At 62.2% G+C, this 60,948-nt stretch overlaps 3 protein-coding genes across 4 annotated transcripts in view; 2 read left to right on the top strand and 1 right to left on the bottom strand.

The window, feature by feature from the left end:
* The first annotated feature begins 868 nt into the window (after nt 1–868).
* DBNL (drebrin like) lies at nt 869–38,203 on the top strand. Its single transcript, XM_075911090.2, has 14 exons — nt 869–1,020; nt 2,135–2,190; nt 11,348–11,460; nt 16,424–16,498; nt 18,750–18,896; nt 20,115–20,192; nt 28,077–28,228; nt 30,150–30,204; nt 30,640–30,714; nt 31,939–32,044; nt 34,386–34,538; nt 34,792–34,919; nt 36,390–36,495; nt 36,883–38,203. Exons 1-14 carry the CDS (start codon nt 938–940, stop codon nt 37,020–37,022), a joined length of 1,467 nt encoding a protein of 488 aa, XP_075767205.1. The 5' UTR covers nt 869–937; the 3' UTR covers nt 37,023–38,203.
* An 8,388-nt stretch (nt 38,204–46,591) lies between these two features.
* Nucleotides 46,592–58,864, top strand: LOC102451756 (matrix metalloproteinase-17-like). Its single transcript, XM_075910640.2, has 11 exons — nt 46,592–46,934; nt 48,181–48,534; nt 48,989–49,121; nt 49,748–49,922; nt 52,471–52,754; nt 52,847–53,023; nt 53,388–53,478; nt 54,113–54,195; nt 55,201–55,353; nt 55,568–55,825; nt 56,530–58,864. Exons 2-11 carry the CDS (start codon nt 48,379–48,381, stop codon nt 56,817–56,819), a joined length of 1,800 nt encoding a protein of 599 aa, XP_075766755.2. The 5' UTR covers nt 46,592–46,934; nt 48,181–48,378; the 3' UTR covers nt 56,820–58,864.
* A 425-nt stretch (nt 58,865–59,289) lies between these two features.
* CAPG (capping actin protein, gelsolin like) overlaps nt 59,290–60,948 on the bottom strand; it is a 25,238-nt gene continuing 23,579 nt past the window's right edge. For both annotated transcript variants that reach the window (XM_075910642.2, XM_075910643.2), the window contains exons 9-10: nt 59,729–59,817; nt 59,290–59,434 (exon numbers count right to left, since the gene is read on the bottom strand). In XM_075910642.2, coding sequence (XP_075766757.2) covers nt 59,369–59,434; nt 59,729–59,817 — 155 coding nt within the window. In that variant the 3' untranslated portion in view covers nt 59,290–59,368. The remainder of the gene's footprint in view (nt 59,435–59,728; nt 59,818–60,948) is intronic.

The following is a 60,948-nucleotide window of genomic DNA, read 5'->3' as shown; positions in this document are numbered from 1 at the left end:
GGGGGGTGTCTGTGGGAGGGCAAGGGGGTGTTGGTGGTATAGGGGTGTTTTGGGGGGTGTCTGTGGGAGGGCAGGGGGTGTGGAGGGGGGTGTTTTGGGGGTGTCTGTGGGAGGGCAAGGGGTGTTGGAGGTATAGGGGTGTTTTGGGGGGTGTCTGTGGGAGGGCAGGGGGTGTTGGAGGTATAGGGGTGTTTTGGGGGGTGTCTGTGGGAGGGCAGGGGGTGTTGGAGGTATAGGGGTGTTTTGGGGGGTGTCTGTGGGAGGGCAAGGGGTGTTGGTGGTATAGGGGTGTTTTGGGGGTGTCTGTGGGAGGGCAAGGGGTGTTGGTATAGGGGTGTTTTGGGGGGTGTCTGTGGGAGGGCAAGGGGTGTTGGTGGTATAGGGGTGTTTTGGGGGGTGTCTGTGGGAGGGCAGTGGTGTGGGGGCAAGCGAGTTGGGGCTGTCTGTGGTGTTGTAGCAAACGCTGTGGGGGGCTACAGACGGTGTATGGAGGGTGTCTATGGGGGTGGTTATGGGGTGCCGTGGGGGATACTGTGGGGTGTTGGGAGTCATGGGGGGAGTCTGCGGATACTATTGGGAGACACAGGGGTGTCTATGGGGGCGTTGCAGGGGCTGTACGGGCTGGGGCTGGGGTGTCTGTGGGGGATGCTGTGGAGGACATAGAAAGATGTGGGCTGTGAGGTGGGGTTTGGGGGTGTGTGAGGTGCCTGGGTGGGGGGGGCTGAGGGGCGGAGATGGGGGTCCTGTGGGGGGGCTTTGGGGTGGGATTCGGGGGGGGCTGTGGGGTGCCTGGGCCGGGGGGGCCGTGGGGCGGGGATAGGGCCCTGCGGGGGGCTGTGGGGCGGGGGGGCGGCGGGGGGCGGGGAAGGGGGAGTTCCCGCCCCTCGCCCCTCCCCGCGCGGCCGGGCGGGCGGAGCCGGAAGGCGGCGGCGGCTCCATGGCGCTGAACCTGAGCAGGAACGGGCCGGCGCTGCAGGAGGCCTACGGCCGGGTGGTGGCCGCGGGGAGCCCGACCGACTGGTGAGGGGCCGGCCCCGCCCCCCGGGACCCCCCCGCCGGGCCCCGCCCCCCCTTATTCCCCTGCCCCCCCCGCCGGGCCCCGCCCCCCGGGGCCCCTGAGCCCCCCCCCCTCTTATTCCCCCCGCCGGGCCCCGCCCCCACCCGCCCTCTCTGAGCCCCCGCCGGGCCCCGCCCCCCTTATTCCCCTGGCCTCCCCCCCCGCCGGGCCCCGCCCCCAACCCCCTTCCCCCCCCCCCCCCTGAGTCCCCCGCCGGGCCCCGCCCCCCTTATTCCCCTGGCCTCCCCCCCCCCGCCGGGCCCCGCCCCCAACCTCCCTTCCCCCACCCGGGCCCCCCTGAGTCCCCCGCCGGGCCCCGCCCCCCTTATTCCCCTGGCCTCCCCCCCCGCCGGGCCCCGCCCCCAACCTCCCTTCCCCCACCCGGGCCCCCCTGAGTCCCCCGCCGGGCCCCGCCCCCCCTTATTCCACCGGGCTCCCTCCCTGCCCCCATCTCCCCTTTACCTACCACCCCTCCGCTTCATTCCCCCCCAGCAACCGGCCCCGCCCTCAGCAGCTCCCCACGGGGTCCCCCTTAGCGCCCCCACCCACCACCTGCTGGGGACTGGCCCTGCCCCAGGAGGTCTGGCTCTACCCCACTGCTCTCTGCCCCAGGGCCCCCCTGCACCCTCCCCCCAGCCCAGAAGGGTTTGCTTCCTCTTGCTTCTGCAGCAGGGTGCTGGGTGGGGGGCCAAGGCAGGACTGAAGGAGATGGAGATGCAGGGGGGTTACCGGGTGGGGCGGGGCTTGGCACTGGCTGTGGGGCCTTGGGGTGGGGGAGACGCGTGTGTTTTGCATTAGCTTAGAGGGCGCTGGGCATGGAGCGGGCCTGAGGGGTCAGTAGGAGGAGAGGGCTGTGTGGGCGTGGGCCAGCAGCTGGGTTGGGGCAGGAGACAAGTGGGGAAGGGGGGGTGACAGGAGATGGGGCTGCATAGCGGCGGGCTAGCTTACGAAGCAGAATGGCAAGGAGGGGGCTTAGCATCCGCTTCCGGGAGGTGGCAGGGGGTGCAGCGGGAGGCTGGCCTGGGGAGGAATAATGGTGCATCGGTTGCTAAAATGTCCCCCCATGCTGTATTTCAGGGCTTTGTTTACCTACGAAGGCAACAGTAATGACCTGCGCGTCGCTGGCACTGGCGGTGAGTGTCTTCAGAGAAGGCCATCCCGGCACGCGGGGCAGCTGTGTCTGTCGGGGGTCCGGATGGGTGCTTGTTGCTGAGTGTGTGCATACAAGGTGGCATTGTTTAGCGTGGCAGGGTCGTGATGCCTGTTCACGTGCATTACCCAGTGCTGGTTGTTGATTTGGAATAGCTCCGGGAGGGAGGTTCTGCCCCAACTTTACCCCAGCTGCTTACCAAAGGGCATCTCTTTCTGGGCCTGCAGTCTCAGCCCATTGCTGCTTGCTTGGTCTCGTGGAAGATGTGAAGAGCCCTGAATTAGACCCCAGGACACGCACTATGGGACGTAAAGTGGAAATGCACCTTCAGTTTTTCAGTGGTCCAATAACAGTGCCAGGGGGATGCTTTTCTAGTGCAGGATAAAAGCAGAAAGTGTGGCAATTGGGCGGGGACTGTGCTGTCACTGATAACATGAAGCCAAGTTTTGATGGCTCTTAAAACAGCCTTGTCTCGTTTTCTTTTCCTTCCCCTTTTGTGGGTTTTTCTGTTTTGTTTTGTTTTTTAAAGAAACTTGAGAGAGACCATTCCTCTTTTTAACTCATCACAGTTCAGTTCACTGCTGTTGTATTTTAAATATAACAGGACTAGGGTTAGTACAACAGACAGGTAGCACAGGATGACTTGTGACGATCGGTCTGATTTACCGATCATATAGAGTATTTTCTGTTGCTGGTTTTCCCCATTACATGTGACCCTTTATATCTGGCTTGTTTTCACACAAAAATATACTAATTTACAGCTGCACCAAGGTGCTTAACAGCCGTCCCACCAACGCATCTTAAAAGCAAGGAAATAAGTGTTTGCATCATCTTGTCAATGCTTGATTCATCAGTTTCCTTTCCCAGCCTCATACTTTCCTTTCACGTCCCCCATATCACCACGTGCAGCAGCTAACCCACACTCATAAGCAGCCAACATGGCTGGCATTCAGACTACCAGAGTCAATGTGACCTTAAGAAATTGATCATAGATCTGTGTGTGGGTTCGAATTGGATGCAAAATGGTGTTGCGCTGTGCAAGGTGACTGAATGATAGTTTTTTGGTCTTGTTCAAGAAACCTAGGAAGAGGTGATGCCAGAAACAGCTGCAGGGTTCCAGGCGTGATAGTTTTATGTAGAAATTTGCAGAACTAAAATCTGCCTTGATGTAGTGTGTCTGGTTAGAGGGAAGGCTATATGCGGCTGCTGAGGAGGCGAGTAGAGATACAAGGGCCGTGGGTGGTCGAAGAGTAGCATTTGAAGTTGACAGTGAGTGGAGCACAGATAGCATGTTGAATGACAGAGTTGCTTATTTTCCTTGCTTTTTAAAGTTCATGTAGCTAGGAACCTTGGCTCTAGATTAAAGAGTGTTTTTGTTTCAGCAATTTGACAGGTATGTAATAAACGTGTAGATGGCTGTGGGTAGTTACTCACACGGATCACTATCAACATATCCTCTGCGCACTGGGGCCTGAATGTCTCCTATGCCCTCCACACATCTGTGATCCTCTTCTGTTTTCTCACACGCACATACCCCCTGCAGCTCTGCTCCCTCCCATAAAATGGCCAGATTTTAAACATTGACACGGTCCATGCATTCCCGCCCTGAGGCCATAGGACACTGTAGTGGGAGTCCAGTCGAACAAGCCTCTTCCTGTCGACCAAACTAAGCCTCCCCTCTGGAGAACAGCAGGTTTGTCTGAGGCAGAAACTGCTTAACTGTCGACTCCGTGAACTCTCGCTCCCTTTGTCCCGGCCTTGACAGGGACAGCAAGAGGGGCAGGCAGAGGGGGTTCCATGGCGCTGGTGGGGCCTCAGTAGAGGAGCTACAAGGTCTTCACTCAGCTTCTCCCTCCCACGGCTGAGCGGTCTGCCCGGGAGCCTCCTCCAGAGATTTAACTGCTTGGGGCGGGGAAGGAGCCAAGGAAGTTGGGAGCAGACTGAGTTTCCAGCGTGCTCTTGGACCCCACTTTTCCCAGTGTGATTTTCATGTGTCCTAATTTTAGGCGTCTCCCCCGTCCCATTACATTCCTGTCCAGATAGAAGGATAATTGTCTTCATTTCCATGCGGGAAAACGTGTGTAAGGAGAAGGACATCCCAACGTTCTGTTTGGAATGGGGCCCAGGGAGCAGGGCCTCCGGACCGAAGACTCCGGCGGGTCACTTCTCAGGCCAGCTCTCCATCCCTGCCCCACGGCCAGCCTTCGTGCTTGGCTCCTCGCATGTCTCGGCCGCTAGCTGCCTTTTGAGCCCAGGCAACCCCCTCATTGTCATTGTCATTGTCATTGGTCCCAGGGTGCTTCCTGTAGCACGGTGTTACCAACAGGGCTGAGGTTGTGGGAAAAGAGGAAGGCTGAGGTCAGGCGCAAGACTGGAGCTCTCCTCCAGAGGCAGCTTGGCCTCCGTTGCTTTGAAAACGAACCAGACAAAGCTGAGTGGCTCTTTGGCCTTTCCTGGCCACCAGAACTTGAGGTGGGTGCAACCCGGGCTGGATTATCCAATAAGAAGACTAAGCACGTGCTTAGGGCACCAGCCAAGCAGGGGCACCAAAAAAAAAGAGATTTTTTTGGAAAAAATTTGATATTTCAAAAAAAGCATCAAAGTTGTCATCGTGGGAAAAGTCAGAACTCCGCAGAACGCCCTTTTTCTCAGCTGAAAAGAATATAAAACCCTCAGGGTGTGTCTAAACTACATGGCTCCGTCGACGGAGCCACGAAGATTTGTTTGTTTGGCAAAGGGAAATGAAACCGCGATTTAAATAATCGCAGCTTCATTTAAATTTAAATGGTTGCCGCGCTGAGCTGACAAACAGCTGATTAGCTGTTTGTCGGCTCAGTGCGCTAGTCTGAACACTCCCGCGCCGACATGAAAGCCCTTTATTGACCTCCCCAGTAAACCTCATTCTATGAGGCATAATGGGGAGGTTGATAAAGGGCTTTCAGGTCGGCGCGGGAACGTCCAGACTAGCATGCTGAGCCGACAAACAGCTGATCAGCTGTTTGTCGGCTCAGCGCGGCAGCCATTTAAATTTAAATGAAGCGGCGATTATTTAAATCGCGGCTTCATTTCCCTTTGCCGATCAGCCTAATCTACATGGCTCCATCGATGGAACCATGTAGTTTAGACACACCCTCAGAGAACAACAATGTGTCAGGACAGACTTGATTCACTTTCCCTATTGTGTATGGAAGCGGACATGCTTCGTCAAGTCAGCTTCGATGAACGTATCCAGAATTTTGCAATCAGAAAATCTAGAAAGAAGCTATTTTAATTTCAGAAGACATGTCAGTTTTGTGTCATTTCGAAAAATACAATTTGATTTTTCAGCATAGCATTGGTTTTATTTTGAATTACATATGGGGGGGCACCATAATCTTTTCAGTGCTTAGGGCCTCTAAAAGTCTTAATCCGGCCTTGGTGCAACTCGTTGCATTTGATTTCAGACATTGAGCCCTGTTCTGTGTCTGAGACATGGTCAGGGTGAGTGCAAAGTTTGGTGGTTGTGTGTCGAGAAACCTCCTCGTCCAATTGAGAATGCCAAGACAGCTGCAAAAGGAGAATGTGCTGGGTTGGATCACAGGGGTTCCCTTGGGACTGTCACCCAGCATGCTCATCATACCACTGAGCCTGCCTACCCGCCCTTTGGGGCGCCCCACCACCCTGTCCTGCTGGGCCAGAAGCTCTGGTCTCCCCCGGCAAAGGCACAGAGTTGGGGTAACAGCCCCACAGTAGAGCAACCCAGACACTGATAACAGCTCTGGCAGGGCTCAGCTACAGGGACCTGACAGCATCCAGGAGCACAGCCCTCAAAAGGGACCAAACCCCCATGGAAATCTGTCTTAGTCTACATACAGTTTTGATCATGTTTTTGAGCTTTCTCTGCCAATGAGAAGTAGGCCCAGCGGCTGCCCTCTCCCCTCCCGTAACAGTTCTTTACACAGAGTTTGATAACAAACCAAAGTGTTTTTATTAAGTATGAAAAGTAGAATGTAAGTTAGGGTGGGCAGTCTTAGGGGGCCACTCCAAGATTTGGTAAGTGGACAAGGGCCATGTTTTTCTATGGGGGGTGTGGGGTCTAGGATGGAGGTTGGGTGCAGAAGGGAGCTTGGGATAGGGCCCAGGGGCGTGGGGGTCTGAGAGGGAGTTGAGTGAAGGAGGGGGTTGTGACCTCAGGCAGGAGATTGGGATGCTGGGTCCTGGAGGGGATATGGATGTAGGAGAGGTTTCTGGCTTGGGGAGAGTTATACAAGGGGGGTGCAGTGTCTGGGAGGGAGTTGGGGTGCACAAGGGGGTGGGGTGTCAGAGGCAGGCTCTGGCCAGGAGGAGCTTACCTAAGCAGCTCCCAGCCAGCAGCTCAGCAGGACCCTAAAGCAGGCTCCCTGGCTGCCAGCAACCCCAGGCTGATCCGTGTGGTTCTCTGTCCTGTTCCCCCGCCCCCAGCACAATCTGTCAGCTCTCATTGGCCATTTACATAAAGCATATTCAAGGTATGCATATTCAAAACATATTTCCGTTAAAAAGACGGGGTGTCGCGTCACAGGGAATTTCTAAACTTTACTTCTACGAAAGCCGGTGAATATTTTTCTGAGAACATCACCTGGAAGATTCATTTGTCATCTGAAATGACTAGGCCGAATTTAGAGACTGAGTAGAACTACTTAATTGTGAGGAAAATCGGGATCAGTCCTGCTTTGAGTGGAAATCTAAATGCAGCCTTCACTCCGGAATTGCTACCAATGCCTGGTGAATGCTGTGTGGTATGAAAGTGCTTGGGCAATGCTTCAGGAAGGCTCTCTGATGGTGAAATTTTTCTGACATGTGAACACTTGATTAACACCCCGGTGTAAAGGTTGTACTCGTGGTAGCTTTTAGCAGTGCATTACAGCAGGAGTGGCATGATGGTTAATGGTGCAATGTCGCACATTTTATTGCAGTCTCTTTTCACACTCCTGTTGCTTTCAGCTTCCAGGCTGAGAGAGTCAAGGCTTGGCCACTAAGCTAGAGGTGAATTTTCTTTTTCCTTTTAAAGTTTGAGTATCAGCTCTGGGCGAGAGGGGGCTACGCTCTCCCTCAATGGGAAGGCTGGATGAGATTTTTCAGGTGCCTCCCGGGGCGGGGAAACCGAAGCTGAAATTTGGCAGGGAAGGCCTTTGCGTAGCCTGTGAAAACGAGGTTTGAAAAGTGTGTGCTGCGCAAACGTGGCTGTTTCTCACTCGTATCTCTGCTGATGTCATGAAAAGGGAAGTTAAAGAGCAGCCTGGCCGCACGCGTGCAGCTAAGTCTGCCCGACAGGTGGTCCACGTAAGCCGGTGAGCAGGGAACAAGGGAGAGTCCCTGTGCATAGGAGGGTGCCCTGCTCTGTTGCAGCTCAGGCATTTTGCTGGCCTCCAGCGTGTGCTGGGTGTTTTGCTGAGGTGTAGGCCAGTAGCTGTCTTGAGGCCGGTGCCAGGCACCTTCAGCCTGCACTGTTAATGAAGCATGCAAAGCCCGAGAAAGCCCACGTTAATGTCCCCCTCCTTGGGTGTAAACTGCCTTCTGAGAGTCTTCGGCTAATCCAGCCCGTCTCTCAAACTAGACCATAGCACAGACTCAGCCCAAGCAAATTATTCGTGTGCAACCTACAACCGAAGAGCCACAGTCATGGTGAAAGTCTGCAGGAGGATGTGAACCACCTACACTTGCAGCTGATTTAGCTGCATACTGGCGTGTGCCCTGTTACACCCATTCATCGCTCTGCTGGGGGTGTTGCTGGTGCCTGAGAAACTGGCTGTGCTGACCAGGCGCCCGGCCAGGGAGCTCGGGGGAAGCTGGCTTTCCTGTTTGTGTGCGCCTGGTCTCTTATTTTGAGCTTGCTGCTGAAATGGGACAAGAGGAAGGAACTTGCAGCTGGAGACTTTGCCAAGCTGGTCTCGCTTCAGAGTAACAGGGAGCCCCTTCATAAGCCACGTCCGAAGAGGGGACCAATGTTTGTTTCTTAGCCTCTCTCCCTCCCTCGGATATGGGGTTCTCTGCTGTCTGTTATGTCTGTTTACGGTGAGAGTGGCTTCATTTGACTTACTTTTTATTTTAGACCAGGGTGGAGAATCATTTTTGTGGGGGGGGGGGGCACGCCACGAAGTTTGGTAAGTTGTGTCAGGCCACACATTTCTACTATATTAATGGAGGGGGCGGGGTCTGGGAGGGAGTTTGGGCTGGTGCAGAAATGGGTGAGGGGTGTGGGAAGGAGTTTAGTGCAGGAGAGGGCTCCAAGCTGAGGAAGGGAATTGGAGGGCAGGCAGGGGTGAGGGGCCTGGGGCCACTTTGGGTGCAGGATGGGGTTCATCTGACCTGGGGCAGGCGGTTGGGATGCAGGAGGAGGTGCTCTGGGCGGGCGTCGCTTACCACATGTAGCTCCCTGCTGTTCCTTGAGCCGGACAGAAACGTTAGGCTGCCTGCATTTGGCCCGTGGGCCGTATTTTGCCCACCCTTGGTTTAGACCCTGTAGGAACCCGGCCTCCTTCCAGATGAAATATGAAGGTACCTTTGTAAGGCGGCCCTGGCTCTGAAGTAGGGATGTCAGTGCCCTACGGGAGCAGCCCCTGTCCATGGCGAGGCGGCCACTCCAGCCAAGCCAGGCTGAAGCAGCCCCGTCCCCACCTGGCCCACTGTCTGATTCGTTAACTGGTGAAGCGTTAAGTTTAACCGGTTAACTAACTAAACAGGATCTTGCATCCCACCTCTGAAGAGGCCCTGCCTCTCCTGTATGATCCATACACCTGCCTGGGCTTGTGGGTTTAGATCAGCCATCTCCAACCTTTTTAACCACAGGATCACATTAAGTGCAATGTAAGATCTACCTCAAACCCAAATCCCCTTGTCCCACTTTCTTCCCGCCCCTTCTCTGAGGCCTCCCTCCCCCTTCCTCTCCCATCCTCACTCACTTTCACCAGGCTGGGGTAGGGGGCTGGGGTGCAGGCTCTGGTCTTGGGCCAAGGGGTTAGGTGTGTGGGAGGGGTCTGGCCTTAGCCCAGGGTGGAGGATTGGGGTCCAGGAGGGATTTCAGGGTGCCAGCTCTGGGAAGTTTAGGTGCAGGGGGACTCCCGTGTGGGGCAGGAGGAGGTTCAGGAAGCAGGCTCTGGCTGGACACCGTTTAACGGCGACGGCGTCCAGGTGGTGGAGCAGCGGGGTGAAGGCAGGACTGGCCCTGCACCGTTCCTCAAAGCAGCTGGCATGTCCAGCAATGGCACCACGGGCCATGTGCTGCCCTCCACATATAGGCACAGAGCCCACAGCTTCTGCAGGCCACGGTTCCCCATTACTGATCAATGGGAGCCGCAGGAGCGGGGTCTGCAGGCCAGGACAGCATGTGGAGACCCCCTGCTCTGCCTCTCTCGGGCTGCAGGGACATGCCAGCCACTCCCAGGAGCAGCGTTTCCCAGAGAGATGCAGACTCCAGCCACGCCAGGTTCGGCAGTGGAGAACTCACTGCTCAAAGAAATACATTTAAGCATAAGAGAGAAATGAAAATGATGAAATACACGGACCAGTCAAAACCCAAACTAACCCACTTTGCAAGCAGTAAAGAAGTAACAGCCACAACCCCCCCCCGTGTTGGGTCGGGAGAGGCGAGTGAAGGGGTGTGTGTGTGGGGGGGGGGGGAGATGGGATACAGGAGTGGGGAGAGGAGGAACACTCTGACTTCAGTGACCCCCTCCCGCTTCCCTGCACAGCAAGCAGGAGGCTCCCAGGGGGGCAGCTGCAAGGCAGAGGGCAAGGGCAGTGGGGGCAGGGGCAACCATAGTGTCAGCGCTTGATAACCTCCTGGCCAAACCAGTTGGGATCCCCTGTCAGAGGCTCCAAGATCCACCAGTAGATCCCGATCGACTGCTTGGTGCCCACTGGTTTAGACGGAGGGATCCCACCAGGAGCTGCGTTTGTTCCGCCTGCTCGTGGCCAAGCGGCAGGAGAGAGCCACCGAGGGCTGAGTCTAGGTGCAGGGACTATACACTTGCACAGAGAGGGCTTTCGTCGGGGGCTGTGCTTGTTCCGTGTGTGCCGAGGGCAGATTCCCACCAGCCGGTGCTCTGTCCTGGAGAGACCGGAAGCCTTGCCCTGCTTTCTAGTGGAGCCTGGGCGCTAGTTGAACCCAGACAAGCCTGGGGTGAGGACGGCGGGCTGGGGAAGCAGCTGGAGGGGATGGCGGAAGTAATATCCGCCCGTGTGACTGGAGGAGTACTTCTGTCATTCACTGGTGCTGGTGGCGCAGGGGGACTTGCTGCTGTTCGATTTGAGCAGTAAGCCGCTCCGCTCCTCCCCGTCTGTGCCTGGCTAGGAGGCTGGACCGTTCCTTTCGTCATCTCAGACCAAGTCTGTGCTCGGCACGGGGCTGCGCCTTAGAGCATGCAGAGTCCGAAGAGGGTGCCATGGTTATCCAGGGGGCGTTTCGCTGGGAACAGGTGACAGCAGTGCCCTGGGTCAGCGCTGGCTGCCCACTGCTTTTGGCTCAAGGTGCTGGTGATGACCGCGAGAGTCCTAAACGGCCTGGGCACAGCCTCCCTGGGGGATCTCCCCTCTCCCAGGCCGCACTGCGGCTGTGGTCAGCAGGGATGCGCAAAAACCTGGATCCCTTTCAGTATTCTAAGAGGGGTGGCTGGCAAGTTATTCTCCGCGGGCTCCGTGCTCCAGACCGGCTCTCCCCACTTGGTCTGGGAGAGCTCCGCGGACTCTGACGACGGTCAGGGCGCGCTGCAAGAGGCGCCTGCTTGGCAAGGCCTCTGGAGGGGCTTGTGGATGCTGGAAGCTGGCTGCTCTCCGGCGTTCCTGTGGCCCTGGTGTCAGCATTGCTGAGGTTGGGCTGTATTTATTGTGTGGTTCTGTTCGGGGGCCTGGCTGGCGCCGGGGAGAGACGGCTTTGTTGTTTGTGCTGTCGCTGTGCCGGGGGGTTGGAAGAAGCCGCAGAGGCAGACGAACCCCACAGGCCCTGTGCTCGTGGACGCAGCACCGGGAAGGAAGGCGGCTGACCGTGCAGTTTTATTTTCTCCTCCGTTGGGTTCTTTCCTGACTTGTGCTGCCGGGTTATTTTGCCTCTTCTCGGGACTGCGAAGGTGGGGTCGATCCGCTCACCTCTCTCCCTTCCTCCCCCTGTGGAATTCACTGTGCAGATGGCGGCCTGGAGGAGCTGGTGGAGGAGCTCAGCAGCGGGAAGGTGATGTATGCTTTCTGCCGGGTGAAGGATCCCAACTCCGGCCTGCCCAAGTTTGTCCTCATTAACTGGGTAAGTAGAGACGGGCTGCTTCCGCTGTTCTGTGGCGCATTAGGGCCCGTTTGAGTCTCTGCCAGATGGGAAAGGAGACACCCGGGAGCCAGAGATGCCAGCATCTAGGGAGCTAATGCCCAGAATGCCTCGGGCCACTATGAGACACATGCTCCTGCTGAGGAGTCAAATGAAGAAGATGGGGAGACTTTCCTAGGCCTTCTGGGGAGCTGTCTTAAGACCCTTAAAACTGAGTCAGACCGGTGCTCCATGTAGCCCACTGTTGGCTCCACCAGTGGCCGGCAGCAGAGTTCAGGGGGAGTTTAGAGACTAGAGCTGTTGGCGTGATCCACCCCCGTCTTCCCCTCCCAATTTCTGGCAGTCAGAGGTTTAGGGCTGTCCAGAGCATACCTGACCATAACGGCTAGCAGCCATCGATGGACCTATCCTCCAGGTGCTTTCTCTGGGTCTTGTTTGGCTTTGGCTGTCGCATTATTCCACAGCAGTGAGTTCCACAGGTTAATCATGTGTCATGTGGAAAACCGCTTTCTTGTGTTCGTATGAATCTTGCTGCCTGTTAATTTCATGGGGTGATCAGCCGAGCTGACAGCCTCCGTGGACCCCTGAGCAAGGTGGGGGGACTAGCTCATACTCCCAGAAGGGGCGGGGCCGAGGGAAGAAAAGGCGGGGCCCAAGGGAGGCTGCCCTCAGCGCTGCCCGGAACATGTTACACCCCCTCCCCAGCCCTTAGCGCTCCAGCAACAATTTAAAGGACCCAGGGCTCCAGCTGCACTGCTGCCACTGTGGCAGCTGAAGCCCTGACCCCACTGGATCGTTGGGGCAGTTGCCCCCTTTGTCCCCCCCCCCATTGATGGGCCTGCGGGTGACCCCTGGTTTTGAACTGTGGCAAAGGGGAAATAACACTTCACTGTTCCTTTTTTCCCATGCCAGCCATGATCTTATAGACTTCTTATCATCCCCCCCCTCCCCCCCCAGTTATCTCTTGTTGAGCTGAACAGCCCTAATAGGACAAGTCGTGTCTGACCGACCTCACTGCCTTGTGTGATGAGAGAGCGGCTCTGTGAGCTAGGGAAAGTGGTGGATGTGAGCCTCGACCTTCGCAAAGCTTTTGATGCCCTCTCCCCAGTCGCCTGGCCAGCGTGTCAGCCAAGTTTGGCTTGGGTGAAAGGTGGCTAGAAGGCTGGCTGGATTGTCCGGCTCAACGGGCAGCAGTCAACAATTTGATGTCCAGTTGGCAGCCAGCGTCAAGCGGGGAGCCCTGGGTTTGGTCCTGGGGCTGGGTTTGTTCAACATCTTTGCTAATGATCTGGCCGAGGGGGAGGATTGCACCCTCAGCAAGTTCGCAGATGACTGTGCGGTGCCGGGAGAGGTAGAGACGCTGGAGGGTAGGCAGAGGGTCCAGAGTGGCCTAGACACATTGGAGGGTTGGGCCAAAAGAAATCTGATGAGGTTCGACATGGACAAGCGCAGAGTCCTGCCCTTGGGACAGAAGAATCCCAGGCATCGCTACAGGCTGGGACTGGCTAAGCAGCAGTTCTGCAAAAAATGACCTGGGGATTGCAATAGATGGGAAGCTGGAGATGAGTCCGTGCTCAGTGGAAGTCAACAGGGTGCCCTGGTAGCCAAGCGGGCTGACAGCATATCCGGCTGCACTGGAAGGAGCATGGCCAGCGGATCCAGGGAAGTGATTATTCCCCTTTCTTCGGCTCTGGGGAGGCCACATCTGGAGTGTTGTGTCCAGTTCTGGGCCCCCGCTACTGAAAGGACGTGCACACGTAGGAGAGTCCAGTGGAGCGCGATACAAATAATTAGGTGGCTGGGACACATGAGTTCTGAGGAGAACCTGAGGGAACTGGACTTATTTAGTGGGGATTCGATAGCAGCTTTCAGCTCCCTGACGAGGGTTCCAAAGAGGCTGGGGAGAGGCTGTTCTCATGGCAGAACAAGGAGCAATGGTTTCAAGTTGCAGTGGGGGAGGTCTAGGTGGTATATTAGGAAAAACTCTTTCCCTAGGAGGGTGGGGAAGCCCTGGGACGGGTTCCCTAGGGAGGGGGTGGAATCTCCATCCCTAGAGGTGTTTAAGTCCTGGCTTGACACAGCCCTGGCTGGGCTGATTTCATTGGGGTTGGTCCTGCTTTGGCCAGGGTGCTGGACTCAGTGACTCCTGAGGTCTCTGCCCGCCCTAGTCTCCTCTGATTGTCATAGTTTTACTTTCTCTGGGTATGTCTACACTACAGCGCTAATTCGAACTAACTAAGCTAATTTGAATTAGCACATCCAGACTTAAAAACTAGTTTGAATTAGCGTTTTGCTAATTCGAACTAGCATGTCCACACTGAGTGGACCCTGAACCGAGGTTAAGGCTGGCCGGAAGCAGTGCCGGCAGGGCATCAGATGAGGACTTAGAGCATGGAGCTGCTGTCTCAGGCTAGCCGAGGGCTGTGCTTAAAGGGACCCGACTCCCACCCCGGACAGACAGTTCTCAGGGGTTCCCCGCTTGCAAAGCAGTCCTGGCTTGGAGTGCCCTGAGTGCCTACACTGGGCACATCACAGCACTCGGCCATCAGCCTGGCTGCACTTGCCGCAGGCTGCCATCCAGGGGGGGTCAGTCGGGGGGCTGCAGGAGAGCTTCCACCCCGAGGAGCCCGCAGAGCCAGCCCAGTCCTCCCCATCGGGAGCTCGTACCCCATTCCTCCCTCACCTCCTTCCACTTACCCCTCCCTAGCCCCCCTTTCCTGATGTACAAAATAAAGGACACGTGTTTTCAAAAATAGAAACTCTCTTTATTGAACAGAACACGGGGAGACTGGGAAAAGGAGGTGGGAGAGGGGAAGAGAGAGGGTGGGAGAGGGGAGGGCAACTAAAATGATCAGGGGTTCGGAACAGGTCCCATATGAAGAGAGGCTAAAGAGACTGGGACTTTTCAGCTTAGAAAAGAGGAGACTGAGGGGGTATAGGTTAGAGGTCTATAAAAGCATGAGTGGTGTGGAGAGGGTGCATAAAGAAAAGTTCTTCATTAGTTCCCATAATAGAAGGACTAGAGGACACCAAATGAAATGAATGGGTAGCAGGCTTCAAACTAATAACAGAAAGTTTTTCTTCACAAAGCAAGTAGTCAACCTGTGGAACTCCTTGCTGCAGGAGGCTGTGAAGGCTAGAACTATAAAAGAATTTAAAGAGAAGTTAGATCAATTCATGGAGGTTGGGTCCATGGAGTGCTATTAGCCAGGGGGTAGAAATGGTGTCCCTGGCCTCTGTTTGTGGAAGGCTGGGATGGATGGCATGAGACAAATGGCTTGGTCATTGTCCTCGGTCCATCCCCTCCAGGGTACCTAGTGTGTCGGCAGACATGCTACTGGGCTAGATGGACCTTTGGTCTGACCCAGTACAGCCATTCTAAGCTCAGGGTTCAGGGTCGGGGGTCTCAGTGGACCACCTTGATTTTCATGCCAACCTGCTCCTGGGTGGCCAGGCTGGCAGCTCTCCTGCCCTAGCCGGCCACTTTCCTGTGCCTAGTGCGGAGGTCGTGGATGAGGTCCACGATGTCTGCACTAGACCAGGTGGGTGCCCGCCTCTTGAGGACCTGGGCAGGCTCCCAGGAGCCGCCAGCCTGGTCCCGGGAAGAGGCGGAGGGCTGGGTGGAAGCGGGTGGCTGGCTCGAGCCGTGCCAGGTGCAGGGTCTGCTGGCTGGGTGCTGGCAGGCTTGCACCTGGCACGGGCACCGTAGCCAGCCCGTGCCCCTTTAAGGGCTCCGGGGCCAGGAGGGGGGCAGAAGAGTTTCCCTGGTGGTGCCTAGAGTGGCCACAAGGGAAAGCTGGGAAGGGCTAGCCTCCCACTAGTTCGAATTAAGTGGCTACACAGCCCTTAATTCGAACTAGTTAATTCGAACTAGGCGTTAGTCCTCGTAGAATGAGGTTTACCTAGTTCGAATTAAGCGCTCCGCTAGTTCGAATTAAGTTCGAACTAGCGGTTTGCATGTGTAGCGCCTAGCAAAGTTAATTCGAACTAACGTCCGTTAGTTCGAATTAACTTTGTAGTGTAGACATACCCTCTTTATGGAAGCCGTTCCAACCCCTGGATCAGCTTTGTTGCTCTTTACTGATCTGTGTCCAGTTCCTGTGTCCTTCTGAGATGGGGCGCCCAGACCTGGACACAGCATTCGAGGTGCGCGCTCCATGGATGATGGGAGTCGTTACAGTGGCAGTAAATAGTGTTGGGTTATTTAGATTAAGGTTATTTAGGCTGCAAATATTTTGAAAGTATTTCAGAGTCAGATGTTTGCAAGTGGGGGCACTCGGAGTTGAGACTCCAGACTGAGCCTGTGCTGCGCGGTGCTGGGTTCTGAGTTGGTTATTGTGATGTGCTCCTCGTTGTGCTGTCTGAGCGTCCTCCAGCTACACACCTGCCACGTGTCGTTCTCTCAGCCCACCAGAGGAGAACTGTGCGCCAGGGAGTGTCTTGGTTTTGAAATGTCCGGGTTGCTACGGACTGACGTGGGCAGGCCGCTCAGAGACACGTGCCTGCGCTTGGAGCAGAAGGCAGAGTGCCCGTGTGCTGGCTCTTAGGGCAGGTACACCCACTGGGTGCTGTGCATTACAGGTCCGCCTCTGTGGGGAAGAGGTGAGCCTCTTGCAGCCCCACCTTGGGCACCTTGGCTCTGCTCAAGCTGTAGCTGCTCCTGCTGCCAGCTGGCGAGGTTCTCGGGTCAGTCCCTGGTGCGTCAGCTAAGCTGGCAGCCAGGTGTACAGGCCCAGCACCGAGGAGCAGGAGCCAGGCACCGGGAGCTCAGAGTTACGAAAGCAGGTGTCTGCCAGGTGGATGCTTATCTTACGTTCCTGCCCTTCGCTGTGCCTTGTGCACACAGCCTCTCCTCCCCCGCCATGGCTTCCCTGCCCAGAGGGTGTCCTGTGCCAGGGAGCCATGTGGGGGCCGCAGAGGGTTTCAGGGCCGTTTCTCTCTGCAGACGGGCGAAGGTGTGAACGACGTGCGAAAGGGAGCCTGCGCCAACCACGTCAGCACCATCGCGAACTTCCTAAAGGTACAGGCGTGTTTCAGTCGGCTGTCCCTGAGCCCTCCCCGTTGTTCCAGCTCTGCAGCTCTGTTCTTCCTGCTGGGAAAGGGCAGGCCCGAGAGAGGAACAACCGGTATTGCAGGCCCTGGGTGAGCCCAGGCATCTCCTAAAGCAGCAGCCGGGCGTGCATGGAAATGCAGTTGGCACACCGCTGAGTCCCCTGAACCCCTGTGAAGTGCACCTGTTGGCCATCCCTTGGGGGCTTGGTAGACCCCTTCTTCTGAGCCTCTTTGAGAACAAACAGGTTTTAGGGGGGGCTCCCCTATGAAAGGTAGTGCCTGATGGAAGGGGAAGAGGCAGCCCAGGGAGGCAGAGCTACAAGCATCCTTTCCCTGTTGCTTTGTGGGGAGTCACCTGTTAGTCACAGTTCTCCTTCGTATTTGGCTGCAGTTTGGAGGCCCGTAGCTCACCAAGCCAGGCTTTCAGCAGCAGTCGTGCAGTAGGAGCTATTCCAGCATCAGTGTGAAAGAGGCATGGAGTAGCCAGAGGCCCCAGGCCGCTGCGGAGCGGGGGGCATGGCGGGTCTTGCCTTCAGCCCCTTGCGCCCTCTCGCTCTGAGGCTTGACCTCGGAGCTCCCTTTGTCCTTGCCGAATCCAGAGAGTTCAAGGGGCCCGGGACTCAGGTCAGCCCAGAGGGAGGAGGATGGGTGACGGCGCGATTCCAAAAGGCGCGGCTGGGACCAGATCCCAATGGTTCTTTGCCAGTCCCTTCCTCCCCTGCCTCGGGGGTCGTGCCAAACGCCACCTGGGAGGGGGGCTCCCGTGCCGTAGGAAGTGTCTGCCCTGCACGGACAGCGGCGGAGTCATTCCGGCCTGCCCCCGCGTCACCTGCCGTGTCACAGCGGCGGGGTCGTGCCGGCCTGCCCCCGCGTCACCTGCCGTGTCACAGCGGCGGGGTCATGCCGGCCTGCCCCCGCGTCACCTGCCATGTCACAGCGGCGGGGTCATGCCGGCCTGTCCTCGCGTCACCTGCCGCGTCACAGCGGCGGGGTCATGCCGGCCTGCCCCCGCGTCACCTGCCGTGTCACAGCGGCGGGGTCATGCCGGCCTGCCCCCGCGTCACCTGCCGTGTCACAGCGGCGGAGTCATGCCGGCCTGCCCCCGCGTCACCTGCCGCGTCACAGCGGCGGGGTCATGCCGGCCTGCCCCCGCGTCACCTGCCGCGTCACAGCGGCGGGGTCATGCCGGCCTGCCCCCGCGTCACCTGCCGCGTCACAGCGGCGGGGTCATGCCGGCCTGCCCCCGCGTCACCTGCCGCGTCACAGCGGCGGGGTCGTGCCGGCCTGCCCCCGCGTCACCTGCCGTGTCACAGCGGCGGGGTCGTGCCGGCCTGCCCCCGCGTCACCTGCCGTGTCACAGCGGCGGGGTCGTGCCGGCCTGCCCCCGCGTCACCTGCCGTGTCACAGCGGCGGGGTCGTGCCGGCCTGCCCCCGCGTCACCTGCCGTGTCACAGCGGAGGGGTCGTGCCGGCCTGCCCCCGCGTCACCTGCCGTGTCACAGCGGCGGGGTCATGCCGGCCTGCCCCCGCGTCACCTGCCGTGTCATAGCGGCGGGGTCGTGCCGGCCTGCCCTCGCGTCACCTGTCGTGTCACAGCGGCGGGGTCGTGCCGGCCTGCCCCCGCGTCACCTGCCGTGTCATAGCGGCGGGGTCGTGCCGGCCTGCCCTCGCGTCACCTGCCGTGTCACAGCGGCGGGGTCGTGCCGGCCTGCCCCCGCGTCACCTGCCGTGTCACAGCGGCGGGGTCGTGCCGGCCTGCCCCCGCGTCACCTGCCGTGTCACAGCGGAGGGGTCGTGCCGGCCTGCCCCCGCGTCACCTGCCGTGTCACAGCGGAGGGGTCGTGCCGGCCTGCCCCCGCGTCACCTGCCGTGTCACAGCGGCGGGGTCGTGCCGGCCTGCCCCCGCGTCACCTGCCGTGTCATAGCGGCGGGGTCGTGCCGGCCTGCCCTCGCGTCACCTGCCGTGTCACAGCGGCGGGGTCGTGCCGGCCTGCCCCCGCGTCACCTGCCGTGTCATAGCGGCGGGGTCGTGCCGGCCTGCCCTCGCGTCACCTGCCGTGTCATAGCGGCGGGGTCATGCCGGCCTGCCCTCGCGTCACCTGCCGTGTCACAGCGGCGGGGTCATGCCGGCCTGCCCTCGCGTCACCTGCCGTGTCATGCCGCGGCAGCGTCCTTCACCCTCAGTCACCTGTCTCCTGCGTGCGCTGTGTGTCTGCCCAGGGTGCTCACGTGACGATAAACGCCCGGGCGGAGGAGGACGTGGAGCCTGACTCGATCATGGAGAAGGTCGCCAAGGCTTCCGGCGCAAACTACAACTTTCACAAAGGCGGCAGCCGATTCCAGGATTCAGGCCCTCAGGCTCCTGTGGTGAGTTCCTGGGACGTGCCGGGTGACACTTGAGGCTCGGGGCTGTGGGGGGCTCTGTTGCCTGGCAGATGGGGCTGCTGGAGTGGGCTTGGCTCTGACCGTGCCGGGAGGGCCACGTGAGGGTGTTCTGACATCACCCGTACTCTTCATGGCCTCGCCCTCCGCATCTCAGAGTCTGTCTCCGGAGCAGATGCTGGGATGAGAGGAGAGACCAGCCTCTGAGACGCACCAAGTCTGCAGAGTGTCTGAGGGTTTGGGGGAGGGGCGTGAGGTCTTGTCTGTGTTCACTGAGCAGCAGTGTACGGGTGCGGGGTCCTCGAGCCCTTCCTTAAGCCTGCGCTTCACTGCCGGGGGGGAGCGGGTTAGATTTGTAATGCTGGGAGAGACGGCAGGTTGGCAGGAAGGAGATGAGAGACCCTCCCGGAGCCGAAGCCACTCTGGCCCCTCAGTGCGTTCCAAAGGGCCGTCTTCCCTACTGACTCGGAAGCAGCAGCATTCGAATGTCTAAAGCCCCTCTCCCAGATGCTAGAGTTCATGCATGTCCGTGTGCACACGAATTCATGTAAGAGCCAGTTCTTTTCGGTTCCACACGTCAAACTGTTCAGACACGGCACAATGTAGCCGTGGTTCATCGAAACGCTAGACAAGGGGCAGAGTCCGGTTGCTGGCTGTCCCAGCCTGGCCACTGAGTGGCACTCTTGATCTTCCGCATCCCCTGGTTCTTGGTGCTACTTTCTCAGCTGCACGTGCCTCTCTGCCTTCCTCTTCTTCATGGAGACCTCTGCCGACGCTGTGAGGAGCTCTCAGTTCCTTAGCTTCTGCCACACGGTGGTGGGCGGGGGACTGATTCTTCCACTATCCAGATATTTACCTTCTGTCTGTTTTCCTTTCGGGTAATTTCCCTCCTTCGCCCTGCCAGTTTTATCTGGCTCTAAAATGCAGCGCTCAGATTGCAACTTCCTGTCTCTCTAGGCCCGGTTTCAGGGTCTGGCTCACGTGGAGTCATCCACATTCCCCTGGATTTCCCTTCCCAGGGCCCCTCCAGTGCTGAGGGAATTTGGAGAGCCCCTGGAGCCCCACGGAACGCTTGTAGGTGCAGCCTCCTGGGAGGGGAACCTGGGAGGCGATGGGCTGCGCTGGCAGTCTGCTGCAATTTTCTGACGGCTAGATCCTGGTTATATATTGTCTCAGCTGCGTGCTTCTCTTGGCCACTTCCAGGGCTCTGTCTACCAGAAGACAAACGCCATGTCTGAAATCAAGAGGGTCGGCAAAGATAGCTTCTGGGCCAAAGCAGAGGTGAGTCCCCGAGTGAGCGTTGGACTGGCGAGGGAGGCGTGACTTGGGTCAGCTCTTTGGATTTAACCTGCGGTTTTCTGTCACCACCTGCCTCTTCCTCCCCTTTGCCGACCGCTGGACATTGGATTTGTGGTGTGGAAGGGTTTGTTCTGCTTTGGGGGGCGGCTGTTTCCAGCTGCTATAGGAGTGACTGGAACAGGCGTCACCAATGTGTGTCCTGCTGGGTTTGTTAGGAGAAGTCCTGACGTGCTGCAGGAACCCAGCATGCGGCTGGGAGGGAAATTGTGCTTCCGATGAAGATTAACGAGATTTGTAAGTTTTCGTATTTCGGCAGCCCACCTCTGAGGCACTGGCCCTCAGTGCCCATCCAGAGCCTTACTTGGGCCTCAGAACAGCTCAGACTTCCAGAATAACAAGCCTTGTGAATCGCTAGCTCAGTGAGTTCTCCGGAGTGCGCGCAAAGAACTTATGTAGGGAAGCTGAAGCGGGGATGTAACTGTGGGCGATTAACCGATTAGCAAAAGCTTATAGGTTAATGCCGCAGACTACACGTGTTTCCCTCCCACCCCCCAGACGGGGCTGATGCCGCCCTGCACTGCTGTCTCCTTATTGGAAGCAGCAGCGCAGGGTGACAGGCAGCTGGTCTGCGAGAGGGGCTGGTTTTTAAACTGGCTCCCCTTGCAGACTAGCTCCCGCCTGGCACCCCACGCTGCAGCCTCTGATCCACCTGCCGGTCGCTCTCGGATACAGAGGCAGCAGTGCGGCGTGGCAGGGGCTCCTCGGGAGTGAGGCTGGAGCGCACTGGCTGCCGGCCCCGCCTCCGGGGACTATAGGACAGTCGTGTAACCGATGAGAATTCACGAGGCTACTCGACTATTCAATTAACCGATATCGAACATCCCGAAGCTGAAGCACTGCATTGAGCTCGGGATACTCGGAGGTTTGCGGTGTCATCTCTCTTGTGGCAGTGAGTTCCGTAGGCTGGTCGAGCTCCAGGGGGAGTCTTGGCTCCTGCCCTCTCGAGTCTCTGCCATAATGGTCGGCAGGTTCCCGGTCGAAGTGGGGTGCAACTGTTGTGGGAGGTGTCTCTTGGGAAAATGGGACAGACCCTAGGGGGCTCTGGCTAGGGAGCCAGTGTGCTGGGTGGGTGCTGCTGCGGCGAGTTTGGGTAAGCAGTCAGGCCACTGTGGTACGTAAAGGGTGTTTGACTCCACCCCTGGATCTACGTCCTGGGCTGTGACTACGAAGCCTGCAGCAGGGCCAGGATGGGAGCGCTCTGTGGCCAGGGCTGCGTCTGAGGGGACAGGGCAGTCTCCCAGACCTCCGCAGCAGGAAGTGGGGATGTTTTGCCCCTGGGCTGATGGGACGCGTGATAGCTGGAGGAGTCTGAAAGGAGCCCTAGGTCACGGCCTGAGCGAACAGCCCAGGGCAGGTGTTCTCCGTAGCAGGCAGTGTTACAGAGGCACTCCCCGCCTGCCTGCCAGTATCTTTGGCTAGCTGCTCCCTGGACACGGGCTAGGCCCTGAGAGAGCAGGGCAGCGGGGCGGTTCCTGTTGACATGGAGACGTCTGGAGCGGGGGGTCATACTTGTCCTGCTGGCGCTCAAGCCCATGTTGCCTCATCCTTCCAGTGGCTTCCTGTAGGTGGGGGAGAGCAGGGAGCCTTGTGGGACCCCACTGACGAGGGGGCTGGAGGAGGTAGGGTTCCCCACAGGGACCCTCTGGGTTCAGTCTCGAGTCCTGTCGACACTGGCACGTTTTGTCGCCCAAAACTGCCTTTTGGCAACAAAACAGCAAGTGCGACTTTTGTCAGAAAAAACACCCAGTTCTGGCCACAAAAAACTTCCAGCTCCGCGAGAGATTTTCGTCTTTTCCCCTCCCCTTGCAGTCAACGAAGAGCCAGTGTGGACTCTGCGGTTTGTTTTGTCCAGAGAACTGGCTTCCGCCAGTATCCCGTAATGCCTGCCCTGCTGGCTCTGCTCAGTGTTCTGCGATCTCTGCTGCCCTGCAGGCCTGCGCCCCTCAGGAAGTGTCAGACAGCCGAGAGAGCTGCTTTTTCTGGGAAACAGAGCAAATCATTGGGATGCGCCTGTTCTGCCTGGCTAGGAGCACAGCACAGCTGCTGCCGGGGGAGGGTGGAGAGGCTGCTGTGCTGCTTTGACGTTCCTCAGCACGGAGAGCCTCCAGAGCTACAAGGGAATCCCAAGAAGCGCGGGAATCAGCTGTCCCTTCCCATCGCACTGCACTGTGGGATGCTTCCCCACGATGCTTTGCTCTGTCGACAGGGGGCGAGCCACAGGGCCATGAAATGTCGACAACAGGAGGCAGAAAAGACGGTTTGGCTGGTTTTCACTTTGGCGACTTTTGCCTGTCGACCGTGCTGATCGCCCAGCCCTCCCCGTGTAGACACAGCCCGAGTGGAAGGGCCGGAAGCGCTTCCCATGCTGCACAGAGGGGTAGCAGGCTGTGTAGCTACATTGTCCTGTGTGTGGCTAGCAGGCGGCCACCCACCAGGGCTGCAGGCAGTCTGGGTCCCGGCCTGGAGATGTGCAGGGCGTGGGGTGGGGTAAGGTTCTTGTGTATTAGTTGCTCCACCTGGGTTTGCACACTGATTAGAAGCAGGCTAGCTACATCTGCCTGCCCGCCGGGCATACGCCAGCTAGGAGCCCTCCAGTAGATCAACCCTTCAGGCAAGCGTGGCTACTTCTGTCGTGGCCAGGCAGAGAAAGGATGGCTCAGTTCCCTGCACTCTCTGCCACAGGCTCTCGGCGAGTCCCTGGGGAAGTCACTTAGCTGCCCATCGCCCTGCGTTACGTGGGGGTGTGACGGCGCGTTGGGGGTTCCCCGTCTCCTGCACCCCGAAATGGCACAAACAGACTGCACCAGCCAGTGGAATTGAGGGTGGTTTATTGCTCCTCCAGCACAGCGCAGCACAGATGTAATCTGGTTACAGGAACTGGGCTAGGATGCCTCAGGCCCCCTTGAGATGGGGGAGACTGGGCCCCTAAACTCCAGCCCCTTCCCCTAGGCTCTCCTCCATGCCCTCCGACAGCCAGCAACCAACTCCCTAACTTCCAGCCCTGCCCCCAAGCCAAGGCAGCATTCCACCTTCCTTTGTTCCTCTCCATGGGGGGTGTCTGGCCACTGGTTTGCATAGTGACTCATCCTGTTTTGCTGGGTCGTGGTACCCACGGCAGCCAGTGGGGGTTCCCCCAGAGCCAGCAGCATAGAAACCAGCCAGGTACCCCCACTACGTCACAGTTCTCCCCCCTCCGAGAGCGAACTGAGCAGGGTCACTCCGCTCGTGACCTGGGGAAGTTCGGGTCCTCTGCGTGGGAACCCGCCCCGGGGACATGGGTGCTCCCCTTGACTCGGGCCGGCCGTGGCGAGGCCCCACATGAATTGGCTTCCCTCTGTCCACTCGCCGCCCCGCTCCAGGGCGACTGGCACAGGCCTGTCCTCGGGGGTCACACCCACCCTTCCGCTGGCCTTGATCTCTGGCCGGGGTTTCTCGGGCCGGGGCCATGAGCCCAGCGAGCCTTCTCTGGACAGCCAGGGCGGCTTCCACCCCCGATGCTCCATCCAGGGAGGACTTCCCCTCCCATAACTCTCTCAGCAAGCCCAGAGGGTCTATCTGGGGTAGAGACCCCCAAGCCGCTTTCCTCCTGTCTTGGGCCTTCCCGCCCCTCTGGCAGGAGTCACAGGACCGGCAGTACCGCTGCACGGCTGTAAAGATTCCCGGCCAATAGAAGTGCTGGAGCAGCTTCAGCCGGGTGCTCCGGATCCCCCGGTGGCCCCCAACGGGGACATCGTGGGCCAAATACAGCAGCTTGAGGCGATACTTTCGGGGGACGACCAGCTGCCGCTGGACCCCCCATGCCCTCGCCTTCCTGGGGGGGAGCCACTCACGGAACAGGAGCCCACGCTCCCGCAGGAATCTCTCCTGGCCACCTCTCCCCCGGGGCTGAGCTTCACGGAGGCCAGCCTGGTCCCTCAGCCTCTGCAAGGAGGGGTCTGCCTGCACCTCAGCCTGGAATTCAGCTGCTGAGGCAGGGATCGGGACCTGTCCCCCACCTCTGCCTAGGTCCGGAGTCCCAGCCTGGCTGGACCCCGTGTCCACTGGGATGGGACCCTGAGGACGCTGCCAGGAGTCCTTCCCTGGACCCACGTTGTCAGCCCCCCGCTGGCTCTGGCTCCGGGTAGTGACTAGAGCCCGCTGGGATTCATGGGGCCACTCCTCTAGGTCGTTCCCCATCAGCACCTCGGTGGGCAAGTGCGGGTGCACCCCCACTTCCTTGAGGCCCTCCTTGGCCCCCCATTTCAGATGCACCCTGGCTACAGGCACCTTAAACGGGGACCCGTCTATGCCCTTCAGGGTCAGCTGCGCGTGGGGTAGTATCCGCTCCGGGGCCACTATGTCGGATCGGGCCAGAGTCACCTCCGCCCCCGTGTCCCAGAAGCCCGTCACCTTCCTACCATCCACCTCCAGGGGTATGAGGCACTCGCTCCGCAGGGGCCGTCCTGCCCCCACCCGGTACACGGAGAAATCCGCCTCCTGAGAATCAGACCTCCCAGGGGAGGTGCACTGAGCATCCTTCCCCTCTCTCTGAGCTGAGGTTTGCCTGCCAGCCCCTGCCTCTGGGGCAGCCTGCCCTTCCTCCCGCCCCAGCCAGTTAACCCTGGAAAGTCCCCGGTCCTGGGACCTGGTGCACTGAGCCCTCTTGTGGCCTTTTTGCCCACAGCGCTGGCAAGTTAGGCTTTGGGCTGTCTCTGTCCAGGCCCTGGCTGGTTCTCTGGGGCGCAGACGACCTGTTCCTTGGTCTCGCCCCGTAGTTGACTCCCTCCGTCGCTCAGCCGAGATCCGGTCTCTGCGCGGTTCCCTTTCTCTCCGGGACTCCCGTTCACACCCGGACCGGCTCTCCGTGAACTCATCCGCCAGTCTCCCGGCCTCCTGGGGGTTCTCTGGTCTCCGGTCCTTGAGCCACAGCCTCAGTTTGGGTGGGCACGCTGCATAGAACTGCTCCATCATGACCAGCTTGAGCAGCTCCTCTGCGGTCTGGGCTCCGACTCCAGACACCCACTTGCGGCAGTATTGCGCCAGGCGGGAGACCAGATCCACATAGGTCTCCCGTGGCCCTTTCTGTACCCCCCGGAACTTCTTCCTGTACATCTCGGGGGTCAGCCCGAACTTGTGCAGCAGGGCCTCCTTGACTCGGTTGTAATCCCCGGGCTGTAGGTCCTCCAGCTGACTGAGCACTCCGGCCGCCTCCTGGCTCAGTGCGGGGATGAGCTCCTGCAGCCAGTCAGCTGGGGGAACCCGTTGCAGTCCACAGGCCCTCTCAAAGGCACTGAGGAACCCGTCTATGTCACCCATGTCCTTCAATTGGGCCACCACGGGCCTCTCCAAGCATCTGGCAGTCCTGGGACCCTGGGGCCCATCCGCACTTGGCGCAGCCGGTGCCCCGCCGGTTCTCCGCTCTGCCATGGCCAGCTCATGCTGCCGCTGCCTCTCTCGATCTTGGCGATCCCTTTCTCGGTCCTGGCGGTCCCTCTCTCGGTCCTCTACTTCCAATTCCTTGATCCGCAGCTGGATCTCCAGCCGCCGCAGCTCTGCTTGGCTGGCCCCTGCCCTAGATGGGCTGCAGCTTGCAGGCCTCCTGGGGGAAGCTGTCTCATCTCTCCTGTGGGTTCCAGCGCTCCTCCCCCTCTCTGAGCCTGACACACTCTCAGGGGGGGTCTGGCTGCTTCCCCTGGGGACAAGATCCTGGCCCTGTGGCTGGTCGTTCTCTTCTAGCTGAGCAATCAGCTGGGCCTTGGTTGCTTTCTGCACAGGCAAGCCCCTCTCTCTGCACAGCCCCACCAGCTCTGCCTTCAAGAGTCGGGCGTAGGCCATCTGCCCGCTGGGCCCCTCGGTGCAGACTCACCAGTCTAGTGCTGCAGCGCCCCACGATTCCCAGGAACCGCTTCGCTCTGTCTCCAGCACGCCTGGCTCCAGGGCTCTTGCTTCTACTGCGCCTTGTCGCTTGCCGCTGGAAGCTCCATCCACGGGGTGCAGTGCATCCCACTTCTGACACCAGTGTGACGGCGCGTTGGGGGTTCCCCGTCTCCTGCACCCCGAAATGGCACAAACAGACTGCACCAGCCAGTGGAATTGAGGGTGGTTTATTGCTCCTCCAGCACAGCGCAGCACAGATGTAATCTGGTTACAGGAACTGGGCTAGGATGCCTCAGGCCCCCTTGAGATGGGGGAGACTGGGCCCCTAAACTCCAGCCCCTTCCCCTAGGCTCTCCTCCATGCCCTCCGACAGCCAGCAACCAACTCCCTAACTTCCAGCCCTGCCCCCCAGCCAAGGCAGCATTCCACCTTCCTTTGTTCCTCTCCATGGGGGGTGTCTGGCCACTGGTTTGCATAGTGACTCATCCTGTTTTGCTGGGTCGTGGTACCCACGGCAGCCAGTGGGGGTTCCCCCAGAGCCAGCAGCATAGAAACCAGCCAGGTACCCCCACTACGTCACACGGGGGATGTGCATGAGGTCGCGCCGTCGGAGGCTCCTGGGTTCAGGCGCTGTGGGGCTGGGGCCCGCTCAGTAGCCGAGTGACTTGGGTAGCTGGGTGGTGAGGTTAAAGGTTCGCCTCCCTCGGCAAAGACCATCCCTGGTGGGGGGGCGTCTGTGGCACGGACTCTGTCTTGCAAGCTTCCCGCCATGGTTAACTTCACCCGCCTCCCGCCCTGGGGCCTCCAGTGTCTGCAGCTGCTGCCCCTGTCCCCCCCCCTGCTCCCCCAACGCCACCGTGCTCATGGCTTCTGTGCCCGCTGCCAGCCCAGCCGTCCCTGCAGCGGAGCGGAGCCCGAGTAGCAAAGGGAGGCGGTTGGGGGAGTGTTTGCTAGCGTGGCCACCCCGCGGAGGGCCAGTTATCGGGGCTTTGTAACACTCGGTCGCCCTTGTGTTGGGGCCAGTCGATCGGAGGGGAACGAGGTTCTTGTCCCAGAACTAACCCCCAGGAGTTCCCGCAGGGGCCCTCCGTGCATAGGGCCTAAAGCCAGGGAGGCTCCGAGCAGCACGGATCGGACTAATGCGGCCCTGGGGCCACGGCCTTGGCATAAGCTCTTAGACGGACGTAGCTGCACCCTCCCTTAGGGACCTGGAGGGAAGAGACGGGACCAACCCAGTTTCTGGCAGGCCGATGGGCCCGGTGTCCGGGTCCCTCAGTGCCCAAGGCAGACGCCAGCTAAGGATGGAGCTGACGGGTCAAAGGGAGAGCTGCAGTGATGGGAACACTCCTCTCCATGGGGCTTTGCCCTGTCATCGGGCCTGAGCACCATCGTGGATATTGCTAGTGACACCTTCCTGCCCCTCGTGCTCCGGCGGGTATCACTGCCGTGGGCCTGCCGCCCCGTTCACCGCTCCGCCCGGCGCCTGGGCAGGCTGTGCCGGTTCCCCAGAGCGTAGGGCACTGTCAGGCCACTTACCCATGGCCAGGGTAACGGGCCTACCCGACTGAGCTGACGCCAGCCTGCTCACACTGGTACCTGGCAGGGTACGGGCGCTAGGTCCCTTGCATCACAGCTGGCTACAGTCAGCCCTGAGCCCCCGGTCCGGGAGTTCTGCTCTCTGGTCCCGTCGGGAAGGGGATGGGCCTGGTTGCTTACATGAGCCAGCAGGGCTTGGAGGGCAGGTGCTGGGTTCGGGTTCTGCGCTCCACAGGGAGCTCTTGGAGGCTGCAGGAACTGGAGGGGGTGCTGGAGCAGCCAGGCTGCACGGTCACTGGCCAAGCGTCCGAGGGGCGGTGGAGGCTGCAGTCTCCCGGGATGTGGGTGATTCCGGTGGGGAAGAGGGTGGGGGTTGCGCGGCTGTGACCGGACGTGGCGCCCTCTCGCCCTCAGAAAGACGAGGAGAACCGCCGGCTGGAGGAGAAGAGGCGAGCAGGGGAGGAGCAGCAGCGGCTGGACAGGGAGCGCCGGGAACGGGAGCTGCAGGAGGCAGCCGGGAGGGAGCGAAGGTTTAAGGAGCGAGCCAGCGAGATCGATGCTCAGAAGTGAGTCTCTCTGCCAGCTCCCTGCCCCTTGCCAGGCTCCTTCCCTCTGACCTGCCGGCCGCTTTATTCCTGTAGCCGGCCCCAGAGCCAGCCCCCGCCAGCAGACTCTGGGGTGACGACCTACCTAGACCCTACCCTGCCCGTCCAGCCAGATCCCTGGGGTCTCCTACCATCCCCTGCCCCGCGCCAGTCTCCCTGTCGGGTCAGTGGGGGGCCCCGTGGCTCTGGCTGCGCACACTGTCACAGTCCCTCGTGGATTTCCTGTCCGTGCAATCGCTGGAAGCTGCCATTCAAGCAGCCGTCCCTTCCAGACACACCCAGGCTGCTCGCCCCCAGGACGGATGGACAGCCGCCCACAGCACGCTCCTCCGAGCCGCCTGCAGACGTAGAGTGCACAACCCCAGCTCCAGCCACCGCCCGGCTTCGTGCTACTGCCCACTCGCTAGCCTGTTAGTCTGCAGGAGCTCAGCACTACGGCCGTACCCTGCAGACCCGGGTCGACCAGCCTCCTGAGCTCTGTCCGATGGGGCTCCTGTCCGGAATCGCTGGAAGGGCCTCAGGTGGAGCTTCCAGCTCTGCTTGTTGAGCAGCTTCGGCTGCAGGTCTCCCTGCCCCATCCCTCTGTGCCCTGTCCCCCCGCCGGGCAAGGAGCTTTGCCTCCTCCCCCTTGGAACGGCCTCTCCCTCGGGCAGCCCTCTCCTACTCGGACTTGCTTGGACCATCGGCCTAGGGACCAATTGATGCGGCCACAGCCCAGCCTTAGAAAGACGAGAGACTCTCTCCTCCGTGTATCCCTGAGGCCAGCCGGGGTATGTGTACGGCGCTGGCCCCGCGGCGGCCGGGGTATGTGTACGGCGCGAGCCCCGTGGCGGCCGGGGTGTGTGTACGGCGCGGGCCCCGCGGCGGCCGGGGTGTGTGTACGGCGCGGGCCCCGCGGCGGCCGGGGTGTGTGTACGGCGCGGGCCCCGCGGCGGCCGTGTCCAGGCTGTTTCCACGTTGGTGGCTGCCTGGCCCGCGTGCAAACCTCACTCTGTAGCTGCTACCTAAAACCAAATGCCAGGAGGCGCGACCCGGCTGCAAAGGCAGCTCCCCCGCCGCAGCCCGCGTCCACCGCTTGCATTCCCATTTGCAGCCTGACCTCCTCCCACGCAGAGGGCCCAGCCCTACAGCTCTGGGGCGTTGCAGCGTCTTGGCACCACACAGCCAGGGCAAGGGGGCGGGAGCTGAAGGTGTGGGACGCTGAGCTGAGAGACGGCTCCTGTCCCTGCTCGCTGGGGTCCGGCTTGGCAGCGCTTTTGGTGTGAGACCGGAATGGGTGTTGGGGATGTCTGCACGGCGCCTGGAGCCCCGCTCCCACAAAGAGCCATTGGCCAGGGGCGCCGAGCCAGCAGGGAGCCAGCCAGTGATAAGTGCAGGGGTAGGACGGGCTCCCAGCATTTCCCACCCCTTGCCCTCCTGAGAGGGGACAGGAAGTCTGAAATCGCAACTCTGCCCCCAGAGCAGCGCAGCCACCAAGGCCACGGGGCATGGAGAGCCGTGGCTCATCTCCCTGCCACGAGGAGCGAGCCACGTGGGCGCTCACCTTCCCTTCTTCCTTCCAGTGGGGCCATATCCTGGCTCCAGCGCTCAGCCAGTCTGTGTGCCCAGCCCTTGAAGGGCACGCGGGGAGGGAAGAGGGCCCCCGGTGGTACACGGGGACCCAGAGAGGCCACATCTCCTTGCTGCTGCCCCACATGGCTCAGAGTGGGGAGTCGGGGGGTCTGTCCGGGTCCCCCTGCCTTAAGCCAGAGTCTCAGGAAATGCTTCCCCCTCCTGGAGCTGGCTCTCGGCCGGGCACAGGGCCCTGTGCAGTGCGAAGCAGCAGAGCCGGGACCCCGCCAGCCTGGTCGCTCTTTAACTCCAGCTTCTTACTTACACGCAGGAAATACCAGCAGCAGCAGGATGTGGAGAACAGGGACAAGGAGAAGGAGCAATGGGTGAGGCTGGACACTCGCGGGCCGTCCCTCCCGCCTCTTACTCGGCCTCGTGCAGAAATCCGGGGCGGGGGCGGGGCTCCTGGAGTCGCATGGAGGTCTGGGAGCTCCGGACATCCGGCAGCTGGATAGCGGGATGCCCATTGGCAGCAGCGGGGCAAACGGGCGTGAGGCTTCCCGTGTGGCGCACGAGCGGGGGGTCAGGAAGGGCTCACATGTGCGGTGCACAGAGTGGCCTTGTCAGAGCGTCAGCCCCTCGCCTCGCCTCCAAGCCTGGCACGTTGGGCTGCCTAGCTCCATGGCGACCCTCCTTCCGCTGCCGCCCCTCGTGCCTGGCCCCCTGGAGCCGGGGGAAGCCATGGTTTGGGGGGCAGGGAGGGGAGCTGGCCTGCGGCTGCTTGCCTGGCAGGGGGAGCAAAGAGTTGTCTTGTGCCACAGAAGGAGCAGGAAAAGGAGCATCAAGCTGCCCAGCGGAGGGGCCTGCGGAGGAGCGAGTCTGTGGAGAAAGCTCAGGTAGGTGAGAGGAGCAGCCCTGAGACCTGCTGCCAGCCGGGCCGGGGGCCCCTTTTCCTGCCGCTCCTCCGTGCACGTGGCACAAGCCGGCCCTCGCTGGAACCCCCCTTTCGCTCCCCTCCCCTCAAAGGCGCTGGGGACCCAGCAGTCCCATGTATTGCCTCCCCTCCTGGGCCTTCAGCGGGGAGCTTGTCTCCTGGGGGCAGCGAGTCAGTTTCTCAGGCCTTGGGTGTCCTCAGGGCTGGCTGGCCTCTTCCCTGACTTGCTGTGGGACATCTGAGGGGCACGGACGCCTGTCTGCCCCCCCACCCCCACCCCGCGGCCCTGCTTCTCTTGGTGACACAGCAGCTTGTCCCTGACGCTCCTAGAGCTGGGGAGATTTTGCTCCCCCTCCCCACACTGCGTATCCTGTGGGGGCAGGGGCAGATGTCCCCTGCTGTCCTGGAAGCTGCAGTCGCTTGCCCCAGCGGCTGGGGCTTGTTCTTCCCACAGTTTCCTGTATTTTTTTGAAGTGGGGGAGAGGGTGAAATTTAGTTCCCGGTCATGAGTGAGACCCCTGCTGCTGCTCTGGCGCTCGCCATGAGAGGCCTCAGCAGAACAAGTGAGACCCGCCCTGTCCGTGCGTCGCCCCTGCCTGTTTCCCGCGGGCAGGCGGCCGTGCTGAGGAGGACTGGCAGGGCACCGCGGGCCTCGGCCCCGTCACAGGGTTGTGACTGTTGCAGGATACCACGGTGACCGTTCTGCCAGGGTCCATGGCCAGACAGGACCGCTGTGGTCACCGAGTCTGACCTGTGTAGCACAGGCCTGGAGCACGTCCCCACAAGAACTCCTAGGGCAGAGCTAGAAAAGCATCGATTGAAAAACACCCAGTGGTGGAGACTCCAGCGCAGCCCTGGGGAAGTTGTTCCAGTGCGTAGTGACTCGGGTACAGACGTACCCCGGAGGGATGGGCATAGCTAGTCACGTAGTTACTCGAAATCTACCATCCCTAGTACCCAGGACAGCCCCGTTCGGGCGCGGAGCTGGTGAGACTCAGCAGAGACTTGTTGGGAATGACAAGAACCGTTCTAAGGCTGCTGGGGCAGGCGGGTCGGTAACACCCAGTGATCCAGGACACAAGGGGGATTCGCTCTCCGAAAAGCAAACCGCCTGCTAGCACTGTGCACTGCAAAGCCAGGGGAAGGATGGCTTCATGGGTGTGCCTGTGCCCTTTCCTCCTCGCAGGAAGCCGCATCGCTGATCGCCCAGAGATCCATGAACCCACGGGACATCTTCAAGCAGAAGGAGCGGTCGATGCCCTCGGACGCAGCAGCCTTCGGTTCCCACCCAGGTACAAAGCTGGAGTGGAACTCAGCAGACAGCGGTGCTGGCTGGTAGGCGCGTGCCCGGGGGCTGCAGCGCTCCCCGGGGAAGACGCTGTCAGTGCCTCGTTACACGCAGCTCTGCAGCCTGGGAGCGGGGGAGAGGAAGCCGTTCTGTTCTCAGCTTGGGGTTGGGATGGGCATACTGCTCTAGCGTGCCAAAGGCAGCCGTGCCTTCCAGTGCCCAGTGTGAAGCTGACAGAACTGTCACGCCTCCGTGTGCTCTGTGCTACAGGTGAGGCAATGCCCCGAGGTAAGTTTCTCAAACACTTCCCAGTGCCAGCCTCTCTGTTCAGCCGCTGGTAACTCGGCCCGGATGTCGAAGCCGAGGCGCGCCAGGTCTCTGCAGCGTCCTCTTAACATTTCAGCACCAGGAGATTTGTTAAAGTTGAGTTGAGAAGGGCCCCTTGTGCTCCGCTGGTCTCACTCCTGTGATCTTTCCCTTCCTTCGCCTCCCCTCTTTGAACCAGGGACCTTCAGCTCCACACGTGACAGCCACTTAGCGGAGGGTCGGTGATACCCTTAGGGGACTAGGACGGGAGAACTGGCCTTTCTTTGCTGCAGGCTCCCTGTAGGGCCCGGGGATAAGCGAGCGAACAGCAGCTTAGTGCAGCAGTGGAAATGTCTCCTTGTGTCCAAGGAGCTGAACGTTCAGAAATATCGCGGCTGGGCTTGAGCGCGCGGCGCAGGAAAACCGGAACCTTTGCTGCTGTTTAGATGGTTTCCATCTGCTTCTTCGAACAGCTCTGGCATCTCCAGGGTTTGCAGCAGGCCCTTGAGAATGGATGGCCGACAGCCCCGGTGTAGAGAGGTGCCTGCTGCACCACATGGGCCAGGGCTTGGGATTAGTCCCGGGAAACTGTCACATGCCCAAGCCTGGGGGTGCTGGCTCCCCACAGTCCGGTGAGTGCTCTTCCAGCACTGGGCATGCCTCAAAGCAGCCCGCGCTTACGGAGCTACCCCCTCGCTCCCTCCCGGCAAATGCCTGGCAGTGCCGCTGCATTAGATGCCAGGCGACCGGTCGTTCGGCTTTCACCCTCTCCCACCGGCGGCTTCTCCGGCTGCTTTGTGTTCCACGAGCCTCATCATGGCTCAGGGGGCAAATCGGACAGAGGACCCGAGTGCCTCCCCAGGTACCACGGCTATTTGGCTAGGCTGTAACCACCAAACCACTGCTGTAACCATTGGGCAAGATTCCCTTCCCAGAGCCAGGATTCGAACCGACACCCTGGGTACCTCGTGCTCTGCAGCGGGCTGGAGTTGTGCAGGCAGAGTCCTACTGGGGAAGTGTGTGTCCCATCCCCCTCTAGTGGTGGATACGGAGGGTAACCGCTGCCTCCTTCAGCTCAAGGGCTACAGGACTCTCCTGCAGATTGCTGGCTAGAAGCAGGCAGCCTGGCAGCTTAGTGGGGCTGGTTGGGGGGCGTCTGGGACAGCCCCATCCCGGAGGCCCCCCCCGGCCATTCAGGGAGCAGGGGAGGGGGGCCTGCAGCTGCACGTACCCAGTCACTGAGTGGTGGGTTTTTCTTTTGGCTGACTAGGGAGCGAGGCGAAGTGCACACCCTGCTCTCGCGCCGGCTGCCCCGGGCAGAGGAAGGCCACAGGCCGTGCACTTGGCCTCGCTCCCTAGTGAGCAAAAAGGAAAAGAAACTACTCAGGGACCGGGTAAGTGCAGCTGCAGCCCCCCCCCATCACCGGAAATGTCGCCCTTGCCCCCCCCCCACACTCCTCCAGCTCTCTGCCCTGACTCCCACCCCCCCCAAACCCTCCGCCCCCCCATACGCCACCCCCCACTTAAATTCCCTACAGGTCCTGCTGCAGGGCCAACCCTCCCCGCCCCTCGTGTGATCGGCCAGGGCCTGTGAGAGTCGGAGTGTCCAGCCCTGCTGACGGCCACCGGGGTCTTCGTGGTGCCACACGAGGGCGCTCCCGTCTTTGCAGTTTCCTCTTGAAACCCCGGGAAGGTCCTGGGGGCGGGCAGGGGAGGAGCCTCGTTCTGGCTGCAGAGCCCCGCACGCCGCACCCATGTGCCGGTCACTCAGCGCATGGGCCGCCTGCCCCACGTAGCGCCCAGGATGGACGGCGCTGCAGCGGGGGGGAAGGAGGCTGGGGTCCGTAGATCCCTGCCTCACATTCTGCCTCTGCTGTCGTGGGGCGGCAGGAGGAGGCAGGGGCAGCCCCTGGGCCAGGCCTCGGGAACGCTCACGAGCACGGGGCGGTGGAGTGCAAAGCGGGCGCTTGCCATTTGTGCTCTTCTCCGACAAGCTCGCCTGGCAGGCCTAGTGCGGGTCTCTCTCCCTTCCTTCCCAGGCAAGCTGCGGAGCCCCTTCCTGCAGAAGGAGAGCAGCCCCGTCCATGCTCCTGCCTCTCCGGTCCACTCCTCTGCCCAGGACTTCCATCCACCCTCCCTTGTCCATCCCCCTGCTCAGGAGACACCGCCAGCCTCTCCGGCTCCTAGCTCAGGTACGTGGCTTCACCTTCCCCACCAGGGAGAGCTTTCCGAGCAGTCTGCCGGCTAGTCTGGCTTCTGCCCCTCTCTCCATGACTCAGAGGGGTGGCCGGAGCTGCAGGCTGGCAACCCAGATGCACTGGTCGGTCCCCACCTCTGAGCGTGGCCTGGTGCCTCCAGCCTCTCTCTGCGGGCTGAGATGGGAGGGAGGGAGAGCCGGGCTCGCGAGGGGATTGACGCCGCATGGTGTTCTGTGTTTCTTTCCAGGTGATGCTGCCGTGCAGGACGCCGGGTACAGAGTAGCCCGCCCGGTCTCCCCCCCGCAAGTGGAAGAGGAATCCCTGTATGAGGAACCGCCTGAGGAGTCGGCTGTCTACGAAGAGCCCCCCACCCCGGTGGGTTTCATTTCGAAAACAGGCTGCTCAGCTGTGCGAAGATTTGCTAGATCAGCAGTTCTCGAACTGGGGCACTTCAGGGGTCCACGCGTCTTGTCCACCACTCCTGGTGCCTCCTGCAGGAGGGGGGAAAGGGGAGGTGTGGGTCTAGCAGAAGATATTCCCAATTTGTGGTAGTTTTCCCCACACGGGGTTTGCAAGTCTCAGCATCGAGTGTAGCTGCGTACGGTAGGTTGGTAAACGTGGCATAGGCTGGTATCGGGGAGCTGAGCAAGTGAGGCTGGGGAGGTCGTCTCCCTTGGGCAGCGGCCGCGTGCGTCAGACTCCCTTGTACCTCGTGCCGCAATCTCTCTTTGCATGGTTAGCACGTCAGCGCTTTCCATCGCCTGCGTAGCACAGCGAAGCGCCTCCCTTGCCGCTGGGCGCCTGTGCCCGTTCAGAAACACAGAGTAGCTTTGCCGTAGCCGGCGGTTGTGTGATTCCCACATTCTTTCGGCACCCAGTCTGGTGCTGGTTTTAGGGGGTTTGTGTAACCCAGATTGATCTATCCTGGGAGTACTCCAGAAACCCACTAGAGATTAGGGGTAATCTGTCCTGACAACACCCTCGTGCGGTAAGGCAGTGCTGTGAGCCGCATGGCTGAGGCCCAGGAGAGACGCTGGCTCCTGTCGGGACCTATGTGTCTCTAATCCCAACAAGTGACTTGTCCAGGATCATGCAGGGAGTCTTTTGGAGCCACATCTCTGACAGCCCAGGCTGGTGCTCTAACCCCTGGGCCTTGCTGCCTCCCCGATTTGTGTCCAGATGGGATACCTTGGCTGGGGTCCAATGCGCATGGCCATCCACGCCTTTCTGCTGTTGCTGTCTGGCTGGTCACTGGGCAGGCGGTTCCAGTGCTGCCCTTTGGAGAAGCCACAGGGCATCTGCCTGCAGCGAACCCCCTTGTTCTGCTGAGGCCAGAGAGCAAAATGTGAAAGGTGAAGTGTGTTCCCTTTTGCATCAAAGGGACCACCCTTTGGGTCCCTTACTTTACTTGTGTGTGCACACACGCACGCGCACACACATCCATGAATTTATTGTGGTTTTTAAAATTTTGAAAGCTGGCTTGAATATTTTAAATAGGGAGGCAGGGTAAAAATATTTTAAATAAATAAATAAAATGCTGCTAAAGGGGCGTTTGGGTCGGTCCGGTGTCGCTGTGGCACGGTCGCTAAAGCATCACTCGCTGCAGGTCCCAAACAGACCGCTGCCTGCTCCTCTCGTGCACGGGGAGCCTGGGGAGGGGATCTGTGTGTGGCGTTGGGTAGCAGGTCTTGTTTGGAGTGCGGTGGGACAGAGCTAGGGTGCACCACACACGCACTGGTCTGGACCGCTGGGCTCCCACGTGGATCCGGCCCGTGGCCCTCCCGTAGCAAATGCAAACTCCTCCCTGTCTGACGCTGTTTCCATTTGCCTGCCTCCTCTGCACAGGAGCAGCTTGAAGATGCCAAATACGAGTATGCTGTGGAGTACCAGCAGCAGCCGGACTTGGAGGGGAAGGGGCTGTGCGCCCGAGCGCTGTACGACTATCAGGCTGGTAGGTGGCTTCTTTTCTGGGGATTGACAGCCCCGGGGTCTGAGTGTCACACACCCCACTCGCCGGACAGAGACCTCTCTACCTGTGCCCCGGCTCCGTGGGTAGCCTGGGAAGGCCTCACCCAGATCCTGCGCGGGGTCCAGATCCAGTCGGGCGGTGGAGCCCCGCGTCCGTCACAACTCAGTGACTTCCCGTGGCCATCAGTGCGAATGCCGCACTGCTCAGAGCGATGGCGTCTTTCATGCCACCTCCACGCCTGGCCCCAGAAATGCCATCGCAGGGAAAGAGGGGGGTTAGGGGACAGGGAGTTTCCCCTTGTGACCAGCGGTCCCCGTGGCTCATATGCAATCAGCCGGCTTCTGCCCTTCCCCCGTTGTCTCGTTCCAGCCGACGACACGGAGATCTCCTTCGACCCTGAGAACATCATCACCAACATCGAGATGATCGACGAGGGCTGGTGGCGTGGCTACGGCCCGGACGGCCACTTCGGCATGTTCCCTGCCAACTACGTGGAACTGATCGAATAAGCAGCCGCTGGGGGAAGGGGCGGGGAGCGCTGACCCCGACCGCGGCTGCGTGAAATCGGGTTCTCCAGGGTTGGAATTGTGTGGTTGTTGGGCAGCAAGTGTCATTGCCGTCTCCCCTGGCACCCCAGCAATGCTCTGCTGCCCTCTTTCCCTCCAGCGTAGCTGACACTTGCGGTGAAGGTCTGAAATGAGCCGGGGCCATCTGCATCCCTTCTCCACATTTCACTCGAGTGCTGATACCTTTCCGGGGGAGGGGAGGGGCGGGGGTGTGTTTAGTTCCCACTGCATTTGAGGGGGGAATGAAAGGGATTAATCCCTGTGGTAACTGAACACTGTGGAGCATGTCATGGTGTGGCAGCATCTTGCACAACTCCTGAACAGCGGTCAGGTACAGAGCTGGGTTAAGGATCTGTACCATGCATGCATAGGACCAATGTTCCATTTACCAGTACGTCCCAGAGGGTTTGCCTCCCCAGGGACTAGCAACCAGTGCACAGTCACACTGGTGGGGAAGGCCTAGATTTCCTGAGGTGCACACGGCCGACTTTTCCTCCTGCTTGCTGGCTCAGAAGAGCTGCAGGGCTTTTCTTCCTCCGTTCCAGAAAGCCCTGCTCGGAGCTGAGCTCCGGCACGGGAAAGCCGCTGCGCAAAGGAGACTCTTGTGCGGAATTTAGCAAGGTGAACGTAGGCTTTATAACCAACCCCCCTGCTCAGTCGTGTTCCCTGCCTTAGACGTAATCCAGTAACTATCACTGTGCCCTGGAAGCACTGGGGATCCAAACGTAGCTATTCCCACCCTCCCTCTCCCCCGCTACATGTTTACCTCCCTTACGATGCTTGAAAAACAATCCTCTGTCTAAAGCTGCTGGAGTCTGTTCCCCAGCCCTGACTAGCCCCCTTGCAGCTGCGAGAGAGAGAGAGAATGTCCTGGCTGCTCCAGCCTGCCCCCTCCCGCCCCAAGCCTCTGCAGCTGCAGGGAGAATGACTCCCAGCCGGTTGTGCCATTCCGGCCGCGTGAGCGCTGACCGCCGGGGGTTACATTCCTTCCCGTCTGCTCATCCTCCCTGGGGCCCCAGCCTCTGGGTCTTGTGCCTGGGAGGACCTCCCCTCTCGCTCACCTTTCCCTTAGGAGTGCCGATGGAAAAAATAAAGGGCTTTTCTGTGGTGATGGCTGCAGCCGATGGCTGGGGGTCTCGTGGATCATTGCAGAGGGGGAGGGCCTTGGGCTGCACCTTTCTTGCTGGAGGGCAGAGGCCTGGCTGGGGGCAGGCAGAGCCAACATCAGGCATTGATGCTTAAACAAGAACCAGTGGGTGTGTGCGATGCCTTACTTCCTGGGCCTGGTCCAGCCGCAGAAACACCGGCTCCCTGAAGCCCCCTTCCAAAACCGTAACGGTGCAGCTGCCTGGGCCTACTGCAGCCCCTCGTCCTGGTCCAGTATTTCTCCTCCCTGCATAGAACAGCTCGGAACGGTCCCCTCCCCCCGCATCCTCTGCAGGGAAGACTGAAGTCATTCAGGGTGGCCTAGGGGGCAGAGCTCTGGGCTGATCAGCAGATCTGTGTTCTAGTCCTGGCTCTGCTGGATGAACTCGGGCAAGTCAGTTCCCTGGGCCTTGCCTCTGTTTCTCCATGAACGAGACATCGATTGGCACCGTTGTCCATGGGGATGGGGGCCTGAGAAGAGGGCACAGCTGTACGCTCAGGTGGCCGTGGATAATGCTTTGCTGGGACAGTGGTGCAAGGAGAGAGGGTGGCAAGGGAAACAAAAGGGGAGGGAAAGCTGCTGTGTTGGAGGTCATGCAAGGCCAGGGGCGGGGATGGAATGGCTACTACAAGAGTGGGGTGTGGGGGTGTGTTGGTGTAACTTCTCTGTGATTTTGTGAATCCAAGTCAGGCTTGATATACATACACATCATGCCAAGTGCGTACATGCTTAGATACCCCCCCCCTCCCCCCCCCACACACACACACACTCTGGGTGCTTTAAAGGGGCCAATTTCCTGAAGCTGAAAACAACTTGTGAGCAAAACGGATGAGAGGAACGTTTTTGAAAACAAAGTTGAACAAGAGTCAGGAGTTGAATATTTTGCTCAGATGCTCACAATTGCATAATCCAGAAAGGCGGCTTGTTTTCTTAAAAAATTCTCCTGGGAGAGTAGGCCAGTGAAAACAGCAATAATAAAACACATCTAGCTAAACAAATGAAAGAAGGAGAAATAGGTTGCAGTTATGAAATGCATAACCCCCTTCCTAAGAGAAGCTGAAACCATTAGTGAATAAGCTAATGGGAGCAGGGCCAGCAGAGCCTTGGGAGTCAAACTGAACGATGGGAAATTTAAAGCCAGTGATTAAGCTGTGGAACTCCTTGCCCATGGATGTTTCTGGGACCAAGAGCTTATCTGTTTGGTAACAGGGCATTCCTATGGACAGGTAGAATTAATGCAAACTCACAAAGTTCTTTTTGAGCGGGTGCCCCTCCCTCCCCCACCCAATCTGCTCCAACGTCAGAAGCATCAACCTCTTGGCTTGGTACTACGGAAGCAAAACTTCCTCTGGTACCAGCAGCCAGGAGATCCCAGGGTGCTCCAGAGAAGCACAGCTCCAGCAAGTCATAGATCCTGTCTGTAAAGGGGCAGGTCGGCCCGGTGCCGGCATTCCTCCAGAACAGCATGGTCCACATCACTGCTGCATTGGCCCTGCCTTGCTCTGCACCTCTGGTACCAGGCAAATGGGAACGTCACCCACCTTTGGCGCCAGCACCGCCTGGTTTTCCCCCGCTGGTTCTGTCCCCCTTCAGCTGCTGCATGTGTAGCGCAGGGTTCCCTGACTCCAGGGGCTTGTCCTTTTCAGCTGAGCCGACTCCTCACTGCTTATGGATACAGAACAAGTCTGCGGAGTGAAGCCTCCAGCTTTCCAGTGCTCCTGGTACTACAGGCTTCTCTGCCTTTTTCTCCAGGGCCTCCCCCTCTGCCACTGAATGCCTCCTTCCTTTTGTCTCCGAGGGGCGGGGAGGCCCAGGGCCCGGCACCCCAGCCAGACGTGACTCAGCCGGCAGCTAGAGCGGAAGGTTCATTCGTCGACAGGGGCAGCATAGAACAGACTTAGCTCAGTACCCAAAAGCCTTGGGGAGGGGGGACCCAGAGATGACCCTGACCTCTCCCTGCACCCCAAGCCAGCTGAGGCTGATTCACACCCAGCTCCTGGCCCCAGCCCTTCGGCCCGGCTCTTCCTTGGCTTTGTCCTGTTTCCCAGGTAAAAGGTGTCACTTGGTCATACCCCCTCCCAGGCACAGGTAACGAAAGGCACCGGCCATTGCATATGGGTGGGAAGCTATCGCACCGAAGTTTCCATCCCCATCTAGGTATTGGTGCAGTGCCCAGGGAAACTGAGGCACACATCTGTAGTTGCTGCAGGGCGGTAGAACTCACATGCAACAGGACAAGGTGAATACACTCCCCACTCCGTCACAGCTCCCCCACAATGGGGCACATGTCACTGCATCTCCCTGCCCCTGGGCAGCAACGCCCGTCACCCCATGGGCGAAGCGGCTAGTGTGAAGTGCAGGGACTGGGGTCCTGGACACAGCCTGTGGCCGATACTCACCGGTGGGCCCCAGGCTGCCTGGGTTCCACTCTTGACTCTGCCCTGACTCACTGCCTGATCCTGGGTGAGTCACAGCCCCACCTTGTGCCTCAGTTTCCCCCTCCAGCTGGGGATAACACTAAGGCTCCTGCATGGGGATGTGTTAGCAGGAATTGGGCTTCATGGGGCAGAACCACTCACTTGGCATCTGTGACTCACCCCCCTCCCCAGGGACCCACCAACGTCCCGGTGTCAGAGAACTGCCATTATCCTGGCGGGATAGAGCCTCCTGCCCAGAGCTTGTCCCCGGTGTGCCAGGAGACAGGGGTTTCAGATCTGCCTGGGGAGGCGAGGGGAGCGTCCTGGGCAGTGGCTCGTTATTCATTTCTATCCCTCTCCCCCAGCACAGTTACTCGGTTGCCCTTCGCCATGGCACTGGTCTGCCCCCTCCCACACGCTCCAGCCAGCTGGCAGCCTTGGGGCAGAGCCGGGCAGCTCACCAGTGTGAGCTCCAAGCCGGGGCAGCCAGGCGGGAGCCGGTCAGGCCCTGCAAGCTGGTCGGTGCAGCGGGGGTGGCAGCAGCTGGCATGGGATCGAGTTAACGGGGTCAGGCAGACGCAGTGGGGAGAGTGCGCACGAGGGAGCTCGATAATCGGATTGCAGCCTGGCCTTCCATTTCATTTCCTCCCACGGCCCCTTCCCCAGGGACCCCCTGGCCATTAGGCTAATAGCAGCGCCGGGACTTGGGGAGCGATTGGGCTGGACTGTCTGCACTGCCCCTCCCCCCTTTGTTACAGGGAGTGCAGGTCTCAGCCTGGAGCCCCACCGCCCCAGTTATCCCCAGGGCGGCAGGACAGGCCTGGCTGGCCTGAGAAGGGGCCATCAGTGTGGGGGGGCCACACAGCACCCCGAGTCTGGGGACTCGGCCCACGGACTGGCCCTGGGCAGCTCAGCAACTCGGCAGAATCAGCCAGAGGGGGGAAGCAGGCGCCCCTCCCAGTGCGGGTAGGACACGCCCGATCTGCCTCAGCGTGGGGCTTTGCGTGGCATCTGCCCTGGCCACGTCCCCTTCCCTCCTCTCCCCCCCGCTCTACCTCCTGTGCCCAGAGCAGCTGGGGCAGCCGTGTGGAGGGAGCAGGCTGGGCTCTGCTGCCCAGCGGGGGTGTTTCCGTCTCCTGCTGCCCCCGGCACAAAGGGCCCCAGGGCAGCTGTGATGGCTCTGGCCCTCGGCCTGCAGAAGCCTCAGGCCTGCACCCTCCCCCCCCCCTTTTTGCACTTCTTAAGCCACCATTGACCCTGCGGCCTGCACCTCTGGCCCTTCCCCACCGCCCTGCCCTGTGTGGGGCACTCGGGCTGCCTGGCTTGGCCTCCCCACAGGCAGGGCCCCCCCCCCACTCAACCAGGCCGTCCCCAAGGCGCTTGCAGCCGAGGTGGCTGTCAGCTCGCCCTCTGCAAGGCTGGCTGGCGCCTGCACGGCCCCAATCCTCTTACGGGGATGAAATGGCATAATCCAGTGGGGGCAGGACCTCCCCCTCCCCCGGCAGGGGCTCAAACATCTGGAAAGCCACAGCCCTCCCACAGCAAAGCCCATCTCTCTGCGTCCCCTGGGGGGCCATGCAGGCGAGAGCTGAGGCCAGACACAGCTCACTGCAGTGGTGGTCACGAGCCCGTCGCCGCCGGTTCTGCTGCTGGAAACTGCGGCCGCCCACGAGCCCCTCCCCCCACGATCAGCCCCAAACCACCCACCAGAGATTTCCGGCCCCAAATCTCCTGCCCTGGGATGAACTCAGCCCTTGGAGCAGCTTTATCCAGCAGCGTTATTACTGTGCGTCCCGCCCCCACGCTCGCCCCCAGCCAGGAGACCTGGGTCTGCCCCCCAGCGCCCGGACTGTCATAACCCTGCCCGATCGCAGCTACGGCTCAGCTCCGTCTGCCGCCCCGGCCGCCCCTCACGTCTCCCCACTGCCGCCCCCTCACGTCGCCCCACTGCCGCCCCCTCACGTCGCCCCACCACGTCTCCCCACTGCCGCCCCCTCACGTCGCCCCACTGCCGCCCCCTCACGTCGCCCCACTGCCGCCCCCTCACGTCGCCCCACCACGTCGCCCCACTGCCGCCCCCTCACGTCGCCCCACTGCCGCCCCCTCACGTTGCCCCACTGCTGCCCCCTCACGTCGCCCCACCACGTCTCCCCACTGCCGCCCCCTCACGTCTCCCCACTGCCGCCCCCTCACGTCGCCCCACTGCTGCCCCCTCACGTCGCCCCACCACGTCGCCCCACTGCCGCCCCCTCACGTCTCCCCACTGCCGCCCCCTCACGTCTCCCCACCACGTCTCCCCACTGCCGCCCCCTCACGTCTCCCCACCACGTCGCCCCACTGCCGCCCCCTCACGTCTCCCCACTGCCGCCCCCTCACGTCTCCCCACTGCCGCCCCCTCACGTTGCCCCACTGCTGCCCCCTCACGTCGCCCCACCACGTCTCCCCACTGCCGCCCCCTCACGTCTCCCCACTGCCGCCCCCTCACGTCTCCCCACTGCCGCCCCCTCACGTCTCCCCACCACGTCTCCCCACTGCCGCCCCCTCACGTCTCCCCACCACGTCGCCCCACTGCCGCCCCCTCACGTCGCCCCACCACGTCGCCCCACTGCCGCCCCCTCACGTCTCCCCACTGCCGCCCCCTCACGTCGCCCCACTGCCGCCCCCTCACGTCGCCCCACTGCTGCCCCCTCACGTCGCCCCACCACGTCTCCCCACTGCCGCCCCCTCACATCTCCCCACTGCCGCCCCCTCACGTCGCCCCACTGCTGCCCCCTCACGTCGCCCCACCACGTCGCCCCACTGCCGCCCCCTCACGTCTCCCCACTGCCGCCCCCTCACGTCTCCCCACTGCCCCCTCACGTCTCCCCACTGCCCCCCTTATGCTGCCCTCTCTCATCTTCCCCCTTTCACCGTCATCGCTCCCCATGGGCTGCATGCCCTGGGGGACCCCCCCACATTCCTCCCCACACTCTGGAGAGCGCCCCCATTGCTGCAGTGGCCTCCTCCCCGGGTCCCCCCATCCTGGGTGGGGCAGGGAAGCGCCTTTCCCGGTTTCCATGGCAATCAGCCGAGGCTCCTTTCTGGGGGGTTGTTTTGGACAGAAAGCCCCGGCCAGACACAAGGCCTCCATAGTCCCCATCACCACAGCAACGCCCTCCAGCCCGGCGGGGCAGAAGGCGTCCGGGAGCCGATTAATGGCTGCATTGTGGGCGCCCTTTGTTCCCGGGAGGGAACGGGCGGGACTGCCCCCCCGCCTCACTGCCCCTCCGCCCCCACCTCACTGCCCCCACCTCACTGCCCCCCCACCCCTGACTCACTGCCCCCCCGCCCCCCCACCTCCTAACTCACTGCCCCTCCGCCCCCACCTCACTGCCCCTCCGCCCCCACCTCACTGCCCCCCCACCTCCTAACTCACTGCCCCCCACCTCACTGCCCCCCCGCCCCTGACTCACTGCCCCCCGCCCCCCCACCTCCTAACTCACTGCCCCCCACCTCAATGCCCCCTTGCCCCAACTCACTGCCCCCCCACCTCACTGCCCCCCGCCCCCTGACTCACTGCCCCCCCGCCCCCCCACCTCCTAACTCACTGCCCCCCACCTCACTGCCCCCCCACCCCCTGACTCACTGCCCCCTGCCTCACTGCCCCCCACCCCCTGACTCACTGCCCCCCGCCTCACTGCCCCCCGCCCCCTGACTCACTGCCCCCCGCCTCACTGCCCCCCACGTCCTAACTCACTGCCCCCACCTCACTGCCCCCCCCGCCCCGACTCACTGCCCCCCCACCTCCTAACTCACTGCCCCCCACCTCACTGCCCCCCCGCTCCCTGACTCACTGCCCCCCTTTGTGGGGACCAGCGAGAGGCGCCCGCAGTGCGACTCCGCCCCGACGGGTGGGGGTTGCCCCAGGGACCCGGCCTCGTTTCGTCTGGGCGCTGACTGGGGAGGGGGCGAGGCGGGGACCAGGCAGCCCGGCGCTGCCAAGAGCCGAGACAGGGATGAATGGATCCTTTCCCAAGGGGGAATCGCTGCGGGTCAGACAGTTGCCATCACTCAGCTGCTGCGGGGCAGAATCGTCCCCCCCGCCCCCGCGACGGGGATCTCCCCGCGAGGACGGGATCACCCCAAAGCTCGCGTCGGGCAGCAAAACAAGGCCGGGAATGGCTCACGCCACCATTTAAAACAAGTCATCGGGGCGCGGCAGGGCCGTCCTACTGGCCGCTGGGGTCAAACTTTCCTCGGCAAGCAGGCGAGCTAGGACTTTCCTTCTTTTAAAGGAGGGGAGCGGAGACCCCCAGCGGCCCCAGAGCGGGGGCTTTCAGAAAGTGAACCCGGGGTCAAACCGGGCAAGGGGGGAGCACAGCCTGCAAGAGGGACCGGGGAGCTTTTAGAAAGAGAAATCCAGCCGCTAGGAGCTCAGGGGTTCTCTGGATAAGGAGGCCAGACGGGAAGTGCCTCTCCCCACCGCTCAGAATCCCAGCCAGGCTGGGAAGGGAACCCCGGGGGGGGGCATGGGTCCCCCTCCCGACACTAGCATAACAGTGACTAGTCCCTCCTAGCCTGGCCCTGGCTGACAAGCTGACTCAGAGCCAGGTGTTCCCCCAACGAGGCCAGTCCCCCCCCCCCCCGCGGAACTTGTCCTCTCGTCCAAAGTGCAGCTTTCTTAACGCGCCAGCTACATCTCCTTCGCTCTCGCAAACACCACTGGCCAGTCAGGAGACTGGATCCTGCCAGGACAAGGCCCCAGGGCCTGCTCTGTCTCCCCTACAGCCTTCTCCACGCCCAAAGGAGGCCCTGGCATAGCACCCAGCCTCCAACCGACCCCGGCTCCAGTGATAAGTGCCCGAGGTTTAGCCAGCTGGGTCTTCCTCCTCCTGGCTAATCGCCAAGGCACACAAAGACACACTTGTGCACACTCACGCCCACACTCAGATCTGCACACACCCACAATCCTGATTAGCACCCTTGCAAACCTGCACAGACCCAGGCAATCCTGCACAGAGACCTTTGCACACTTGCAACCTTGCACAGAACCAGCAATCTGGCACACAGAGCCTTGCACACTTGCAACCCTTCACAGACCCGTCAATCCAGCACACAGACCCTTGCACACTTGCACAGACCCAGCAATCTGGCACACAGACTCTTGCACACTCACAGCCTTGCACAGACCCATCAATCCAGCTCACAGACCCTTGCACACTTGCACGGACCCATCAATCTGGCACACAGACTCTTGCACACTCAAAGCCTTGCACAGACCCATCAATCCAGCACACAGACCCTTGCACACTTGCACAGACCCATCAATCTGGCACACAGACTCTTGCACACTCACAGCCTTGCACAGACCCATCAATCCAGCACACAGACCCTTGCACACTTGCACAGACCCATCAATCTGGCACACAGACACTTGCACACTCACAGCCTTGCACAGACCCATCAATCCAGCTCACAGACTCTTGCAACCTTGCACAGACCCATCAATCCGGCACACAGACCCTTGCACACTTGCACAGACCCATCAATCTGGCACACAGACTCTTGCACACTCACAGCCTTGCACAGACCCATCAATCCAACTCACAGACCCTTGCACACTTGCACAGACCCATCAATCTGGCACACAGACTCTTGCACACTCACGGCCTTGCACAGAGCCATCAATCCAGCTCACAGACTCTTGCAACCTTGCACAGACCCATCAATCCGGCACACAGACCCTTGCACACTTGCAACTCGGAGACGCACACCTGCTCACACGCATGCTGCACACCCAGGCTGGCCCCTAGCCCACGGCTTTCCCACGGAGACCGGGGAAGAGGGGCTGGGTTGGGGGCAGCCCTCGGGCCAGCAAGAGCCGCCAGCAGCGCAGCCAAGCGCGGAGCGTGGCGAGAAGACGCGCCGAGGGGGGGGGGATCTGTAAGCCGGTCGCGGACCCTCCCTTCCTCCCAGCGGGCCCTGCCTCGCCCTCCCCCGCAGCTCTGCCCCCCGCCCCGCCCCGCCCCGGCTATCGGCCGCTGGGCTTGGAGACGCTGCTGCGGGACCGAGTCCGGGATGAGCCGCAGCCCCGGGGCCGCAGAGCCCGGGCTAGGGCAGCGCAGAAGCCGAGCGGGGCAATTCCAGCCCGAGCGGAGCTGAGAAGGGGCAGCCGGGCGCCCCCCTCCAAGCGCCCCCCGCGGCTGTGGGGCGCGGAGCCGGCCCGGGCATGGGGGGCTCGGGCTGGCCGGCAGGGGAAGGGTAGCGGCGGCTGCGGGTGTCCCGGGGGACTGGCTGCAGCGTCGGCACCAGGTGAGTGAAGGAGGGTCCGGGGGCGCTTGCCCAGATACACAGAAACTCCCCCAGAGCGCCCCGCCTGCGGCGCCCACACGCCCGGCGCTGGGGCCCCTGTCTCGTTCCTGCCATGCAGCTGCGTCTGGGGTGGAGCGGCACAGCCCTTCCCCGCGCACAGCAACAGGCCCCCCAGCTGGGAGGGGATTGCGCTGCACTGGGGCCTGGCACTGGCTGGGCGCTGCCCAAGCACAATCCCCCCCATCCCCATCCCCTCACAGGCACAAGATCTGAGCCGGGAAGCGAGGGCGAGTTCCGCGGGGGAGGGAGGCGGAGGGGACCTGGACAGGACACCGGGGTGCAGGGGGGAAATGAACTGAAGTTTCTTACCGGCCCTGTCCTATGGCAGCCCGGTCCCGCCCGGCTCTTTCCAGAGCTGGTACCAGGGCGCACCCGCGGACCTTCCCCTCTGCCGGGTGCATGGGGGTTTGAACGCCCACCAGTGGGGGAGGGGACGCATTGTGCCGGGGACCCCTGCTCAGAGACCCCCCTTGTGATAGCCATACGGCGAAATGGGGGGAGGAACCGTGTCCGCAGCCCTGAATGTCTCCATGGGGGGGTGGGAATCTGGTTCCTCCTGCGCCCCGTGATTTCCCATATGGACGGATGTACAGTCTGGTTCAGTGGCTCGCAGCCCCCCTGCCCCTCCCACCAGTCTGACCCCCCCACTCCGCCCCCGTGCTGACTCAGAGGGCAGCGGGCCCTGCTGTGCATGAGTCACCTGTGCCCCCTGCCTGGTGCTGTGGCACTGGGGTCAGCGTCCTCTCGGAGGGCAGAGTGCCCATTCCTGACTCACCCGCCCTGCGGCCCCTGGGCATGGGCACCAGCTCCCAGGCCTGCGCCAGCATGGCCCCCCCCCCGGCGGAGTCTGCGACGCCCGTCCCGTCCATCGGCAGCCTGGGCTGGCAGGGCAGGAGCCGGGAGGCTGGATGCAGGATTCGGGGCTGTCCCCAAATGATGAATTGGCTTCCTGCCCGATCCCCAGCCTGGGGTTACTTTCCTCTCAAGACGTGGGAGGCAGATGGTCTCCCAGCCGTCTGGCCCTGGACTGGCCGTCCCACCTGCTCCCACTCACTAGTTCCCTGCCGGCTGGGGCCGGGGCCACACGCTGTCCATTACCGGAGCTCGGGCGCAGTCCTGGGCTGCTCCCCGGCCGCGGGGTCTCCCGGAGCAGGGCTCCCAGCTGTGTCTGGCTGTTTCCTTCCAGCCGACGTGAGAGGCCAGGCCATAGCGGTGCAGATGCCAGTGTCCTGGATCCCGATGCCCGAGCCAGCAGGGGCGCCGGTTCCCCAGTCCAGAGGCTGCGCCCGCGGCCAGCTGAGCCCATAAAGCTGCTGAGGTCTGGGCGTGTCCAGGACCCCCTTGCGGATCGGGGCCGTCTGCGTCCGTTCCCAGCAAACGCCCCATGGAGCACCGCCCGAAGCTCAGGCGAGAGACGACAGCACCGCCCATCTCGGCGCAGCTGGCAGCACCGCTCCTGCTGCTGCTCTCGCTGCTGCTGGCGCTGCCCGTCCGCGCCCGCCCTGCGCCCACCCCGGTGGACGAGAGCGGGGAGGTTGTGGTGAGTTCCAGGCACAGCCACACGTATGGCGCTTGGGGCCCGAATCTGTAACTCGGCTTCTCCCCGCCTTCCCCAACCTCCAGCTACTTGAGTGGCTGGGGAGGAAAGGGGTCCGGGCGAGGGTCTCTCACGGCACTGCCCCCTGCCCTGCCCCCACTGCTGGCCACTGCCCCCCAGCCCAACCCGCAGCCCCCTGCCGTCCCCGCCCGGGCAGAGCCCGCGGGGTGTGTGGACGCAAACAGGGACAAACTCACGTCACTGGTGTCGAGTCAAAACTGGAACCTGGGCTGGGCTGGGCAGGGGGCGGGGCCCTGGCCCTCTCTGGGGCTGAGACGTTTCCGGGGCACCCGGCTCGGCTGCTCTGCGTCTCGGGCCGGAGCCAGCAGCTCTGAGAGGCCGAGTGCGCTGGCTTGCGATGGCGTCACTCTCCCCTCCACGTGTGCCCCCTGCCCAGGCCTGGCTGACGCAGTACGGCTACCTCCCGCCCGCCCACCCCGTCACCGGCCAGCTGCAGACATGGGAGGCCGTGACCAGCGCCATCCGCCTGATGCAGCACTTCGCCGGCATCCCCGAGACCGGAATCCCAGGTATGCAGAGCCGGCAGCCCCCCGGGGCCTGCACCACTCCCCCAGGCGGCCCCCCATCGCCTGTGGCAACCTGCATTGCTCCAGGCCAGCCACCATCCCACACACTACACCCTGCCCTGGGCCCTGCCTGCAGCATCTGCCCCCCCCTTTGCCCCTGTACCGGCTCCCCTCCCGGTTCTCTCTCACCCACCTACCGGTCTCTGCCAGCCCACTCCCACCTCTGTCCACCAGCTCCTTTCGGCCTGGCAGCCCCTGTGCATCGCACCAGCAGCCACTCCCCCGCTCTGCTAAGGGAAGCCCCGAATTCTGCCCCTGGGGACTCTGGCTTTTTTACCCCGTTCCTGCCGTGCTGCCCTGTTGGCCCAGACGCAGCTCACGGCAGGATTCATGGCCGGGCTCCCTGCCGGGATGTGGAGGGAAAGGCAGCTCAGCAGGACCCTGTGTCCCCGCTCGGGAGCCAGCCTGCTGCCCTCGCTCTGCCAGAGCTAACGGGTGCCCCGTCGGGGCGCTGCGTCCAGGGGGCGCAGAACGGGCTCTGCCCAGAGGCTGTTCTCCGAGGCAGCCTGCCTGCACCCCAGACTGGACTGCTCTGACCTGCTAGCCGTGGTTCCCACCCCGCTGCCCAGACGATGCCACGCTGGCGCTGATCCGGACGCCGCGCTGCTCGCTGCCCGACGTGCTCGGCACCCTCCCAGAAAAGCCGCCCCAGAGGAAGAACGGGAGGCAGTGGCGGAAGAGGAGGAAGAGTCGGGACCGGCGGAGCGCAGGCCTGGCCTGGACTAAGAGGAACATCTCCTGGAAGTAGGTACCTGCCCATCCCTGCTCCCCAGCTGGCCTGGGACATGAGGCCAATGCAGACCTGACAAGGGCGCTTTGGTGGCTGGGCACGCAGGGCATTTCAGCGCCGCTGCGCCTAACTCGGCCAGGCTGCCCAGAGACACGCTCAGCTCAGGGATTGGCTGAAGAAACCCGCCCTAAGCCAGCGCTGTCCAAACTCTCACGCTCAGGTAATGAAATTAACAAGGGCCCCCAAAGGTTGAGCCACTGAACAGGTTTTTAAATCTGCCCCAACACAGAACAACCACCTGGAAATGGAGTTAGGAAGTAACAGATACCGAAAGAGCAGCGGGTAGAGAAATTGGAAGGGAACACAGACAAAATGTGTGTAAATCACGTCACCCAACCCCAACAAAACTAGCACCAGGAGTTGAAGGATATTGGCTGATTGATGTGCTGCCTTCACTAGCAAATAGTGGTGGGGAGGTTGTGAACCTGGGTCTGGGTCTGCCTTCAGTTCTGGGGTTGTGCAGCGCCTGGCACAGGCGTGCTGGTTAACGACTGGGGCTCAGGCGCTGACACTTGACAGATAATAACGACAGCATAGCTGGTCAAAGCTCCCATTGCTGCCCTGGGCAAAATAACCTGCGTGTTGAGAGGGAAACCCTGCTAGATCTGAGCCCAGTAAGTTGCAGAACATCAGTGTCTGAGCACTGCCAGCAGGGACCAGATTACAATGGGTATGTGTGCACAACTCCTGTACAGCCCTGCTGCCTCTGAGGGACAGGCAGTGCAAGGCCCCGGGTTTGCAGCAGTCTGCATGGGGTGAACCCCGGGGCTACTCTGAACCCCATTTGAGTTACACATGGGAGGGAGATGAGGTGATGAGCTAGGGACTTGGACATTCTGGATTTGATTCCCTGCCCTGCCACAGACTCCCTGTGAAACCTTAGGCTGTTCCCTTTGCTGCTCAGTGCCTCGGTTTCCCATGTGTACAATGTGGGTAACAGCCCCACCCCGCCTCCTGGGGTGTTGTGAGGCTAACTCCATTGACGGGATTGAATCATCTGCAGACGGGGAACACAAAAGTACCCGTGCCAGCCAGCTGAGTGGGGAGTTGGCCCCAAACACCATGGAGTTTCTTGGGGAGAGGAGGGGGGATTTTCCACAGTCCTCGGCAGGAGCTGCAGCGAATGAGCGCCTCCGAAGACGTGGCTGCGTGGGAGGTGGCAGAGCGGGCCCCACGGGGGCGTCGGATGGCTGGGCCGGCTTGCCCGGGGGCAGCGCTCACTGGATGTGCTGGGCAGACGAGTAGGGTCTGGGGTCCCTCCCCTTGCGAGGCAGCCCTGTGAGAGCGGGTGAGCCGATGAGCTCTGCCAGTGGAGGCCTGGCTCTGGGAGGAAAGATAGTGGCGCGGGTAGCAGGGCAGGGGCCTCCCCTGGAACAAGGGAGGAGGGTAACTGGGCCGTGCTGACGCGCCCCTGCAGGGGTGACCGGGTTTGCCAGCAGCGACCCCGTTGCCAGGCGGATCATGCAGGGACAGCGAACCCCAGAGGCTGCAGGGGAGCTGGCGAGGGAGCTGTAGGCTGGCGCCTGCTGGGGGAGCTGGGAGCCGATGCGAAGGCTCTCGGCATGGGCAGGAGACAGCGACCGGCTCAGGGTGGAGACGGGCGGAGAGGTGCCCGGCCAGCAGCGCCCCCGGAGGCTCTGCCTTCATCAGCCAGAGTCCAGCCCCCCCGCTTCTCTCCCCCACCCCCCCACCCTTGCCCTAGCGCCAGGAGTCCCTGTTAAATACCAAGCACCTGAATGGGCCCAGGGAACAGACGCTGTGACAGGAGGGCCCCACGCAGTCACCCGTGGGGTGGGGGCACAAAACTGCGGATCAGAGCCGTCCGCTCGCCCCCGGGGCACAGGGCTGGCTCAGGTTCATCCTGGTGTAGCTGCCCCTGTAACAACCTCCCCCCCCGCAACCGGGATCCAGTCCCCTAACCGCCCCTGTGACAACCTCCCCCCCCCCCCGGGATCCAGTCCCCTAACCGCCCCTGTGACAACCCCCCCCCCCCCGGGATCCAGTCCCCTCTCTGGCCCTCTCTGTCTTGCCTGGGTGGTTACTGGGGGAAAATTCTGCCCCCCCCCCCCCCCAGCAGTGGCCTGAGTCTGTCGGGCTCGGTGGAGGATGCGGCTGGGCGGGGGGTTAATCTACCTGGCAGTGCAGAGGCCCCCCAAGGTTTTGGGGCTTGGGGGGAGTTGGCTGGAGCTGGGGAGGGGGAGGGAAGGTAGCGTTACCGATGGGGAGGGGGGTGGAGCGATGGTGGAAGGAAGCAAAGGGCTTTGGCAGGGAGGTGGGAGACCAGGGTTGAAATTTCGGGGGGCTGCGGGATGTGTTTCTGGGGCACGGCTGGCGCTCTGGGGGGAGGAGCCCATGAGGCGTACCAGGGCTGTGGGGCAGGGCGCTGCCCGCACTGGGCTAACGCTGTGGGGCAGGACTGGGCCTGGCCCGTTCGTGGCTGTGCCTGTTTCCCGGCTACGGGCCTGGTGCCCACGTGCCGCGTTCTTGGCGCCGCGCCGGCAGGGTGAAGACGTACCCGCGGGAGGCGCGGCTCGGCCGGGAGACCATCCGCGCGCTCATGCATTACGCGCTGAAGGTGTGGAGTGAGGCCGCGCCCCTCACCTTCCACGAGGTGGGCGGGGCCAGCGCCGACGTCTCGGTGGAGTTCCTGCGCCTGGCCCACCAGGACGGCCACCCCTTCGACGGGCCGGGGGGCATGGTGGCCCACGCCTTCTTCCCCGGGGACCCCCAGCGCGCCGGCCACGTGCACTTCGACAGCGACGAGGACTGGACCTTCCGCTCGCCAGGTGGGCCCCGGCACAGGGAGGGAGGGAGCGCCCGTCCGGGCAGGGCCTGGCCTCACCCCCCACCGTGCTGGGCTCTGTGCTCCCCCTTGCAGATGACTACGGGACGGATCTCTTCGCCGTGGCGGTGCACGAGTTCGGGCACAGCCTGGGCCTGTCTCACTCGCCTGCCAAACGCTCCATCATGCGCCCGTATTACGAGGGCCCGGTGGGGGACCCGCTGCAGTACCAGCTGCCGGCTGACGACTGCGCAGCCATCCAGAAGCTCTACGGTACGGCCCGCCGGGGAGCCCCCCTGCCTGGCTCTAACGCCAGCCCGTGTCTCCGGGACGGCATCCAAGCCAGCCCCTAGATTCTGTGCCCAGCTGTTGCCCACAGGCCTGGCGGGGTGGCTGCTTTGGCAGGTCTGTGTCCCATGCACCGAGTGCGTCAGTGCTCAGCAGGTCTGGGGCAGAGCTGAGCTCACAGCTCGTTCTGGGGGCGCGCTGGGACCGGGCCTGGTGCGGAGTAAGCAGTGTCGTGCGGGGTGCGAGCGGTGCGTGGCCCGTGCCTCGTGTGGGGCACTGAGCCGGCTCGCGGCGGGACGTGGTGGCTGGACTGGGGGGCTGACGGCCGGGTGCTCTCCCCTGCGTTCAGGGAGCCGCGTCCTGCACTCCACGGAGAAGCCGGAGGAGTCGTCGCTGCTCCCGGACCCGCCATCCCTGCCCCGCGACTTCCCTGCCTTGCGGTGAGCCGGGACGTCCCTTCTTCCTCCCCACCCTGCCTGGGCCTGGCCCCGCTGGGGTCCCTGGGGTCAGCTACCTGCTCCCGCTGTCCCGGTTGGGCTCGGTGCTGGCTCTCGGCCTGGCCTGGGGGAACGGGCAAGCGTGCCAAGTCTGCAAAGGGCAGGGACTAGAGTGTGCAAATGCCCAGACACTTGACAGTGTCCTGTGCCAACCGCTCGGGAAAGGGCCCAGGGCGCCGTCTCCCAGGGGCTCTGTGAAGGGCTGGGGAGGTTCTGTGGAGAGAGCCTGAAACGAGGGGGGAGGGAGGGAGGAATGAGGGAGCAGGATAAACGTCCCTAAAGCCCTGGCTGGCTTGGAGGAGCAAGGGCGGGAGCAGCTGTTCTTGTAGCGCGAGAGCAAGGGGGCGCCGCGTGGAATCGAAAAGGGGACTCGGCATGGCCACGGGAGAGAACAGGTCCCTGCAATGCCTGAGGAGCCTGTGGAACTCACCGCCACAGGATGCCAGCGCTCAGCTGGGTTCCCCAAGGGGCTGGGCATTCCCGTACTACACAGGACTCTCCAGAGTTAACGCCCGTTGCTGATGCTCACGCGGGAGCTGCCCGTTTGCTGCTGACGTGCTCCCCGCTGCTCTGGCAGGTCGGAGAAGGGGGTCCCGGATCGCTGCTCCACCAGCATCGATGCCGTCGCCCACATCCGTGGGGAAACCTTCTTTTTCACAGGTCTGTCCCTGCGGGGGTGGAGGGTTGGCTTGTTCCACTCTGTGGTGACCAGCGGGCTCCCAGCCCCTGGGGGGCACCGCTATTCTGGCGGAGCTGGATGACCCCAGCGCCGGTGGGACCAGCAGTCTCTTTGCCCTGCGGCGGGGGCAGCTCCGCAGGTGAAAACCGGGGGGGGGGGGCATGCTCCAAGGCGAGGAAGGGGTGGCACTGACTGCAGTGGGATGTGGGCGGGTGATGTGAGGAGAGACAGGATGGGGGCTCCCTTGTGCCCCCCCTCTTCCTTCACCCCTCTCCCCGACCTGCGCTGGTAGCTCGGTGGTGCCTATAAACTGAGCACGTGGGCAGCCACCTAGAACAGATTCAGGTGCTGCCCAGCTGATGAGCAGAGCGCCCACCGCTGGCAGTGTGTGTTTCTGCTGGTGGTGCACATGCCTTGGCGCATGTAACAAAATTTATTCTGCCCACGGGTGGAAAACATTAAAGGGAGCATTGCCTGGGGTGGCCCCAAGGGAATCAGGGCTAAGAGTGGGGGCCCCACTTGGAGCCTAGGGCCAGCGAGTGGCAGCTTGTGCTCCACGAAGTTTGCCAGACCCCCCACCTCCTCCCTGCCCCAGCTACTGCTTCCCTCCCTGTTCTCTTGGGCCCCCTGGAGCCTCAGCCCGGCTGCTGTGCTGTGCCAATAGCCCTGCACAGTCTCTGCCCAGCTCCCATGGGGCAGCCTCTCCTTGTGGCCCTGGCTGAGGAGGCTTTTCCCCAAGGGCTCTGGGCCGGGCGCCGGGGCTGAGTCTGTCCTTGGCCCAGGGGCTCAGCTTAGAGCCAGCCCGGCAGCTGCCTCCTGTATAAACAGCTTCCCCTCTGGGTGCTGGCTGTGCCCGGCCTGGGCCCCTCAGCACTGCCCTGCTAGGGGCTGTCCCTGAACAGCCCGTGCTCCCCCGGGCCTGGTGGCGCCGGGCACTGCCCGCTAGCAGGAGGCAGCTGCTAACCTCCCGTCTGCCCCCGAGCTAGGGCAGTACTTCTGGCGTCTGTCCCACGGCCGGCATCTCACCTCCCTGCGCCCTGCCCTGAGTGCGGCTTTCTGGCGGGGCCTGCCCCGTAGCCTGGGCCAAGTGGACGCTGCTTACGAGAGGCACACGGACCATCGGATCCTCTTCTTCAGCGGTGAGCCCCGGGGCAGCGAGCGGGAGGGGCCGCAGGGCCGTGCTGAGGGGCGGCACACCCCCTTGTGCTGCCATTACGGGCCCAGCCGCCCTCCACCCTTGGGTCCCCGGCATCTCCTGGCCCCGGGGGCGCCGAGCCAAGCAGGCTCCGCTGGAGCGTGAGGCGGGTCCCCCAGCTGTCTCCTGGCGCCCGCTCACTGCCCCCCTCTCGCCAGGGCCGCTCTACTGGGTGTTTAAGGACAACGGCGTGGAGGAGGGGTACCCGCGCCCCGTCACGGACTTCGGCCTGCCCCCGGGGGGCGTGGACGCCGCCTTCTCGCGGCCTCACGACCGGAAAACCTACTTCTTCAGGGGGGGGCTGCAGTGGCGCTTCGACGAGGCCACAGGGCGCATGGACGAGGGGTTCCCCACCCCCACCGCGCTGGGGGGGCAGCTGCCCACCCCTGTGGACGACATGCTGAGTGGGAGTGACGGTGAGTCCCCCCCCCCCAGCCTCACGGCGATCCAGCCCCCCAATTCCTGTGTGTTCCAGGGGGCGCCCTGTGACGGCGCGTCGGGGAGCCCCCGACCCTGCACCCCCATCTGCAGCCAGGGGTGATTCTCAGACGGCCAGTAGAGTAAAAGGTTTATTGGTCCCAGAGACACGGCGCATGGGAGGGATGTTACACAGGAGCCAGGGCAGAGCCTTGGTCCTATTGGGGGGAAGGGGCTTCACCCCCTTCCTTGACGTCCCCACTCCTAGCCCAGCCAAGACTGCCTCACCCCCACAGCCACTGCTCACTGGCCCCAGGCAGCTCCGCCTCCTCCGCTGTCCTTCCAGGCCCAAGGCGCTAGCTGCTGTCCCCTGGGCCTCAGGAGGTGAGGCTGCCCATACTTCCCCAGTGAGTCACACCCAGCCTCCCCGTCCGCATGCAGCTAGTGCTGCAGGGCCTGGGGAAACCGAGGCACGCCCACACGCAGCAGCGTAGGACAGTAGGATCACATACAACCCCATAAGACAAACAGCGAATGCAACAGCAGAGCGAACAGCGACTTGCAAAGTAGCTACGTCACACCCCCATGTCCCATGGAGACAGGCTGCTCCGTCTCTCCCCCCAGTTCCTGCATGTTAAAGGGGGCTCGGTCCCTCAGCCGCTGGCAGAGCCCTGACGCGCTCGTGACGCCTGTCTCCCTGCAGGAGAGGTGTACGCCTTCAAGGGCAGGCAATACTGGAAGCTGGACTGGCAGAGCTTCCAGCCGGCGCGCGGCTACCCTCGCTCCATCGCCAGGGACTGGCTGGACTGCGCCGGGGCGCTCTCCCCGCCGCCCAGCGCCCCCACCAGCCCCGCCACGGGAGCCAAGCTGCAGCCGGACAGGCGGGGCCCCCTGCGGGAGGAGGGGCGCTGCGTGTGCCCCAGCTCGGCCCCCTGCGCCACGTCGGGCTGGCCGCTGGCCGCGCTGCTGCTGCTGCTGCGGGGGCTCAGCTAGCCGGGGAGCCCGCACCCCACAGAGTAACCATGGAGACCGCCGGCCAGGCATGGGACGGGGTGCCAGGAGAGCAGCTGAAGCGGGCGCTGTGCCCAGCACATGGGGGGTGTGGTCTCGGGCAGAGCCGGGGCAGGAGCGCAGCTCCCGTGGGTGCTAGCGGCCTTCACCACCCTGTGGCGGGGGCAGAGGGTGGGGCTGTGCCAGCTGGGCCTGTCTCATGGCCGGCAGTGGTGCCCAGTGCTGAGTGATGGGCTCTCTGTGCCCCACACCCTACCCGCTCCCACCAGCCTGGCGGTGCCCAGAGCTGCATGTAGGTGGCAGCCAGAGGCAGTCCCTGCCCCACGAGCCCAGCCAGCCCCCTCCTCAGCTGCTCCTTCCCTCCCCCTTCCTCCACAGCGCACCATGAAGCCCCCAGGCCCAACTGCCTGGATGACCCAGGAGCTGCCACCCACCCCTGGGGCAAGACCCGGCCCGTTGCTCTCCTGCCCCGAGGGGCCTTGACCAAGCAGGAGCTCTGGGAGAAGGCTGGGAGAACTGGGCTTGTTTAGTTCAGAAAGGAGGAGATGGAGAGGGGGCGTGACGGGGTTTTCTAGTATCTAAAGGGTGTTACACGGAGGAGGGAGAAAAGTTGGTCTCCTTGGCCGCTGAGAGAAGGGGTGAGAGGTGCCAGCTCTGGGAGGGAATGTGGGTGCAGGAGGAGGTGAAGGGGATGCTGGCTGGAGAGTGCTGGGGTTCAGGGGGCGGGTTGGGGTGCTGAGCAAGCCACAGGCTTGTGGGGGTGCAGGAGTTTGGGATGGGGCGTACGAGGGGCTCAGGGCAGGGGGGTTGGGAGTGGGATGGGCTTAGGACAGGTTTGCAGTGTGTGGGTGGTGCGGGAGTTTCAGATGGGCTGTATGAGGGGTCAGGGCGGGGGGTTCAGGTGTGTGAGGGGCTCAGGGTTGAGGTGTTGGGGGGTGCAGGAGCGTTCTGATGCTGCAGCCAGAGGCTTGGCCCCAGTTGGGGGCTTGTTGGCCAGGCTTCATGTTTAAATACAATACTATGTGCAACCCACAACGTTTCAGCGTTGTCTTTACTTCTGGGAGGGGCAGGGAACCTGTTTTGGGTCAGGGGCCTCTGACCCACCGACAGATCAGTCGGGGACCACACAAGCAACATGCAAAAAAACAGGCCCCCAGCTTCACTGATGCGGCCCCAACTGGGACACGCCCCTCCCCTGGCTCCAGCCGCATGGGGGGTAGGACTGAGGTTCAAGGCCTCAGGCCAGATTAACGCTTCTGGGGTTCCAGGGTGAGGGGAGTTCGTGGGCCTTTCTACACTCTGAGGGGTCCCGGGAGCAGGTTGGGGCTGCCAGTGCGTGGGATCGGGATGGGGGTGCAGAATCTGGCTGGGAAGTAGGGTACAGGAGCAAGCTGGGGGTAGGTGTCTGGCCAGGAGGGAGGGGCACTAGACGGTGCTGGGTCCTGCCGGGGGGCAGGGGCTGGACTTGATGCCTCTCGAGGGCCCTGCCAGTTCTAGGACTCTGGGACTTGACGCCACTGGCCCTCCTGTGGGGCGACAGAGCCGGAGGGGCCTCAGGAGCTCGCCTGCTGGGCGTGTGTCTCGGCTGCTGGGCACAACCGGGCAGCAGCCGGGTGCCAGCACTTCTGCCTGTACCATGCCCAGGGCGAGTGGGGTCTGTTCCCCAGGCTGAGCTGGTCTCCGGCAGGGTCCCTGGCCCCACAGCCAGGCCAGGGGAGAGGGAGCGAGGGGTCACCCCTGGCTCCCCTTGAGGCATCCAGTGCTGACCATGTCCAGAGACAGACCCCCCCCAGAGCGCAAGGGGCAGCTCCCAGGCAGAGCCCCGGGGCACCACTGCAGAACATAGCTGGACTCTGCCCCCCTGCACGATGGGGCCCCTCCAGGGCCAGCCCCTCGGCCTCAGCCCAGATCTGCTGAGGGGCTGTGGCCTCCGGTCATTCTCCCCTCGCAGGTCTCTGCGGCGCGGGGCGGCCAGCAGCGTTCCCTCTGTTTTTCCATCCATGTGCGGAATAAATGTGTGCACCGAGGCATGTGTGGATGTGCACCACCCATAGACACACCGGCTGCCAGCTGTGGGCGCTTTGCTCATCAGCCGGGTGGCTGCCCAAGCGCTTGGCTCACAGGGAACACCGGCGGCCACCACCCTCAGCCCTGCCCGGCCGGGAGATGCCAGGTTACCATCTGGGCTCCTTCAGAGCCAGCACCTGGGAGGCTCTGATCCCCTGAGCGACCCCCTGTGCCCCCCATCCCTCCCCATGGGTGGCTGCCGGGGGTCAGGCCTGGAATGGCTGGCACACCCGAGGGAGCGAGCTGCCACCGCTCCGTGGTGCCTGGCCGAGCCGAGGCGCAGGGGGAGGATGGCACCGTGCCCAGCCAGCTCTCTCCCCGCCAGGGCAGAGCAAGCGCCGTGGCTGCCCCCGGCGCGGGAAGGAGGCGAGAGGAGGCAGGTGGCTCCCTGTGCTGGCCCTTTTAATGAGCGGCCGGGGGGCTGCAGAGCGGAGGGCCAGGCCGGCGCGAAGCAGCGCCCAGGTTCACTTCCAGCTGGCGAAGAACTGCTTGAAGAGGGGGCTCTCGCGGCCCTGGGGCAGGATCTCCACCTGCAGCGACAGAGGGACAGGCCGTGGGTCAGGGACGGCCCCTGGCTCCTGGCCTGAAGTGGGGGGCGGGGCCCGGAGACACCCCCCTGCATGGGGACCAGTTTCTGTGCTTCCTGCAGGGGGAGGCCGGGGCAGGGCGAGGAGCCTGGCAAAGGCCCAGAGACGCCCGCCGGGGCCCGGGAGGGCAAGCAGGAGGCGAGCTGTCTCCCCAGGGGGCTCGGCAGGACATGGCACAGCCCCTGTCCCTTCCCCTTTCCCCTCCCCTCCCCGCGGATCCAGCCAGGCCTCGCTCACCTGGGTCTTTGGGGAGTACTTCATGCGAGAGATGAACCCCTCCGCCACTTTCAGGGCCGCCTCCCGTTCCTGCTGGTTGGCTTTGCGACCTGGGGGCAGGGGGAAGGGTCAGGGTCTGTGGGCCGCACAGAGGGGAGCCCCTGCTTGTGAGGAACAAGTCTGGGGGGCCAGGCCTGAGCACCCCGGCTCCGAGGGATGTGCCCAGGGCCCAGGCTAATGCAAACGGCAGGGAGCCGGGAGGGGCTGGGCTGGAGAACAGGCCAGCAGAGAGGGAGGCTGGGGGCTCGGCCAAGGGGCTCCGGCCACAGCTGAGCTGCTCTGCGGAAGCAGAAAGCCCCAGGGTGGGAGGGCTGCTGGTGGGCAGCGCCCATGGAGGAGGAGGAAGGGGGCAGCGTGGTCCGGCAGCCGTGGGGCAGAGCCCGGGGCGCAGAGAGAGCTGCACGTGCCCGCGAGAGGCCTGTCTGGTGTGGAGCTGGGTCCGTGGTGGCTGGTCCCTGAGCGCCCCTGGGTGCCAAGTGTGGAACAGAGAAGACTCTGCCAGCTGCCCTGATGGCCGAGCCAGGCCGAGCGTGGTGCCGCAGAGCCCGGAGCAGGAGCAGCCACCAGGGATGCGGAGAAACAGGCAGGCGCAGTGCGGGGCTTTCCCTGCCGACCGCCAGCCGGCCCAGGCCTGGCGTGCACGGAGTGACCCCGGGGGGGGGGGGGGCTGAGGGTCCCGTGGAGCAGGCTGGCACGTGGCCCTGCGCAGGGACGCCCGCCAAGAGCCGGAAGCTACGCGGTGAGGCTGGGACCTGCCCTGAGGGACCAGGCACCATTTACCGGAGCAACGAGGCCCAAAGCCCGAGGGGTAGCCCAGCGCCAAATCCCGTGGACTTGGGTGAGTGAGGGGCCTAAAGCCCTTAAGGGTCTGGGCTAGTGGTTGGAGGCGCCACATTTTGGGTACGTCTAGACTACAGGCTTCTGTCGACAAAGAGCGTCTAGACTACATTGAGTTCTGTTGACAAAGCAAGCCGCTTTGTCGACATGGTAGTGTGGACGCAAAGGACAGTTTACAGGCAATAACACCTTCTGTCGACAGAAGGCGTTATGCCTCGTAAAATGAGGTTTACCAGCGTCGACAAAACCGCTGAGTTCTGTTGACGTTATGTCGACAGAACTCAGCGGTAGTGTGGATGCAGGTATAGTTTTGTCGACAAAAGTCCACTTTTGTCGACAAAACT

Source organism: Pelodiscus sinensis, chromosome 28, assembly GCF_052426305.1.
Source record: "Pelodiscus sinensis isolate ZL-2025 chromosome 28, ASM5242630v1, whole genome shotgun sequence".
Classification (NCBI taxonomy): Eukaryota; Metazoa; Chordata; order Testudines; family Trionychidae; genus Pelodiscus; species Pelodiscus sinensis.
Note: the sequence above shows the minus strand (reverse complement) of the source record. Positions and strands in the feature narration are given on the sequence as shown.

Bases quoted from the DNA above. Each gene is read 5' to 3' on its own strand.
- DBNL (XM_075911090.2), top strand. From the start codon at position 938: ATGGCGCTGAACCTGAGCAGGAACGGGCCGGCGCTGCAGGAGGCCTAC. The intron at 16,499-18,749 runs GTACAGGCGTGT...GTGTCTGCCCAG, and splicing joins CCATCGCGAACTTCCTAAAG to GGTGCTCACGTGACGATAAA. The intron at 34,920-36,389 runs GTGGGTTTCATT...TCCTCTGCACAG, and splicing joins ACGAAGAGCCCCCCACCCCG to GAGCAGCTTGAAGATGCCAA.
- LOC102451756 (XM_075910640.2), top strand. From the start codon at position 48,379: ATGGAGCACCGCCCGAAGCTCAGGCGAGAGACGACAGCACCGCCCATC. The intron at 48,535-48,988 runs GTGAGTTCCAGG...CCCCCTGCCCAG, and splicing joins ACGAGAGCGGGGAGGTTGTG to GCCTGGCTGACGCAGTACGG. The intron at 53,024-53,387 runs GTACGGCCCGCC...CCCTGCGTTCAG, and splicing joins AGCCATCCAGAAGCTCTACG to GGAGCCGCGTCCTGCACTCC.